This window comes from Chenopodium quinoa, unplaced genomic scaffold (genome assembly GCF_001683475.1).
Source record: "Chenopodium quinoa cultivar QQ74 unplaced genomic scaffold, ASM168347v1, whole genome shotgun sequence".
NCBI classification, from domain to species: domain Eukaryota; kingdom Viridiplantae; phylum Streptophyta; class Magnoliopsida; order Caryophyllales; family Amaranthaceae; genus Chenopodium; species Chenopodium quinoa.
Genome location: NW_018742815.1, coordinates 5,571,222 through 5,643,310, shown reverse-complemented (window position 1 = coordinate 5,643,310; position 72,089 = coordinate 5,571,222). Strand labels below are relative to the sequence as shown.

General features: G+C 34.1%; 3 protein-coding genes across 8 annotated transcripts; 1 reads left to right on the top strand and 2 right to left on the bottom strand.

Annotated features, from left to right (window-relative positions):
• Positions 1–19,547: 19,547 nt before the first annotated feature.
• On the bottom strand, positions 19,548–29,748 carry LOC110725877. 4 transcript variants are annotated; one of them, XM_021905343.1, is made up of 11 exons: positions 29,546–29,738; positions 29,206–29,442; positions 25,278–25,567; positions 23,422–24,074; positions 23,315–23,378; positions 22,129–22,370; positions 21,813–22,025; positions 21,181–21,273; positions 20,962–21,066; positions 20,438–20,875; positions 19,548–19,806 (listed from the first exon to the last, which is right to left on the bottom strand). In XM_021905343.1, the coding sequence occupies exons 4-11, from the start codon at positions 23,767–23,769 to the stop codon at positions 19,750–19,752; spliced, it is 1,560 nt and encodes a 519-aa protein (XP_021761035.1). In that variant the 5' UTR covers positions 23,770–24,074; positions 25,278–25,567; positions 29,206–29,442; positions 29,546–29,738; the 3' UTR covers positions 19,548–19,749. The 4 variants fall into 4 exon arrangements, with proteins under 4 accessions (XP_021761035.1, XP_021761034.1, XP_021761037.1 ...); XM_021905342.1 differs by lacking the exon at positions 25,278–25,567 and having other exon boundaries at positions 29,206–29,294; positions 29,396–29,442; XM_021905345.1 differs by lacking the exon at positions 25,278–25,567 and having other exon boundaries at positions 20,417–20,875; positions 29,546–29,748.
• A 16,916-nt stretch (positions 29,749–46,664) lies between these two features.
• LOC110725518 (uncharacterized mitochondrial protein AtMg00810-like) lies at positions 46,665–47,267 on the top strand. Its single transcript, XM_021904984.1, has one exon. The coding sequence runs from the start codon at positions 46,665–46,667 to the stop codon at positions 47,265–47,267; it is 603 nt and encodes a 200-aa protein (XP_021760676.1).
• A 3,430-nt stretch (positions 47,268–50,697) lies between these two features.
• On the bottom strand, positions 50,698–54,982 carry LOC110725876 (tubby-like F-box protein 8). Of its 3 annotated transcripts, none has more exons than XM_021905338.1 (6): positions 54,719–54,982; positions 54,385–54,452; positions 53,440–53,874; positions 53,181–53,268; positions 52,648–52,780; positions 50,698–51,844 (listed from the first exon to the last, which is right to left on the bottom strand). In XM_021905338.1, exons 3-6 carry the CDS (start codon positions 53,785–53,787, stop codon positions 51,133–51,135), a joined length of 1,281 nt encoding a protein of 426 aa, XP_021761030.1. In that variant the 5' UTR covers positions 53,788–53,874; positions 54,385–54,452; positions 54,719–54,982; the 3' UTR covers positions 50,698–51,132. The 3 variants fall into 3 exon arrangements, with proteins under 3 accessions (XP_021761030.1, XP_021761031.1, XP_021761032.1); XM_021905339.1 differs by having other exon boundaries at positions 54,385–54,442; XM_021905340.1 differs by having other exon boundaries at positions 54,385–54,437.
• Positions 54,983–72,089: the final 17,107 nt, after the last annotated feature.

Below are 72,089 nucleotides of genomic sequence, written 5' to 3'. Positions count from 1 at the left end.
TTGCTCAAAATCATCATCATCATCTTCAACACACACATTAAATTGGGATTTTTCACAAACAAGCATCAAGGGTGACAATTGGCTTTCTAACTCTTCTTTTCTTCTCCTTCCCTCCTCAAGACGCTCCTCATTCTTTTTCATTATCTCTAATTGAGCTCTCATAGAATTAAGAATCATTTCCTTACTAGGCCAAAGCTCATTATCAAGCTCAATGCACCTAATTTGAGATTCAAAAGCAGCAATAAGGGATTCAAAAGGTGTAGAAGGTTGACGCTCAACAAGAGAAGAATAAGTACAACCAAGATTGGAAAAATCAACATTAAGATCATGAGCATATACATCACATTAGGGAGTGGGGGCACAATCAAACACATGAGATTCATCATTAAGGGAACGAAGCACATCACAAGAAGGTATGGTAAATAATGAAAAATATTGAAAAACACCATTAGCATCAACTTGAGCATGCACCTCATCATCATGAACAAAACAGGAAATAGAGTTGAAATCATGTGTTCTAGATTCACTTAAGGGATCATGTAACAAATCATGGGAATTCATGCTAATATTAGAAGTATCAACACATTGCATATCAATAATAGAATCATAATTACCCTTATTATTGACATCCCAAGAAAACCAAACATAAAAATCCCAAGCATCATCAATTGATAATGCTCTAAATTCACCATTATGCATGCATTCAACTTCATCCCTAGTTTGCTCATTCAAACCAAAATAACAAATCTCACAAGCCTCCCAAAGACTATAAAAATTAAAGTCCAAATATCCCTCAAGTCTAATGAAATATTCACAAAAAGGCTCATTGTCATATTGAGGAAACGAGTTACTTGCCATTTTTTTACAAAAACAAGCAAAAATAAATAAATAAAAAAAATAATAAAAAAAAAGTATACACAAAGACCTAGACTCAAGCAATCAAAAACAATCAAGCATTGACACCGTTCCCCGGCAACGGCGTCATTTTGAGCGCGGGGAAATTAGGTCATTGGGTAACCTCCTCACGGCCAAACAAAATTTATTATAGTCCTAAACTAACCCCTAAACAAGTCTAGTGGTAAGTTCGGAGTCGAACCACAAGGAAAGGTAATGTTAGATTGTTCTCGATCTAATGCTTAAGCTACACCGAATTCGGTTTATGGATATTGGACACTACAACTACACTAACACACATGTAAAGACCAAGATATTATAAAGTCTACTAGGGGAAAAGATCCACTTTGAACAATTAACAAGTCAATGAGAATCCAATTGATAATAAATCATGCAAAGAAATAATTAAAATGGGAATTAATTACACTCAAGAGAAATCTCTCAAATTCCTAGCCTAGATCCCTCATTGACTAGGTGCATAGAAGAAATTTACCCAAAATGCAATCAAATATATAAATTCTAATTCACAATCCCTTGTCAAACTAGAACTAATATGCAATCAAGTTTGCTATCATGGGAGATCAAACCAATCTAAAACAAACAACATGCCATCATCAATTCAATCAATTTAATCACACAATTATCACCAAATTTATCTCAAATAACTCAATTAACCATTACAAAGTTTCACTCAACACCTAGTAGAAGGAAATCTACTCAAACATGATTAACAAGCAATTAAAGAAAACATAAAGAGAAAAGAGAGTAAGAATGCTCAATGATATAAGATGGAGATCTTCAAATCATCAAATTCCTCCTTTGATTATCCAAAATCCATGAAAACCATTCTGTTTCTCACTTTCCCTCTCTAAAATTTGAGAGTTTCTCTCTCTAAAAACCTAAAACTAACCTAAAAACTACTGAAAATATGAATTCTCCATCTAAAATGAGCAAATTATAGCCCTTACTAAATTGCTTAGGAAGCTCCGCAAAAAGTCGAGCAGCGCGTAGAGGAGCGGGCGTGCAGAAGGTCGGAGCGCCCGCTCTAAATCTGGAGGAAACAATCTTTTTTTTTACTTTGGATTTCCTGTGAGGAGCGGGCGTGCAGATTTTAGAGCGCCCGCTCCTCTCCTCTCGGACTGGGCAAACTGCTCAACTTCAAATGAGCATATCTCCCACGTTTTATATCGGAATTGAGCATATGACCTGTCGTTGAAAAGCTCTCGAGATAAGCTTTCATCTCCAATTGGAATCGCCCCAAAATGTTATGTAGATAAAAAGATATAGGCGTTTGAAGTATGATCTTTGCAAATCAAGTGCGCATTTCTTCATTACTTGTTCTTTTATGTTTTATATTTCTTCAATCTTGAGAAATGAACTTATCCAAGTGTTCCTAAACATAAGAGTAAACCAATAAAGTTTAATCTAATGTCATAAGCCACCAAAATATGCAAGAAAAGCCAAAATTGAGCAATAACGACATTTCACACACAAACATGACAAATGTAGTAAAACGTTATTAAAACCAAGTAAAAAGATAGAAAAACTATGAAAAACTAACTAGAAAACTCCTAAAAATAGCGACATAAATGACACTTATCAAATGTCAATCATAAAAGTCAAATTACGTTAAAGTAAAGTCAAAATTAAATAGCGTAAAAGTCAAAACCAAAGTTAAATAGTGCAAAAGTCAAAGTTAAAAAACATAAAAGTCAAATCTAAATAGCGTAAAAGTCAAAAGTACACAATCACCCTTTTACTGTAACCAAATAAAAATCCCAAATAAAAAGTGTAGAAACTAAAGAGAGAGATGAGAGATAAATATTTTATTAATTGCATTGATTTCTCTACTCTAATTAACGATTATACAAGACATTATATATAGCCAATGAAAATAACAACCTAAAGCCATATAAGGGGAGCATGATCACATGATTCACAAAATGCCTAACTATACTCCACTAACGGATACAACTCAACAATACTAATCATTAACTCCTAATTTCTAGCCACGTTTAAACCCACAACTACTAACTATAACTAATTTATTTGACTAATTTGAAGCAATACACCAACACACCCCCTTGCTTCAAAGAGCATGCATCATGCATTGTACTACAATGTAAACTACTTCAATAATTCACTTTGTTACGGAATCACGACCACCAATACACAATCACAACTTGAACACGACAATGAACTCACGACTTTAAGTCGACATTTTAATCTCAATACGACCCGTAACCGCATACTTGACTCAACTTTAGAAGAGCTTGCAATCTTCCTCTTCAAATTTCATAACATCTTGCTAGACGTTTTAATATTTGTGATGCACATCTCATCACCTACACATAATTTGTTGATGCACATTATCACCAACACAATATTCTCGGAGCACTTCTCTCCGCACAACCAAACCTCGACATTTTTTATTGATGCACTTCTCATCAATTTCTCGATCTTGTTGATGTACATTATCATCAACTTACATTCAATGGAGCACATCTCTCCATTAACTCTTTTTGACATTATTCTCCAATTGACCATGTCACCTTGCATCATGCTAAAAATATTTGGTGTTATCTGCTTGGAAACCGTCTCTGCGTTGATTACGGCTTCCACACCCATAAAGATAATGCGATCTTTACCTCAAAATTTTTTGCACTCTTTTGTTACCGGACTAAAATCCAATTACATGGGCTAAAAGGGACCCAATCAACACTACACCAAACTAACCATTACTTCCATGGTTAAACAGAAACATGCATAATTAAAAAAAATTCACTCGATATTTATTTTTTTCAATTTCTCACACACAATGAAATCAAGCTGTGTTGCTTGTTTCCATACTCAATTTTTTTTTGTTAATACTCTCTTTCTCTCTCTTTTTTTTTTCTTCTTCATCTCTTTCCCTTCTTTTTTTCTCTTATCCCGGATCTAACCTGAAACTTTGATACCATGTAGAAACTAAAGAGAGAGATGAGAGATAAATATTTTATTAATGCATTGATTTCTCTACTCTAATTAACGGTAATATAAGGCATTATATATAGCCAATGAAAATAACAACCTAAAGCTATATAAGGGGAGCATGATCACATGATTCACAAAATGCCTAACTATACTCCACTAACGGATACAACTCAACAATACTAATCATTAACTCCTAATTTCTAGCCACGTTTAAACCCACAACTGCAAACTATAACTAATTTATTTGACTAATTTGAAGCAATACACCAACAAAAGTAACCAAAATAACAAAAAAAAAAAAAAAAAAAAAAAAAAAAAAAAAAAAAAAAAATCAAACGTTAAACCCTAAACCCTATTCAGAATTGTGAAATTTTAGTCCCAACCTCTTGAACTCTCCTCTGCTACTCTCTCTCACCTTCAAAGCTTGAAGCTCAACTGCAACAATGGCGGCTTTAAGCTACAAGAAGAGCTACCGTACCACTCAATCATTGCAGCAGTTCTATACTGGCGGCCCCTTTACTGTTTCTTCCGACGGCACATTCCTCGTTTGTACTTGTGATGATTCTATCAAAATAGTCGATTCTTCGAATGCGTCGATTAAATCCACCATTGAAGGTGATTCTGAGCCAATTACAGCTCTTGCGCTTAGCCCTAATGATAAATTCCTCTTTTCTGCTAGCCATAGTCGCCAAATCAGGGTTTGGGACCTCTCTACGCTCAAATGTATTCGTTCTTGGAAGGTATAATAATAATAATAATAATAATAATAATAATAATAATAATAATAATAATAATAATATTGATTTTTACTCCGTACTAGTTAAAATACGAAACCTTTATAAGCAGCATAAATGAGTCATAACAAATTATTAGACATCTCAAACCATTTTCATTAAATTAACAAGTTGCATTAAAAACAAAAACATAAAATACGGATACCTGCTAGATAGAAATAAACGATGTGGGATAACCATTTTACTACAAACCATTCAATTGATTCGATCACACAATGCTAGTGGCTGAATTTCATAATCAAAACTAAGCTTTAAAGAGACAAACCAAAATCGTACTTAGTTCACAGTAAAAGAAATACAAAAGATAGGCACATATTGTGATGAACTGATTCTTTTGGTTAATAATTCTGATTTAATATTGCTACTAAATAAAGATTAAAGCTTGAATATTGATTGAAAGGCAAAAAGTTTACAAAGGATAGGTTTAATAGCTTAAGGCTATCAATCTTCAATAGTGAGTTTAGCTCACAACTCTCCAAAATGGCTTTCTACCCTACCAAATTTCTCTCTCTAGGTTTAATAGCTTAAGCCATGACTCTCTCTAGGTTTCCCTAACAATTTCTGCCTATATCTTAGCGCATAGCTCCTATATATTGTAAATACTACCTCCGGTCCAATTTACTCGCAATAAAGGGGTATTATTTGTGAGATATAAAATATTCCTTTGTTGCGAGTAAATTGGACCGGAGGTAGTATATAGGAGGTCAAAAATGTAAATTTGGCAAGCTTTTGGAAGAAGCTGACTCTACAGTGGTACATTATAATGTACCATTATGCATGTATAATGTACTATTAAAGTATAAGCTGTCTGAATAGTAATTTGTATGTACTATTATGCATTTAGTGGTACTTTTTACCATCCTATAGGTTGTATACTTTTCCCCAAAATACTTGCCACCTATTATACATGTAATGGTACATTTTTCATCCTATATGTTTGCTAAATCAATAGGAGCTATGCGCTAAGGGTTAATCTTCTTCTTTCTACCTTCCCTCTATTTATACTAAAGCTAAGGACCAAAACCTAATAATAATACTAGACTTCTCAAATTACCCTTCTTAAAGCCAGTCTATTACACATACATGCTAAAAGGATAAACAATTTTTTGTTCATTACATGTAAACTCCCACCCCTAATGAATCATACAAATCATGTAAATATTAGCAACTAGTTTCTCTTTAAAACCTGCCAATTTCGGCCATTAATGGCCAAATTTGTGGCTGAAATCGAGAAAGAGGGTTTTGGTTTGGTGGTTTTTGGGGCCGATTAGGGTTGCGGGAAAGGGAGAGGGAGGTTTTAGGTGAGTCGAGGGAGGCAGGGGGAGGGGATGCGCCGCCGGCTGCCCGCCAGCAGCGTTGGGTGAAGGTGGCAGTGGTGGGGGCGGTGGTGAAATGTGTTCAATCGGCCTCTTTCTCTATATTGGTGAATGGTCAAAGGGAGAGGGAGGTTTTAGGTGAGTCGAGTAAGGCAGGGGGAGGGGATGCACCGCCGGCTTCCCGCCAGCAGCGTTGGGTGAAGGTGGCAGTGGTGGGGGCGGTGGTGAAATGTGTTCAATCGGCCTCTTTCTCTATATTGGTGAATGGTCAAAGGGAGAGGGAGGTTTTAGGTGAGTCGAGTAAGGCAGGGGTAGGGGATGCACCGCCGGCTTCCCGCCAGCAGCGTTGGGTGAAGGTGGCAGTGGTGGGGGCGGTGGTGAAATGTGTTCAATCGGCCTCTTTCTCTGTATTGGTGAATGGTCAACCATCGAGAGACTTTCTTCCATCTAGAGGCCTCTGTCAATGGGATCCTTTATTCCCTTTTCTCTTCAATTCATTATACGTTCTGAAGGTCTTTCTACATTGTTAAGAGATGCGAAGGAGAGGAAACGTATTCATGGGTTCAAGATTGGTAGAAAAAAGGACCCTATTTCCCATTTGTTCTTTGCATATGATAGTCTTTTGTTTGTTCATGCAAATGAAGAAGAGGTTGAAAATGTTCTTGAGATTCTCTTTACCTATGAAGCTGCTTCGGGTCAAAATTTGAATATGGAGAAATCGAAAGTGTCCTTTAGCCAAAACATTAAGCTAGAAAAGCAAGATATGCTTCAGATGAAGTTAGCATTCAAGGTCGTCGAAGGACATGACAAATACCTTGGACTCCCAACGAATTTTGGATGCTCCAAAAATGGATTTTCTCTATCATTCAAGATAGGGTTTGGAAAAGGCTAAAGGGCTGGAAAGAAGGCTACCTTTCGCAAGCGGGTTGGGAAATAATCATAAAATTTATAGCTCAAGCCATTTCCACTTACACCATGCAGTGCTTTAATGTCCTTAAAAGTATTCTTAATGAGATTGAGAAGATGTGTCGTAATTTTTTCTAGGGTCAAAAAAGGCGGGGAAAAAGGACGTATGCCTTGGATTGCTTGGGAAAAATTGATTGTCTCTAAGAAGGAAGGGGGTTTGGGGATGAGGGATCTCCACACTTTTAACAAAGCTATGTTAGCTAAACAATGCTGGAGAATAATGACTAGCTCCCTCTCTTTAATGGCAAAGACTCTGAAGAACAAATACTTCCCAAATTCTGACTTCATGAATGCAAAAATGGCCCCAGCAGCTAGCTATACTTGGAAGTCAATTATGTCTGCAAGGGATTTGGTTGGGAAGGGTGCATGAAAATTGGTGGGAAAAGGATGGTCAATCAATGAATGGAAGGACCCTTGGATCCCTTCTATGCCTGAGTTTCATACTATGCCTAGAATTCAGATTGGGGGTGACTTACCTTTCAAAATTTCTGATCTTATTAGCAATGATTCCTGGAACGTGGAGCTGCTGAAGTTGCATTTCTGTCCCTGGGAAAAATCAGAAATCCTGAAACTCTCTCACTTCAATTCTAATGACGTATGGACTTGGCATCACACAAAAATGGTGACTTCACTGTTAGGAGTGCGTACCATCTAGAACTCGGTACAAGCAGAAAGGATGGTGCCTCTTCCTTTCTGTCTCCAACTGTTCATATCTGGAAGTTAAGAATTTTGGATGGAAGGCTCTTCAAAATGGAGTGCCAGTGGTGTTAAATCTGAAGAAAAGAGGAATATGTGATGATGACATTTGCAAGGTTTTTGATGAATATTAAGAGACTCTTATGCATTCCCTTCTTTATTGTAACGCTGCTCGTGATGTATGGTACTTCTCCCCACTTAGGCTGGTTTTAAATGATTGATAAAGGAAGAATAATATAAAATTAAATAATAAAAAAGCAAGAAGGGTGGGAGCTATTTGGGAGTATTTTGTGGGGAATTTGGCTAAAGAGAAATGCTTGGTACTTTGATAAGAAGACTATCCCTCTCTTGAGGATGTTTGCAGGAAGGCTGTCAATATGGTGGCAGAATATGAGAATGCCAATGCAGTTCAATCTTCTGAAATTAGTAGACCGCAGCCTGTTTCGAAGACAATTTGATTGGTTTGGGGGTGTTATTCGTGATGTTATGGCTTCCACTTGTCTTTCTGTTCGTGGCAGTGACAGTGTGGATATCGCCAAGGCTTTAGCAGCTAGGCACACACTTCAAATTGCAATTGAAGCAGGCTTAACCCAGCTGATTTTGAAGACCGACTGTTCGTTTGAAGCTTTTTCATCATCTAAAGAGCAGGAAGAATGAGTTATGGGTGTGCAAAAAAACCGTAACCGTTTACCGGTATAACCGGAAAATTTAATAGGTTGATTAACCGTACCGTTAAAATTTAATGGTTACGGTTAACCGAACCGTTAAATGTAGCGGTTAACGGTTACAGTTTTGAGTTAAGGTTAACGTTAAGATAAAAAAATATTTTTATACACATTTTTCGAGGAAAATAATATAGGTAAATTATGTAAGTTTCTTCTAAAAGAATCTTTATTCGTTTGTATCCAACTTATTGGAACTTATTATTGTTTATATTTAATTATGTATTAGGATTGGAACTATTGGAAGAACAAAAAAGTATCGATTTAAATTCTAATTAATGGTTAGCGGTTAACCGGTAACCGTACCGTTAAGAAATGGTTAACCGTTGCGGTTAACTGTTTCTTAACGGTACGGTTAAGGTTCGTGTTTTTAAGTAACCGGTCTAACGGTTAACCGTACCGTTAAGGCTTAACGGTACGGTTAACCTAATGTGAACAGTCCTAGCATGAATACTAAGAGTTTGGCTTTATTGTAACCGATATTATTCACTTGGCAGGGTCTTGTAACTCTATTGATTTTATGCATGTAGGTAGGAAATATAATGAGGTTGCGCATAGATTAGCCTACCTTAGTAGGAATTATGTTTCTATGATGACTTGGATTGAGGAACTACCTGTGGGTGTTTATGATGCTGTTGTTTTTGATACTATGAACTTTGGTTAATTTATAAGTGGCCGCTTCTTCCTGTAAAAAAATAAATAAAAAGTCACTAATAATTCACTATATGTGTAAAAATGCAATATTCAAAACTATTCAAATATATATATATATATATATATATATATATATATATATATATATATATATATAAATTAATAATTTACATGAAACTGCCATACAACTATTTATAAATTTATATTATTAATAGTATATCATAGATCACTCTTTTGCTAGTGTTGTATGAGCTAGTGTCGTATGATGTATCTTAACTTGAAAACATTGATGTAAGATATTTCGCGTGAGAAATTGACTTTTTTTTTCCATATGTTTGAATTCAAGTTTTTGCTATATTTTAAATCTAAATTGGATCTAAAATTTTCGGTTTGTTTTCAATTTTGGACCTATTTTCAATCTTATTCCAGTCCAGAATTGAATGGACCGGGTTTTTTAAATGTATCTAGCGAGTTTTCATTTTCCGATTGCACTAACTCAACTTCTTTTTAAGGGATGCAGTAACTCAGCTTCTTTTTAAAGGGATGCAATAACTCAACTTTATATCAATCACAAATAAACAAATTGATAAACACTTATACTACAACAAAATTTAGACAATATATAATACCACCTCCATTAACCATTATGTGTAACTTTAAATGTTAAAATGCATATGCACTTGATCCTCTAATATAAAATTACAAAAAAAAAAAACAAATCATACTCTATAAATAATTACCTTAGGACACCAAGGCATGGCACAAGCTTTAAATTTAGAAATAATTATATTATAGTAGAATTTAGACAATATATAATACTACCTCTTAACTAATATGTACAACTTTAATATTACATTTTTATATATATAGTCACTTGATCATGTAATATAAAATTACGATAAAGAGCCAAATCATACTCTAGAAAAAATTACACCCGAAGTATAGTTTATAATCAAAAGATGGTTCGTATAATTGAAAAGAATATAAAGTGAAAAAAAAAACACATCAAATAACCCCAAATAATACACAACCTCCGTTTTTTATTATGTAAAATAAAAGGGTATTATTTGTGAGACATTTTTTTTTGTGGTACACCATTTAATTTGTTACTTTGATCTGGTACACCATTTAATTTGTGAAGTAAGAGAATTAACGTTTAAACTAGACGGATGTAAGCAAAGGTGTATAAAATATGCGAAATAGGGATGTAAGTGGGGCGGGTCATCAAGTAGGAGACCCGCCCCATCCTCGCCCTAGTGGGGCGAGGATGGGTTTCGGTTTGGCGGGTAGTGGGGATAAAAACCAAACCCGCCATGGGTAATGGGGCGAGGATGGATTTTAAGTTGTACCCACCCCACCCGCCCCACTTCGTACCCGCCCCATCCCCACCTCATACCCACATCTATATACTTTTATACTATTTTATAAAATAATTGTGAAATAAAATAGTAATTAAAATACTTTATACTACACTTATATTATAAACAAAAATTTGTGTAATATTAAGAATGTTTTTTTTTATTATTATGATCCATTTTAATTATGTAGGATTGTGTATTTTAGAGAAGGAGATTAGGTGGGTCTTGGGTGGGGATCAGGCGGGTATTTGGTGGGGATTAGGTGGGGATGGATATCCAAGTAGGGGGTGGGGCGGGGATGGTTTTGGTGTTGTACCCGCCGGGGTGGGGATGGGGATGAATATTAGACCCGCCGCGGCGATGGGAATGGGGATGGAAAGACCAACAATTGCCCCGCCTCGTCCCATTGACATCCCTAATGCGAAAGTGGATAGGCAAGTATAATTAATGAGGGGTAAGACTGTAAGAGTGGTAAAGTTGTAAAGGGTTTTGACAAAAATGAAATAAATTTTTTTTTTAAGGTGTTTCACCCGCTCCACTCTTTGGGCTAATCCGACTTGAACTTTCTAAAACACCTCAACACCTAAAATGATTCAGACTTTTGAGAATAGAGGAGTATAAACTAATAAGCTTTCTTAATTTGAAATTCTCTATACAAATATAATTATATTTGTATGAATTTCTAAACTTGTCTTGTACAAACTTATCTTAGATTATCCAATGAGTTCTTTTTGTGTTTTAAAAGTTAATTATAATAATTTTGATTCAGAGTTACACTACTATCTCAGTTAATAGATGATTTTTTTTTTCATATTAGATATACATTACTCCAATATTGTAAACATACATACAAAATTTAATTCTTATCACCTTATTGGCTTATTTTCATATGTCTACAAAAAATAAGTTCAGACAATAAGAAAAGTTCAAAAGGATTAAGTTTAGATTAGTTTTAAGAAACGTGATCCAAGTTTAATTTGCAACTGCCATAAAATTTAATACATACAATTTAACAAGTTCAAATTAATTGGTACAAATTCAAGAAAATTTAAGTAGTAAAAATCAGTTAAATTTATACAGTAGAATGCATCTTTAATTAGTCATCAAACCTTAATAATTTTAGACTAGAATACCTCATTTCAATCTTTACGTAAAGAAAATAAGATCTCAATGAATATGTTTTTTTTTTGTTGTTGTTGTTTAGAGAGCCACAAGAGCGGGTGATGAAAATTGATCCTAAGATCACCTAAAACCGAGAGGAGAGCTTTAACCACTTAAGCTATACCTCACTCTCGGTAACAAGGGAGATGTTTCTCAAATTGTTAGTGTATGACTGTATGATATCCATTTGAAATCATAACATATCTCCATTTGTCCACTAGGCACTGTATTACGTGACTTCATTAATCTAATAATTAATAATATTAATTTTAATGCTAATGGTATATTTCTCTGCTAAAAATGGCTATGGTCAAGCTCCTTTAGCCATCATTAGTCTAATAAAATCTTCTAAATTCCTTCTGTCTCAAACAAAATCCATTAATTAATTAATCCTCAATCATTCACTAGGGTTCTAGTGCTCCACCAAAAATTAATATTCATAGCTTGATAGGAATATCTTATTACCCTACATTTAGCTGAACTTTTCCTTTATATTGACTGCATAAAACTTGAAAATTTTTACATTCAATCAATGAGCACCCCCAATAGAAAATTACAATTACTAGCATTGTTTGGTAAATAAAAGAAGCTTCAATTCAAACTTTGAGCGATACCTCGAGTAATATTTTGTACTCTTTGTTTAGAAAGAAAATTTTTGAAGCAATGATGTTATAAGTAATTGTTTAATATTTTTGACAAACACCCGACCCTTAAAAATATGGAATGAAATGTTTTTTTTTTTTTTTTTTTTTTTTTGTTTGTTCCTATGTACAAGTAACTGACATAGGACCTGTTCACTTCAGCTTAATTGTAATTCAGTTCATTTCAGTTCATTTCAATTCAACTCCTAATTTCCTTCTCTCATAAAATATTCATTTCAGCTCAATTCAATTCAGCTCCAATCAGTTCAATTCAGTTCAGCTCAATTCAGTAAATGTGAACAGACCCATAGTCAAACTTGACACACATGGCAATGCACTTGTTGGGTTTTATGTTTGATAATCGGAATTTCAAAATTCATATTTTTAGCACATTGCATATATGGATCACATGTATATAAATAACACGAATCACAGAAATAATTAAAAATACAAATACGGAGTGAAATCCTTTGATATGTGATTCCAATGCTACATTTTACTTGAAAACTAGAGCCTCAAATGTTACACCTTTATTGTTGGTCAACAAGGACAGATTGAATCTCCACAAATGCTAGTTTTGATAAAAGATCAATCAAATCTTCTCTACTTTGGGGGAGAAGGGGTTCCGGGCCGGGGTTGTGTGGAGGGAGAAGGATATTATGTTCAGGGCTATGTTAAACACCGCACTCGTTTTACATACTAATGCCCGTATTTCATCTTGAACGGACTATTATGCCCCTCTCCTAATCACTCTCATCCATGCCCCTCTCCCTCTCACTATCATCGATTGAGGCAGACTCTGAATTCTCCATGAACAACTTTCTCCTCCATTGCAGCAGCTTCCAAGCTCTCTCCCACCAACCACTAATACCACTGCCATCAACATCTCAACACCAGCCACCACCACACAAACACCACCAGCCACTAGGCCGCCACCACCACAGTAGCAGCTTTTAGATTTTATTTTTTTTAAAAAAAAATAGAGAAAACGCCCAAATATTTCATAATCTGTAGGTGGAAACGCCTATAGATTTCATAGTCCACAGGTGGGAACGGAAAATTTAGGCGTTTCCACCTGCAGGTTACGACATTTTGAGGCGTTTCCCGATCCCGACCGCTTTTATTTGAGTTGTGGGCGTTAGTATGTAAAATACGGGCGATGTTTAGCGTTCCACTTGAATAATTCTACTATATCTCTCACTATTATCCCTAACTGTATAACCTTATCTTCTATTTAAGGTGGTAATCAAACTAACTCTCTTAACTTACTCCTTCCAACTAGCCCCTATAGGCTTGGTGTGTTAGCTACAACCCGTCACTTATTGTGACCAAATAGAAGTTGAGATTAATTAGCTTGTGTCTAATCCTATTTTTCCACATATTACGATTGATAAATTCCAAAACAAAATAAAATGGGCCTGGTAATCCGAACAAAGAGGAGGAGAGTTTGGTTTACAAACAAGGTTTTAGAGCTTCCATACTAAAACCAATTGGCAATAGTAGGAGTTACTCCTCTACCTTATAAAGTGGAACCACCTTTCCTCTTTCTTCAATGTGGAACACTTACAAGTGGGCAACAATGGATTTCAACAATGATCAATCTTCTAGATAATGAATTAATTATCTCCGTAATAATCCTTGTTATAATTACTAAATGACAAGTTATAAAACCCGTGCATTAGTACTCATACCACGGTCTATACGACTATACCACGATAAGGTGAGAGTAACGGAAAAGCTATTGGAATATCTCACGTATAAGATTTAATAAACTTTGTAATCCCGTCTTATCATTACTTTATTCTTCAAGTATTGACTAATTCTCCATTTAAATAAAGTGCAGTAGTATATTGATAATGATTGTGTTAATGATAAGCCTTGATTTAACAATTGGTGACCACTTTCAAAGATGCATGAATGATAATTGACGTTAATTGCACTACGGGGTAGTGATTTGATAATAACGACGTATGAAATGCAGGAAAATACATATTGCTCATGGTTTAACCAATCAATTCAATCGATGAAGAAAGTGATATTAATGCATATCATAGTATGAAACTCTATCAATCAACATAATTAAGATGTAGAAACTCTAGCTTTATATGGAAGTTAAAAACGTGGTATTGGATTCCTTATAATTAGTATTATATCGTACGGATCGACAAATATTAATTAATAAAGAGACAAATCTAAAAATTAAAAATTAATTTTACAATGAGCTAAAACAATACTTCTCTATCTCTATCTCTGTCAATGGTGAGAAGATCAACGAGACGTCGTGTAAACCTCATCTTGCTGATCATCACCATGTATGTGTTTCATTGTTGATTCGGGGCATCGAGCCGGCTACGTTCATTGTCAATCGACGACCATCTTCATGTACACCGTGTATGTTTTGTTATGAATTGATTAGATTTAATTTCCTCACTTTGCATGGCAAATTGTTAACTACTTGTTTGCTAATATTGCTATGAATTTTTTTTTCGGTTATTAGTATGATTGTTTGATGACTTTTGTCATTTATACTTTGTAAAATTATTTATACTTGTAATTTTTTGGACCTCCCTTTTTTGGAGCATGTATATGTATACGTATGAACCGAATGAGATGGCATGAAGCAAATGTTATATGCTCCTTTGATTCATGATTTATTGTTGGACATTAAGTATTATTTATCATTCTTGTAATGCTATATATATATTTCATTTTGTAATTTCTTTGTAAACAAATTAAACTATAGGTCCAAAACTTCAATAGACATTCATCATTAAGTGTAATCTTTGTATTTTGACAAGATTAATTATTCAATCTAGAGCTAATAAATAATCCAAGTATATTACTCCTAGTATAAATTATTAAGAAATTATAAAGGAGTGAGGACACATTTCATCATGATGTAGCTTTTATCATCATTGCCATACTAATAAAAAAGATGATGACCCTTTAATAATTATGCTATTTTCTAGAAGCTCAAGCGCAATAAGGCCAATATAACCAATAATTTTTACGAATCAAGTCCATTTTGTAGTACATGAAAATATATGCCTAGAGTTAGATGTATCCAATGGTTGGATGTCACACTTTTGTTTGCCTGAGGCTTCTTAAAATCAATACTAGATATAAGAATCTTGCGCGTTTTTCTCTAGGGTGTACAAACTTTAAATTGATGCAATTAATATTATCGGAGGAAACATAATGGATTGGTATCTAATGAGAGAAGGAAAAGATAATGCGCCGTTACTTTTATTGGTAACTTGATTTTGTATATGGAATGACGGTCACGTGACTATCAGGTGACCTACTAGCTAAATGGGTCTGTTCTCTTCAGATTATTTTCAGTTCAGTTCAGTTCTTATCATAATTTTCTTCTCTCATAAAATATTCAGTTCGGTTTAGTTCTTATCATAATTTCCTTCTCTCATAAAATATTCAGTTCAGTTCAGTTCAACTCCAATAAATTCAATTCGGTTCAGTTCAGTTCAGCTCAGTGTCAATCAAAACAGGCCCGATTGACTGAATTGAGCAAGATTCCAATAACTACCTTCCACAAGCTCCACCTAAGCAAGATTCTTCAATAAAAATTATGGAGTAGAACTTAAAGTCATTTTATTACATACTAATAATTGTATCGTGTCTAATTTTTCAAATTGATTTAATCAAACTTTAATTTATGTAAATACATAATTTGTGATTTATAAATAATTTATACCTTTTTGTAGTCATTGGTTTCAATTTTATAGGACTATTAATTTGATATATAGATAAGTGTTATCACTTGAAACTGTCATCAGTATAAAGTGTGTTTACATTGTTCATTAGAACTTTGATTATGTTATATTGATTGGAGTAACATAATAATGATCATTCTTAATGTTCAATTTCCTTTATAGTTTATATACACATAAAAATTTTGTAATCATCATACATATATATAATCATAATATGAAATTTGTGTGAGCTAAGTTTTCTGTGATGAAATATGGCTTTTGAAGGCAATTGATTTGGTACTGTACTTTCAATACCTTTTTTCCCATGAATCTTAAACTTTATTAAGGACAAATTGAATCAAATCTCAGTCAAAAGATTTGGCTTTAACAGATATTGATATCCTTAATTTTTCCTGTCAAAAGTGTTTAAGAAGTTAGGCCTCATGCTTTTTGGCTTTTTGCCAGTAACCAACCTGTTTTGTGTTAATTATACATTCACATCCCAATTTAAAGAGGTTTTTTTTTTTTTTTTTTTTTTACACATATACTTGGGAATCAAATCAATGCAACTTTGTATATTTATATAGTTGCTTTGTGACTTTGTGTCACTAGTTTCAATTTCTTAGCCTTTAGTGAAAAAAAAAAAAAAAACAACTCACCATTTGTGCACCTCATTTATCAAACATATACTTCCTCTATTTTTTAATACTTGCAATAGATCCTTTTTTACAGTATTTAAGAAAAAGTAGGTCTGGCGTGACTTAAAACACTTTAAAAGGAGGAGAGAGATTGTTAAGATAGAGTATAATTTAGTGGGTCATGAGATTATAATAAGGGTGATAGTACAACTTTTTACATAAAATACTTTTCAATTATAGTGTGTTGCAACTATTATGACATTTCCATTTAGGGAAAAAATGTTGCAACTATAAAGAAACGGAGGAAGTATATATGTTATTAGTCATTTTGCTTGAATATATGTTCGGGTCATATTATAGACAAGCTCACATTGATTAATATATAGGTGATTGATAAAATTATTCATCAATCTTATATGTTAGTCATTCTCCTTCTACAGTTTTAATGTGGATTATTTGTCTAGTAAAAGATTATGAATCTCACTACAATGCTAGCTAGCCATTGAAAAAACAATGTAAAGTGTGTGAAATTACATGCAATTGACTAACAAATAAAAATAATTATTCAATCCCCCGCCAAGGACAGTATATAGTTGTCTCATTACTCGTTTAAATTTTTATTGTTGTCTCAATACTCGTTTAAATTTTTATTGCCGATAGTAACGTAACAATTAATTCAGATGTAGAGTGTAGCTAATTAGCTCATCGATCATATATGTGTCATGCAAACTGCAAAGGACATGCAATGCAATAATAATAATATGTGTGACTTTGGCAGATGACTTGGGTTTAGTATATGCTGAAAATGCCTTAATACAACTTGTAGGGAATAATTTCAAGCCTTTAGAATCCCACTAGCTCGAACGCCACTGTGATCATACACTAAAGTACGGTGACGTCCAAAAGGGAAGAAGATAGAGCAAAAGAGTCGCCAACAAGTTTTTAAGGAACTTGTAAACCGTTCATAGGATGAAGGTTACACCCCTTAACGATCCAAGAGATCGTCAACTCCATAAGGTCATGAACCAAATAAGGGTCCGGGGATGAAGGTACAAATCCAACCTAAAAGAGATTGAACCTACCCTAATAATAGACCTCTACTTTATTCTGATCATATTCATGTGCGCTTTTTAATTAACATGCAATCAATAGGATTAACCCTAAACCTGTTTATCTATGTTGGTTGAATATAATGCACAAATAAACTATTATTGGCGATCACTTGAATTTATAATCACATTAACCCTAAACAAGATTATTAATTATCTCATTAAGCGTGATTACAAGTACCAAATTCCCTTTAAGCATTCAATAAAAGGTGTAATCAAGCAATAAAGAATAAATAATGTATCAAGCAACATAATCAATAATAATCATGAAGAATAATAATAATCATATCATAATAATAATAATAATCATAAATAAAATAATCATCATCAAAATAATAATAATCATAAATTATAACAATTATAATCATAATCATGTTCATGTTAATATTAAAGCATAATAAAAATAGCAAGATCCTAGGCATGATACTAACAAGATTAATAACAAACCCTAGTATGTCACTAAGCAATAAAAATCAAATCTTTAACCCTAACATGATACTAACAATCATAAATATTAGGAAGAGCATAGGAAGCATCACAACAATCATATTTAATATTAAAATTACCCTAGACATGATACTAGGAATATCATAATAACAATATAAACATGATTTCTACATCATAATATCAATTAAAACCATTAAAGCACTTACTTTGATGCCTCGTACCTCTTTCTAATAACAAAATACACACGTTAGTAACTTCAAGGAAAATAATAATCAAAACAATTAAATTAAATAATTGAAAGAGAGATTTGGGACCAAATCCTCAGAAATTAAACCTTTCACGTCTAAGGGCGAAGGCAACTTCGAATATGGCTAGGTGTTTCTTGATCTTGTGAATGCGGAATTTTATATGAAAACAAAGAAAGAATTGAAAGAAAGATGAATGGAAGAGAATGCTAATTAAAACTTGTGAATGAGGAGAATTGATGAATGATAGATGTAGATGATAAATGAAAACGGAGTTTTTGATACGATATTTATAGAGAAAATTAGCCAAAAAAGATAATTTAACAAAACAGAGTCTGACGCACGCAAAACGAGGTTGGCGACAACCTTGGCTAGCTGGCGCCAAGCCTGGTTCCAGGCGCCAATTCTTGGGGTTGGACGCCAAACTGGATTTCAACGCGTTTTCGAAAATCAGATAAATTTCCCGTACTGGAGGATAAAATAATATAATTTCTTCGAAAATGCTATTTTATTTTGATTAAAACTCTGAAAAGTCAACAAAGTCAATTTATCAATGCTAATTGAATTAGGAATGAAAAGAACCTTCTAGAAAACTAAAACCATTCCTAATTGCATTAGGAATGATAAATCACATTAGGCCCTCCCCAAGATCCACTACTAGAAATCCCGCCTTTTTCGACGCTTATTAAGGCTTTTCTCGACGTTTAAAAGCGTCGAGAATTTATTTCTCGACGCTTTCAAAAAGCGTCGAGAAATTTGATGTCGAGAATTTTATGAAGACGTAAAAACGCGTCGAGATCTAGACGCTTTTTTGCGTCCTAATATTTATACGGAGCGTCTAAATTTTCTGTATTTCGCGCCGTATGAAAGAATTTCCCGACGCTTTTTTGTGCCTCCAATATCTGATATTGTCGACGCTTTTTTGTGTCTCCAATATCTTATATTTTCGACGCTTTTTGTGACCACAATTTCTAATTTATTTAATTTTTATTTTCATGTTTTCAATGTTGTCGACGTTTTTTGATGTCTACAATCTAAAAAAGTGGAGACGCTTTTTCATGTCCATATTTTAGTTAAATTAACATTTTTCAACATGGATATGCATCGAGATTATTCGTACCTTTTTACAAAAAAAAAAAATATTTTCCAATCTAATTTAGACCTAAAATTACATATATATATATATATATATATATATATATATAAATAAAATTCAATACATATATTAAAAATTTAAACCAACATATTTTTAACATCATTCTAAAATGATCCAAAATATTAACATAATTACTATTAGAAACCTTGTTTGCTACTAATACTAGTGTCTCCAAATAAGAACAAATATATACTAAGAATAATTAACATCATAGAGTCGTCGCACCAAACCGAATTAGGCTAGCTGTCAAGTCTACTTGCCTCCACAATCTAACTCATTTTATCATTGTCCTTCTGCTTTAGCCCCTTCATCGTACCTCTTCCAACCTTCATATGTGAAAATTACAACAAAAATTAGAAAATATAAATCAATAAATTATTATATAGTATAAATACGAAGTTTAACTGCATTTAATTTAATAAGATAAAGTGACTAAGTAGCATATGAACTTGTCCTGCACCAAAGGCACCATATTCTCAGACCCCCCAAAACTAGTTGAACCACTTGACAGCCACCAAAGCCCACCTTCAGTTTTAGTAGCCACATACAAACCAGTGGCTGAGATTCGGCCCTAAAGAGAGCTACTGTAGCAGAAGGACAGGTAGTAGCAGCCATTAAACCCCTCATACTAGCACAAACAATTGAGAGTTTGAGTTCCCCAACAATAACAGAGGAAACAGGGGAAAATCATCCAAATGAACCAGCATTCAAGACTGCCGGCATCTCCTATTATCAACAAAATCCACACCCCAACAACGCAAAATTGATTTTACCCATAGGACATAAAAAAAATATAATGGCAAAGTACCAATTGTTGATCCCATCAAACATACAAACACCAGGAATTAAATTACCAAAACATCAATTCCCTCACACTTACTCTTATAATTAGGGAAAATTAAATTATATGTAACATAATGTAAAAAAGTTCAGTACCTAAGAAACAAAATGATGTACCTGATGGTGTGTCATACCCAATACTTCTTGTGCAAGTCTTAGCATATGTGGATCAGTGTTACCCTCACTAACTTTACCTACAATTTGAGAAAAGTGTCCAACAAGATATTTCAGCAAAAAATTATTCTCTTGGACTTGGTCTTTGAGCTTTTCATTTTCTTTTTCAAGCACCTCATTCTTTTTGTACAAAGTAGCCACATCTTCTTTAACATTATCCATTAAATTAACTCTTCTTTGGAATTTTCCGTACCCTTCTTTCCTTAACACACCATGCACTCCGTAGATATCACCCTTGTTTACCCCTTGTCCAGAACCCACAGGACGATCGGGAATCTCATCGCTATATATCGTTTTCTCAAAAGCTTCATTTTCTAGCTCTGTCTGTGACTTCGTAGGGTACATCAACCTAAGCTGCTCAACCTTAGCTTTTACATCATCCTACACAAAATAATAGGGATTATGCAATTAGTCATCATCATTTTATAAAATTTATAAACTAAAAAAAATATGACATCAGATTGTACCACAAAATCTTCAGTGTCTGTGCCAGGGAGAAAGCTTCCATCTTTACCCGAGTGAGATTTAATCCAAAGAGCTAATAAGCTCATTGGTTCTCCATGTTCGTCTTCCTATGAATTGAAAATGCAAATGCAAAGGGTATTAAAGAGATATAGCAATATCAACAAGAAGCACAATGAATGAAGACAAAACATAACAATAACATATATGTATATAAGCCGTACATAATCAGCTTGTTGATTTGCATAGCTATTGCTGCCACATCTGTGATACTGATTAAGGAAAGATCGTGCCCTTTTTCCACATTCTGCCAAACTCTGCATTAATTAAGCGTAAGCAAGAACAAATTAGGTATAACATGCGTAACAAATATCCTATAAAAATTGCCAACCATTCCCTTACCCTTAGCCTAAAACCAAACAGCCCCTGAACCTATAGAATAATTTCTAGATAGTTTGTTAGGAAGTTAAAAGCTTGAATAAGAATTCACTTACATATAAACAGAAACTCAGGCTTATGTTGTCGACAACAAACAAGCATCAGATAAGATGACACTAAAAAAATTAAATTAGATAGTCGACCACATAAGCCTGATGGTCTGAGCACTGTAAAAAATAATTCCTTATTAACGTAGCGGACTAAAAATCCTATCTAGAAATGATATCACTATCTGCTCAGGCTTGGAGAAAGTCATTAGACTCATTCATAACTCATAAACTATTAAGAAACTTATAATACACTTCGGATTTAGCAACATACCCTAACCTCATTTCCAACTTATTCAAATAATAATTAAAATAAAGGAATATTTCCAACAAATCCTTCCAAGAAACATGATGAAACTAATTGTTCTTACTTGTGCTTTATCAGAATACCAATAATCTACCAACACTGTCCAATTCAGGGGGCTAATTCCTGCTGGTGGTTGTGTTTTCATCTCACCCATTGTTTTTTCTTTTGGCTTGAAATATGGCTTTTTCAATTCAAACTTATATTGTCTCCATGCTTTATTGGCACGTTGCAAAGCTTGTTTGTCGTATTCTTTACCATCGGGAATCACAAAGTGGTCCTTTAAAAAAAAAATTAGTGTAACACACTGAAATATAGTGAAGTATATAGTACGCCATAGAAAGAAAAGAAAAGAAATTTGAGTGGGGGAAAATTGTACGTACTCGCATATTTGTAACTACATTCCCTTTTATAGTCCCGTCGATTTTTTTCCAATCTGTTGGTCCAAGTGGACAATGGGACTCCATCTTTGCCAAATAACCAATAAATTTAATCAAAACATGTCCACCTTTCCTAATCGGTTGGCAAAGATCATTGAATTCCACAACGTACTTGAAGCCTTTAGCACTCAAAACGTCAACTGGATGAATTACACCACTCACCAATGTAGTATTACCCTTGTCATCTATACCATGTAAGGTAATTAACAGAAAACAGAGGCAACATCATAAGATTATATCATCTCAATAAATCAGTAAAACTATCAAAGATAGAAATCAGCAACATAATCATGATTTGGTTGAAGTCAACTAAGAAAAGATATGATTTGGTCTTTTGTCAAGCAAGGAGGGAATAGAGTAGCACATGATATGGTAGAAGTCAACTAAGAAAATATATGAGAATCATTATTCCAATGACCAGGGCAACAATTGACAGCAGCAATAACTAATGGTCCAAAACATTCTATAATCACTAGGATCTTCACAAAATCTCATCGTCTGGATAGCAAAGGTCAATCAGTATACTAAATTACCTTACAAAATAAATTATGAACATCGGGAGATTCATCCATTCAAGACACAAGGCACTTAAAACTAAGTGCTGGTGTCCAAAAAACCCATATATTAGGGCTGGACATACCAAAAACATCACCTCACATACAGCTTTGTAACGGCCAAAAAACAGAACAACAATATAAGCCTTTTTATTCATGATAAGCATCAGAATACATAACATCAGAATATAATTCTATAAAACAGCACAAAATATATTATAAGACTGCCAAGTCAAATACAAGTCAAACAACCAACTAAATTTTATCTTCAATAAAACATCAAATAGCAAGAAAAAGAATACCACTGAAGCAGCAAATTCTACAAACAATACCAGCCAACTTCAAAAACCTAAAATTAAGTCCATATGGCATAATGCTGAACAAACTATCTAGCCTAACTCGGTCACTTTGAGTACAACCAAGATGACAAATAAAAATCTTAAAAAGCTGTAGATCAATTGAAGAGGCGACCAAAAAGAAACAGCAATTGAACATTAGCCTAAAATTCAGAATTATATATTCACAAGACATAATATTGAAAACTACAAACGGAAGATTTAATTAAGATAAATTACCTATGGTCAAAACCTCCTCCTTGTCATCGAACTCAATGTCTTCACGCCAATCTGGAAGTAACTTACGCCGTAGAGACTTGGAATTTTCGGGACCTCTTTTGAAGCTTCACCAATGTTTTGTTGTGTTTGATTCTTATTATGTGGAGCTGCATTTGAACTTTTGGCAGCACTTGAAGCTTGGTTCTGAATTCCTTGTTTCGAAGGTTGATGGAGGTCAAATTGTTGGTGAGTAGCAGGAGAGGAAGTAGAAGGGTGCCTAAATGGTTGGTGAGTAGCAGGAGAGGAAGTAGAAGGGGCCTGAATGGTTGGTGAGTAGCAGGAGAAGAAGTAGAAGGGTGCCTGAATGGTTCAGGTGCAATAGGTGGCATGTTAGGTGGCATATTAGGTGAGACTATAGCAGTAAGTTTGGGTGTAGTTTTTTGCGAGCAACCTTGTTTGTCTTTAGCAGCTTCCATAATTAAACTTGGTGTTGGTGTAGTAGGAGGTTTCTTCCAAATAGATTCGGGATTGATAGAAGGTGATTGTGCAGAAGTAGTGGTTTTCGGTGGACCAAATGGCCCCCATTTCTCATTCTGCACCTCATCAAATTTTAATGAACCAACAGCTTGCTTTTTGGTGGGTTGTGAGGCAGCTTCACTTCCAGAAGATTGGTCTGCAATAGTTGTATTTGGAGGCTGTGACGACAGAGTATCTCATCCCTTAGTTGCAGCCGCAAGTATGTCCCTTGCCCTCTTACTTCGATAAGTCATCTTTTCTAACACTACAAGATAAATGATACAAAAAGATCATGTTAAACTTGCAAGACAACAACTAAGTGAAGAGAATAACATTAATAATGAAAATATGAAACAGAAGCCAGATTAATATGATTGAGAAAAAAAAAAATTCAAAGCAAATAATAGCAGCAAGTAAGCAACCAGCAGCAGAAAGCAAACGCAACAGCAATTATAGAGCACCAACGACAGAAAACAGCACAAGAACAGCAACTACAGTACTAAACAGCAGCAACGGCAGAAAATAGCAGAAGAACAGCGCAATTATTCGCATGATGATCCATTTGTTTTCTCATCTCAAGCATACCAAATATTAAATATACGAATATAATATAATAACATAAGAATATAGAAAAAAAAACAATCTTCTGTTAAGCTGACTAAATTGGCAACAAGTCATATCAAATAACAAACATAGTATAAAAAAGATCTAAAAGTAGCTAATTATTCAAGTATATCAAACAAGTCCCTAGGCTTAGTCTTAACAACATGAAACCATCCTTTTTGTATCTCGTCCTCGACGTAAAAAACTTGTTTTGCTTGAGATGAGAAAACAAATGGATCATCATGCAAATTTCGACCGGTGTGCATCAACTTTGAGAAATTGACACGAACACTTCCGCTCGGGTATGTTTTGATACCCCTATGTATATCTACCCAATCACAACGAAACATTACAACTTTACAAAAACCGTAATAATCTAATTCAAATATATCTTTCAGTTTTCCATAATACTGTTGACCCTCCGCTTCCACCATGATTCCAGAATTTTGAGTTGTTCGAAATTTCTCACAATCGGTAATATCAAATTTATAGCCATTAATAAAAAGATTTTTCATCCTTCTCACACGGTTACTCAAGCCACGAGCTAAGGCTTTTCTTAACTTTCCTTCTACCGTGCTATCATTTAGATTATTGACCTATAATTCAATATGAACAAAGTTAATCTAAGATTGGTGTATTAAAAAAAAGATAAAGAAAAATGAAATTCCTAATTTTGAAGCATATAACCTGGCTTAATAACCAATCAGGAAATTCATTAATTATCCATTGATTTTCAATGGATTCATTTGCTTGGCTTCCACCAACTTCATTCCTTTGTCGTTTTAGTGTTATGAACTCACTATAGAAAATTCAAAATGTCAAATTAATAACGAAGAGAAAAAAAAAAACCTATAATGCTACTTACTCAAGCACCGGTGTCACTTCATCAGAATGAAGTAAAACATAGCGATGTGCTTGTTTTAAACTTCTATCATCCAAATGAACATTTTCTTTCTTTCCAACAACACGACCACCAGATAGTTCTCATCGTCGGGCACGCCATCTTCATTCCTTCTTGGTCTATTAAATATGGTCTCAACACTTTCTAAATATCTCGAACAAAATGCAATTGTCTCCCATAAAAGATACCCCTCTGCTATAGATCCCTCCGATTGCGCTTTATTGCTTACATGAGATTTCAAAAACGCCAAGTACCTTGAAATAAAAAAAAGTGATTATGTGTGTGAATGTGAAAGAATTTGGAAAATATTGGAATGAATTTTTATCTATAATAACAAAAGAAAAAAAAAAGTATTTAAACACAAACCTTTCAATGGGATACATCCATCTGTAATGAACTGGTCCGCCAAGTCTAACCTCATCCACTAAATGAATAATTAGATGAACCATGATTGTAAAAAATGTAGGTAAAAACTCTATCTCCATCTTACAAAGAGTCAGCACAAGCTTTGACTGAATGGCATCTAATTCTCTTGTATCTATAGTGGTTGAACATATCTTTTTAAAAAAATCTGACAACTCCTCAAGCAAGTCAATAACTTTTGTGGCATTCGACGCCCTTAAAGCGACAGGAAGGATATCTTGCATGAGGATATGATTATCGTGGCTTTTCATATTAATAAGTTTTCGCTGCTTCAAGTTCACACATCTTTGCAAATTAGATCCATATCCATCAGGAACTTTAAGCTTCTTTAAAACTTTTAAAAATCGTTCCTTCTCCTCATTAGACATGGTGTAAGGGGCTGGAGGGATGTCACCTTTAGGGTCAATCCAAAGATGAGACTTTATATTTTTACCCTCAAGGGCTTCTCGAGCACTTCTATCATCTCTACTGTTTTCCATACCTAAAAGAGTTCCTAATAAAATATCACACACATTTTTTCAATGTGCATAACATCTAAATTATGCCTAAGAGGATTATGCTCCCAGTACTCTAACTCAAAAAATGTACTTTTCTTTTTCCAAAGAACTAAGTCGGCGTCATCATCATCAGCGCAGCAGCATTCTTTCTCCCTCTTTTTTTTGGAACATTTTTGGATTTCCCATAAACATACTTTACCTTATCTTGTTGCTTCAAAACTTCAGTACCGCTTGCAGGAACCGGAGCAAGACCATATTCCTCATTCCCGTCGAATGAATTAGCTTGCGAACGATACGGGTGATCAATTGGCAACCATTTTTGATGCCCGGGGTACACAAGTTTACCGCCAAATCTATATGAATACGTGGAATCAGTGCAAGATGGACAAGCTTTGTAGCCTCTTGTACTCCAACCCGACAACATAGCATATGCCGAGAAGTCATTAATAGTGGAGTGTAAGGCTGCTCGCAATTTAAAGTTCTTTCCACTATAAGAATCAAAGGCATCAACACCTAGCCACAACAATTTAAACTCATGAATCAATGGTTGCAAGTACACGTCAATATCCATACCAGGACCGGATTTACCAGGAATAATAGTAGATAGAATGAATGATGACGACTTCATGCAAAGCCATGGCGGTAAATTATATGGAATAAGGACCACTGGCCACGTACTATAGTTGGTATTCATTAGACGATATGGATTAAAACCGTCACTAGCAAGGCCCAATCTAACACTACGAGGATCAGCGGCAAACTCTAAATATTTTTCATCAAATTTCTTCCAAGCCTCTCCATCCGCAGGATGCCGTAGAATGCCATCATCTTCATGTTTATAATGACATCTCATGTCCTCTGCTATTTTTGAAGACATGTACAGTCTCTTTAATCTAGGGATGAGGGGAAAATACCGCATTACTTTAGCCGGCTCACCTTTCTTACATGTTTCTTTACCTTTCTCACTTACATCACCCTCCTTTCCTTTCACAATTTTCCACCTTGATGCATGGCATATATGACACTCACTTTTTTCTGAAAATTCACCCCAATATAGCATGCAGTCATTTGGACATGCATGGATTTTCTCATATCCCAATCCCAAATCATTGATTACTTTCATGCCTTCATATAAGACGATGGAAACTCCTTAATGATAGGAAATGCGTCTAATAGAAGTTCAAGTAATTTATTAAATGACTCGGCAGACCAATGAAACAAGTGCAATAGAAATGAAAGCTTTGAAAAGGTAGTACAACCCTCATATAAGCCTTCTCCAGAAGCTTCCATGAGTTTATTATACTTTACATGTTCTTCACCTGTGAAAGGTGATTGAGTGTTATGATCTAACCCCTCATCCATGCCACACAAATCGACATCCTCGATACTAGGTTCAGATAATGATTGATTATGGGGTTCTTGAGTGGGTTGTGGATCATTAACTCTAAAAGCTGCTCTAAGTAACCCGTCCATATCATCTCGACCCACGATCTTTTCTTGACTATTACTTATACTAGAGGTTGTACTCCCTTTATCTCTAACATGAAATACCTAATTTTTATAATTTTTATAAAATCCATTAAATAGAATATGGCCTCCAACTTCATCTACCGAAAACCATTTACTTAACTTGCACTTGTTACATGGGCAACGAGTTAACAATGTATTTTGTGAAATAGTCTCTTTAGCAAGGTCTAAGAATTTCATGCAACCTTTATAATAGTTAGGATCATCTTTAGGTAAATCTATCCAACTATTATCCATGTCTACAAAAAAAATGAATAATTATTAATCAATATTTATTATACAAAATATTATTAATAAATAATTATAGATAGTGTTAGCATTATTAACTAATAGTGTTAGCATTATTAAATTGGTTGCCGTCTTATATAGTAATATGTAAGAAGAAGAAGAAGATTATGAATATGAAAAGCTAGCTAGCAATATAGATAGTCCAAATAAATAATCTGACACAAGTAGTGATAATACCATGCAATTGATGTAAACAATGAGATTTGCATTTACAGATACTCAACGTGTCCTAATACCCAATTTCCCACATAAGTCTTGATTTTATTCCTTTAGAAAATGACATTGACATCTAGCTTTATACAATATTTCACCATTAAATTGCAGGTATATAAATAATTCCAGATTATGGATCATTTTATTATTATTGTTCGAATAAAGTATTCTTTTGGTAAAGTGTATAATCTGACAAAAATAGTTAGTTCACAGGAAGGAACTGTTTCTATAATTGACTAAACAACAATACCTATCCTCCGTTTATCAATATAATCAAGCTAAGAACTATGGAGAAATTTAGTTTACCAATATAATTGACTTAAAAAAATTCAGCAAACGCAAAAGAAAGAACAACACCAACAGAAGAACATCATCTCCCAATACATAAAACAAACAGAAGCACATTGCCACAAATCAAACCACACTTCACAAGTACGAAACAAAAAACAACAAGGATCATACAAACTGGTGTGAGGCAGTCTTCAATTGTATCTTCGGACCAAAGCATAACTAACACCAACAGACTAAATTCCAGCAGAACAACCAACAATGCATCAGACTTCCAAAAGTATCCCTAAAACATACCAATCATCTAACAACATATCATAAGCAGAACATCCAACCCGAATTCCCTGCCTCGCCTAGAAAATCATTACATAATTTCAATAACAACTACAAAATTACAATCCATTAAGATAGTAAGCACATTAAGCTAAGAACTAATATAATTGACTTTAAAAAATCAGCAAACATAAAAGAAAGAACACATAGTAACAGAGACATACTCATAGAAAAATTCAAGTGAATCAACACATATTATTTCCCAAAATACAAAACAACAACAAACGACTCTAGCTAGCCAATAGAACAACAATAGCACGCAAGCAACATAACATCAACATAATTCACGACATCAAATAAGAAAACAAAAATATACTACTCACCTGTTTGAAGCTTGGATTCCCTTTGTCCTGCGTCTTTATTGTAGCTGCTCCAATACGAACGTAATTCGATCCCTTCACTTTCGTTTTCACTTAGGACAACAATTCCCAATTTCATTGAAAATTGAAGAAAAAAATTAAAATTTAAGGTATAACAACGAAAATCGAGTATAAAGAAAGGGAAGAAGATTACTCTAAATTGATGAAATTGACAGCAAGAACTTCTCACAACTTCAAACCCTAATTTGTTAAGAAATTTGCAAATTACAAAATAATGAAGAATTGATAGAATTCATGAGTGCGAGAGTGATCTATAGAAAGACTTAATTAGGTTTTACATTACCTTATCACTGCTGCAGTTGAAGAACGACACCAGACGAGAGAAAGTAGCAGCGTGGTCGTTCTTGATGGAGCTGAGTAATGAAACTGATCGATGTTCTTTTTATTTGGAATTAAGGAAACTAGTTCACAATATATTTTTAATATTTTAATTTAATTTGCATTGGTAATTTTGATTTTTTTTTTTAAAAGCACCGCCTAATTTTTCACAAAATTTAAAAGCCCCGGGCTAAAATAATAAGGCACGGCTCGTATAAAATTATTTTTAAGGGCGCTAGTTGACCCGAAAAACCGTCGACGAAAAGCGATATATGTTACCACGTGCAAAACATGTGCCAATTTCTCGACGCTTTTTTACGTCTATTTGTAGTCTAGACAACAAAAAGCGTCGAGGAATGCAGAATGATATACACGTGACTTTTTCTCGACGCTTTTTGCTGTCTAGAAAACCGTTCGATGCTAAAAAGCGTCGAGAAAAAGCGGGATCAAATTTTTCAGCTGACGCCCACCCCACTGCGTCGAGCCAACTGCGTCTAGAAACTAAGGGATTTGTAGTAGTGATCATTGGGCCGCACATAAAGCTCAAACCAGGCCCAGTTTAGTAAATTGGCCATAACTTCCTCAATATTTATCGGAATTGGGCTTATAATATATCGTTGGAAAGGTCTTTGCAAGCCCCATCCAACTACACTACTATTTGACCCATATCATGGACCAACCAAACTGGATTGGCTGTTTTCTTAAAATAAAGTTTTAAAAACAGAGAGAAGAGAAAAGAAATTAAAACTTTCCGCAACACTAGACCTTTCCACACTTTTGTTTCATTCGATTATGATTCGACGCGAAAGTTACTCATCACTGGGTTTGGTTTTAGGGAGACACAAATGGGTGTCTACAGAAGCCCCCACTTTGACTGAGTTTGGAGAAACGCAAGTTTCGAAAACAAAAGTCAAAGTATCGATAGGGACGGAGAATGATTCAGAACGTTCTGCGATCCTAAATCAATCTTGTAACGCCGATACCTGCAAAACTAGCGTTAGTTAAACAGATAGAAGAGTTAAGAAACGCGTATCTTACACCGTCGAGCACATGTCTCTGAAAGTAACCGATTGTTTTGATGACCTCCTGCAAGCTAGAGAATGCCATCCCGCTTGAAAACCGCTACGCCCGTAACTGCTTCCAATTTGGAAGATTGCTTCGCCTGAAACGATCCTCCTCCGCTTTGATAATATTCCACATCCAAGGGAACACCGTCGAAGATTGCTTCTCTTGAAACAATCCTTAGTTGTTTGTGACAACTCTCCACAATCTAGGGAATTCCACCTTGCTGTTTCGATGTTCACTCGTCCCTGAACAAAGAGCTTCTTTTTTATATGTTCACGCATCTCTGAACAAAGAGCTTCTTCTTGACATGTTCACGCGTCTCTGAACAAAGAGCTTCTTCTTTTTTTGGATATGTTCACGCGTCTCTGAACGAAGAGTTTAATAATAGGATGCCCACGCGTCTCTGAGCAAAAGATCTTGAAAATAGGAAATGTCCACGCGTCTCTGAACAAAAGAGCTTGAAAATAGGGAATGTCCACGCGTCTCTGAACAAAAGAGCTTGAAAATAGGGAATGTCCACGCGTCTCTGAACAAAAGAGCTTGAAAATAGGGAATGTCCACGCGTCTCTGAACAAAAGAGCTTGATTGAAATGTCCACGCGTCTCTAGAGCAATAGAGCTTGAAAGAAATGTCCATGCGTCTCTGAACAAAAGAGCTTCGGTGCTTGAATGTTTGTCGCGATAATGTTCTGAAGAAAAATTTCCGAAGACCAACGTTTGTCGATCTCTAAAGCTCGCCTGAACTTTGCTTTCGCTAAAACCAGTATGCCGGTGTTTCCGTGATGAGCCATATCTTAGGCGCTTTAAGCTAAGCGAGACGATCTTTCATCAGGTCGACCCCTTATTGTGATTGTAATCAAACTGACTACTTAATCATGTCAAATTGCTTATAAGGGCTAACTGGCGCACCAAGGAACCCAAAATTGTTGTATGAAGTCGAAATCACCTTTCTGAGAGGCTTCGAGCTCTGTTGTTGTTGAGATATTTCTGGCGCCAAGAATTGATTCTGTCACCGAACGCTGTGATAGGGTCTTCCCTGTTCTGCTACACCTGTATTTATTTTTTACTATAGAACTTTTCCAATTTCTTTAATTATCTTAGGGTTGACCTAAGGCTTAATGTAGCTTGACTCATCGACTTGACACGACTCAAGGTATAAACTTGACTCGATATGTTTGACTGACTTGAGGTTGACTCGACTCGAAGTGTAATGACACATGTGTTAGACTCAAATCAAAGTGATATGGCACGACATGACTCAATGTGTACATGACTCGTGTGTGCATTGTAATGTGATCGTGCGACTCGAAGAATGCAAAAAAAGCAAAAAATTTCCGTCAACTTTGTGGAGGGTACCGACTTTCTCCCGAAAAAGAAAGACGTGAAAAAGAAAATCAAAAGTTTGAAGATGCATGTTGAATGAACTTAGTCAAATGTTGTTTGATACTATCTCTCAAGGTACAAGGATTAGTCCATCCTAGGCTATCTCTACTGTTGACTCCATGATGAAAGTATTTGGGTAACTTAGGCACGGAGGATAAGCACTTCATACTTTGTGATGCAATGACCATTATGAGTGATGAGTGATGTGACAAGGCATGCTTCAACGTTGTGTTAATATTTCATGACAAAGGGTTCCTAAAGGGAAGTATATTTGGTCATGTATCTGTGCAGTGTGTGATAGTGACACTAAAGCTAGGCCACAAGAGCTAAGTGTGTGGAAAAACATATTGTTATAAGAGCCAAATAATGGTGACTCTTAGGCTAGGTAAGCTAATGATGTAAGGACCAAGCCCCCAAGTCTAGCTCTAAGTGAAAAGGGATGAGCATTGGAGATTCCTTGATATGCTCATGGTGCAAGTGTGTGAATGTGAATATGAATGCATGTTTATTACGGCCGCACCTCGATAGGAGGTTGCCTACGTATCCGTTAGGAATCAGGCCGAACGTAGCTCTAGTCGAACATCGCACAAGTGTGTGTACCTCAAAAAGGTCTTTTAAGGGTTGTAACGCGGTTAGTGTAGACACCTAAAAATGTCTCCCCGAAACCAAACCCGATGATAAATAACCTTTCATCGCCGCTATTGGTCGGGTTTAGTATTTAATCCCGAGAGTGCTTAAAAAATCGTATTTTATTAAATTCATATTTTTGAAAGGTCTATGATCAGTCTTGGTGTTTGGTAAAAGCATAGTTTTAATTTTAGCCCAATCTTGTTAATTAATTTTAAGCCCAAACCTTTTTATTTTATTATTTTATTATTTATTATTTTTGGCCCAAATATTTTATTATTTTAGCCCAAATAATAAAAGTCAGAAAAAAAAAGCCCGAAATTATCAATCGGCACTTAAAAAGCCGAAAGAAATTAGGGTTAAAAATGAATTTAGACGGAAAAGTGGACTGGAACTGACCGTGTCACGGTCAAGCTTGACCGTGTCACGGAAACTCTTCCCGTCTGACGGTGGGACTTCCCGTGACACGGGAGGTCTGCCGTGACACGGAGAGTTCCGTGTCCTTTACGCGTAAACCCTTAACGCGTTTTCCGTTCCGTTTTCTGAAAATTTCCCGTGTCACTCCAAAGCTGACCGTGTCACGGGAACTTGTACCGTCTGACGGTACAGTCTAACCGTGTCACGGTACAGTCTGACCGTGTCACGGCATACTTTTTTAGGGTTTTTATCATTTTAGGGTTTCGTGTGCTCCCTCACCACATTTCCCTATAAATACCCCCTCATTTCTGATGTACGGGGCAACGAGAATTCGATTATTCTTATTTTTCTCTCTTCTATGCTCTTAACCTAAACACTAGCCTACCCTTTTCACTTCAAAATTCCTTCTTCAAGCATTCAAAGGAGTCCATATTTTACTCGAGGTTCTGTCCTTAAGCCAAGGCGTGAAAGGTAGAATCGTTTGAGGGTTTGGCCCCAAAATCAACTTTATTTTATTTAATTTAATTTAGTTGTTGTTTTATTATTTCTTTGAAGTTACTAACTCGTTTATTATTTTGTAGTTGCAAACAAACAGATTCAAAGTAAGGATCATGCTCTTTTTTTTATTATTATTATTTTTCTAACGATTTTTATGTTGTTGGAATTATGATTAAATTGGTTTTTATATTGATTCTATTATTTATTTTGATCACCATATTGCATGTTAAAGGGAATATGTAATTGAAAAACACGCCTAATAAGATAATTTGGACAACCGGTTTAGGATCCTTTTTAATCTTGTTATTAATTGAAGTGATCACAAATATTTTAGAATTATATGTTGCATTAATATTCAACCAATTTAGCCTAATAATAGTTTGGAGCGAATTGAATTATTGTTTGTATGCCTTTGAGATCACAGGAATGCTTTTCCATATAAGAATCGAGTAGAGGCCAATACGGGCGAATGTGACTCCATGACTCACTTCGTACCATCATCCCCGATCCTCCTTTCGTGGTTCCGAACCATATGGAGTTAGTAATCTCATGGATTATGAATGGGGTGTAACCTTCACGGGTCAATCGTTGTTGCCTATCGTTGTCCCTTTATTCATGGTTGCCTTTTTATGATCCGTGAACGGTTTACAAGTTCCTAAAAAACTTGTTGGCGGCTCCCTACTTTATTTGTCCCTAATCGTAATGTCAATTCCCACTTCCTATGAGTGCCAAGCATATTCACCACATGCTTTTAACGTAGGCGCACTTCGAACGACGCCTACAGTTAGGCTAAAGGTTATAGAAGAAGGGGATAAAGGCTCAAGACCCTAGACAAGCCCCCAAAGTGTGCAACCTTGCTTCTGAATCTTTGTATTTTCATGCTTGAGTTTCTACTATTTTTTTTTTAGCTCTCTTTGCTTTAGCATTTATTTTTATTTTTATAAGTGTGAGCAATCTCGATCATGCGGTCTATCACTCACTTGGAATTCATGTTTCTCAGGCACGGTACTGAGCACTTGATAAGGGACGCAATCTGAGACGTGTTCTTATCGAAGATACTTTCATATCAAAGACATTGGAACACTTGCCCCTTTTGTACACTTTTATTTATTTTTTTTCTTATTTTAATTTTCTGAATTCACTCATGCTTTTTAGAATTGCATAAGTTGCACACCATCCCATCCCAAGGTTAGGTAAATGTAGGTCGAAAAAAGAAAGGTCTATCGTTAGACGAGGCTCAAAGCGGTTTATGAAGAAAGGATTTGTAAATTAGAAAGGCGAAAGGAGATATGATGTGGCTACAAGGGTTGCCTTAAATCATTGGTATACCTTGTGTTTAATTCGACATTTTTTTTTAATGCAATATAATGAAATGATCATAGGTAAGGAAATAAATGCTCATTTTATTAAAAAGAGAAAAGAAAAGAAAAACTTAAAAAATAATCTAAAGGAAAAGAAAAGGTGTCTATGCTAGACTTATTGGGGAAAGGAAAAAATGAAAAAGAAATAGAAAAAGAGGTCATAAAATCTTGTCGTTGAAGCTCGCCTCTTGTCTTGTGTTGTTTCCTTTATCATCACTCGTTCTTCTTGTTAACTGAAGGTATGGGAAGCTTGTTATTATCAATCAAATGTTGGATAGCCTCCTTTAGCTTCCAACAACTCTCAGTAGTATGACCCCTACCTTGGTGGTACTTGCAGTGTTCGTCTGGATTCCAACTAGGCAATCTTTTCTTAAGTGGGGGATCTTTAATAGGTCATATGGGAGTAATGATTCCCTTGGCATGGAGTCGATCGAAAGCATCATCGTAGCTGATTCCGATAGGGGTAAATTCCCTTTTCGGTTGCTTTCGATTACTCATGGCTAGGATCTCACTAAGGTCAAAAGTACCAACACTATTACTGGAGTAGGTATTTTCGGAAGAAGAAGGATAGTCTTTCTTCTTCCCTTTACAGCCACTGATACTATTGTTACTAATCTTCGCCTTCTTGTCGCGTGGAGGAACATGAAGGAGATTTGAATCAATGAGATCTTGAACACGATCTTTGAGGGCGAGACATACTTCGGTGGTGTGACCACGACCTCTATGGTATCGACAATAAGAATTTGGATCCCAATTGGGAAACCGTTTTTCAGGTGGAGGGTCTTGACTGGGACCAATGGGGTGGATAAGACCTTGATCGTGAAGGTAGTCGAAAGCTTCATTGTAAGTCATTCTTATTGGCGTGTATTCTTCAACGGTCCGTTTTGCTTGTGGCTTAGGAGCGTTGAGTTCTTCATTAAACTCTTGGCGAGAATTTTGTTCAATGGCCATCACCCGATTTGCTAATCCTTCTACCACATTCAAAATCATGGCAATGACGTCTTGCAGTTTTCGAATTTCCTCTTTTAGACTTGACGAGTCTTCCTTGGTATTATCTAAGAAAAGACTTTCATCCTCCTCAATTATGGCCACTTCATCGAGAGATGTCATATAAGCCGTCTCGACCACGGGCTCTCCTACGGATGTGATAAGAAGTGATGGATCAAAGGATGCTTGGTCATCTTCGATGGCTAGAATCTCAGAAGTTTCATTGTCATCGATCAGATCTTGAATAGCTTCTTTGAGTTTCCAACACTCCTCGGTGTCGTGACCTTTTCCTTGGTGATATTTGCAATGCTTATTAGGATCCCACTTAGGTGGCCTGGCTTCTGGAACCGGATCTTTGATGGGCCCTATGGGCATGACTAGTCCTTTGTGATGTAGCTTCTCGAAAGCCGTTTCATAACTTATACCAAGTGGAGTGAACACCCTTTTTTATCTTTGGATTCGTGGTTTAGAGGTGTTTGTAGCATGTACCTCATTAATGGGAGAGGAAGAAGAAGGATGGTCGCTCTTCTTTCCTCTCGCACTATTATCTTTAAGAAGGTCATCTTCAATGTCAATGCCTATATTATAGACAGCTTTGAAAGTATTCAAGTTGTGTTGGTACTTTAAGTGCTTTGAATACTTCCCTTGGAGATTCTTGATAAACATCCTCACAGATTCTTTTTCGCTAGGAGCCTTGACCATATTAGCAGAAGTTTCCCTCCATTTAGTGAAGAAAGAAGTGAACCCTTCGTTTTCCTTTTGTTTTAACATCTCGAGTTGTCTACAGTCTGTTTCATCTTGGATGTTGCACTTATATCTATCTATGAAAGCGTTTGTTATCGTCTCCTAGGAAGAGTTTTTTTTATTTCTCGAGGGAAAAGAACCATTGTTGACAAACGGTTTCGAGAGATAGTGGGAACAGAGAGGGGAAGACTTTCTTATCGATACCCTTAATGCTCATGGTAGTTTCGAATGCTCTTAAATGAAAGTATGGGTTATCAGTTGCTCTGAATTTAGGGATGTCGTTGGCATTGAACTTATGCGGAAGGAGTTCCTTGTCCAGCGAGACCCCTTGTGAACTCATGCCCTGAAATTTATAGTCACTAGATAGCTTGTTTAGACTCTCTTGCATGAGGTTCATCTGTTGTTGCTTCACGGGGTCATCGACCCTAAGTGCGAGAAGTTTCAGTGCCTCAGTCACAGTAGCCAGTTGGTTCTTAAGATCATTGACTTCTTCTTGAGTTGTCATTATCTTCTTAGCCTTCCTCTTTTGACGAATCGGTTTATCAAAAAGCGAGACTTGAATAAAGAGGTTGTCCTTGATTAATCGTCCTTCTCTCCTCGACCAAGTACTGTGGAAAAGGAATTTGGGGGTACTGATTGTTAATTATTTGACTCAAACTTTATTCAACATGCAATGGATGGAGGAAGTGAAGAAAAATTGGAATAGAATGTACCCTCCAACTCAAATGACGGAAAAGACCGACTCATGCATGAACCTAAGACATGACCATGGTGATGTATACTCAAAGTGTGTGCTAAGACCAGTGAGTGTAGATGGTACGTTAAGACTCGTGTCATGACCATGTGGCTAGACTATGTGACTAAGACTCGATTAATGACTTGACAAGGTGTTATTGACAGCGAAAATTAACCGAATTTATTAGCAAATTGGTTAATTAGACCCTAGGTTATGACTAGGCAAATAATCCGAACTGTCGGCCAAGCGACAGGACTGGCGTCACACTGTGGAGCTTGGCGCCAGACAACATTGCTGTCGTCAGGCGCTACACTCCATAGTGTGGCGCTACAGCTCAGACCTTGGCGCCAATAGTGGGGCTTCGGTCTGGGACTATTTTCGGTATTATTAGTCAACTGGGGTTAGCCTAAAGTCGTACTAGGTCAATTCCGATTAAAATATTAGACTTTATTGACTCAAATTAAATAATTAATCAATTAATTAATTAATTAATTAATTAGGCAAAGTTCATTAAGTCATTAATTTATTTATTCTCAACACAAATCAACAAACGGTTAAGAGAAACATAGAATATATATGCACAACAAATAATGCACAATTAGTCAAGTAGGCACAATATGATGCAATGCGTTCGCAACCTAACCATGGCTCTAGTTCTCTAAAGTTCGGGATATAGTTTAGTCAATAGAGGGTCCATGGTTAATTATCCGGATGCACCGCGCGGAAGCCTAACCGTGAAGGGTTGGCGCAAATGGATGGGACACCGCGAGTTTTAGAAAAACTCGCTTCCATGGTTTGGTGAATTCAACATCTCGGATGTACCCTTTATTGCATGGAGCGTTCAATCGGGTAGATGAAGCATGAATTCCCAGAGGGTTATTTCCATATGTAGAACACATATGGGTTTCAGAAAAGTGAGAAAAAATTCAATCAGGAAGTAGGATCGAGCAAACAATACGAAAAACCAGTCGAAACTAGAACGCATATTTCTGGCTCGGTATTGGGGGAAATTGGCGCCAGCAATCAGAGACTGGCGCCAACTTTTAACTGTAGCGCCTGGCGCCAATACTGGCGTCTGGCGCTACGGCTAAAAGTGTGGCGCCAAGCTCTGGCACCTGACGCTACTTCCCACATACCTCAGCAGCTTTCTGTGCTCGATAAAATCTTCCAGTTTCGCGCGATGTTATTTCAGTCCTAGTTGTGAAAGACATTCCTCAAATTTCCTACGTGTAAAATCCTATGTTTTTGACTCATTACGGATGGTCTTTCCAATGAGATCTTTTTATGCATATGACAATAATATTAATCAAAATTACGCACATGAAATACTTAGAACTTTTCGAGTCTCATCCACTCATTCTAAATCATTGTCGAAACAAATTCAGGAATTAAAATAGAAATCCTCCACATGAAATACTTTGAAGCAATTGATTTGGTACTGTACTTTCAATACTTTTTTCCATGAATCTTAAACTTTATTAAGGACAAATTGAATCAAATCTCAGTCAAAGATTTGGCTTTACAGATATTGATATCTTAATTTTTCCTGTCAAAAGTGTTTAAGAAGTTAGCCTCATGCTTTTGGCTTTTTGCAGTAACCAACCTGTTTTGTGTTAATTATACATTCACATCCAATTTAAAGAGGTTTTTTTTTTTTTTTTTTTACACATATACTTGGAATCAAATCAATGCAACTTTGTATATTTATATAGTTGCTTTGTGACTTTGTGTCACTAGTTTCAATTTCTTAGCCTTTAGTGAAAAAAAAAAAAAAAAACAACTCACCATTTGTGCACCTCATTTATCAAACATATACTTCCTCTATTTTTTAATACTTGCAATAGATCCTTTTTTACAGTATTTAAGAAAAAGTAGGTCTGGCGTGACTTAAAACACTTTAAAAGGAGGAGAGAGATTGTTAAGATAGAGTATAATTTAGTGGGTCATGAGATTATAATAAGGGTGATAGTACAACTTTTTACATAAAATACTTTTCAATTATAGTGTGTTGCAACTATTATGACATTTCCATTTAGGGAAAAAATGTTGCAACTATAAAGAAACGGAGGAAGTATATATGTTATTAGTCATTTTGCTTGAATATATGTTCGGGTCATATTATAGACAAGCTCACATTGATTAATATATAGGTGATTGATAAAATTATTCATCAATCTTATATGTTAGTCATTCTCCTTCTACAGTTTTAATGTGGATTATTTGTCTAGTAAAAGATTATGAATCTCACTACAATGCTAGCTAGCCATTGAAAAAACAATGTAAATGTGTGAAATTACATGCAATTGACTAACAAATAAAAATAATTATTCAATCCGCAAGACAGTATATAGTTGTCTCATTACTCGTTTAAATTTTTATTGTTGTCTCAATACTCGTTTAAATTTTTATTGCGATAGTAACGTAACAATTAATTCAGATGTAGAGTGTAGCTAATTAGCTCATCGATCATATATGTGTCATGCAAACTGCAAAGGACATGCAATGCAATAATAATAATATGTGTGACTTTGCAGATGACTTGGTTTAGTATATGCTGAAAATGCTTAATACAACTTGTAGGAATAATTTCAAGCCTTTAGAATCCCACTAGCTCGAACGCCACTGTGATCATACACTAAAGTACGGTGACGTCCAAAAGGGAAGAAGATAGAGCAAAAGAGTCGCCAACAAGTTTTTAAGGAACTTGTAAACCGTTCATAGGATGAAGGTTACACCCCTTAACGATCCAAGAGATCGTCAACTCCATAAGGTCATGAACCAAATAAGGGTCCGGGGATGAAGGTACAAATCCAACCTAAAAGAGATTGAACCTACCCTAATAATAGACCTCTACTTTATTCTGATCATATTCATGTGCGCTTTTTAATTAACATGCAATCAATAGGATTAACCCTAAACCTGTTTATCTATGTTGGTTGAATATAATGCACAAATAAACTATTATTGGCGATCACTTGAATTTATAATCACAGTAACCCTAAACAAGATTATTAATTATCTCATTAAGCGTGATTACAAGTACCAAATTCCCTTTAAGCATTCAATAAAAGGTGTAATCAAGCAATAAAGAATAAATAATGTATCAAGCAACATAATCAATAATAATCATGAAGAATAATAATAATCATATCATAATAATAATAATAATAATCATAAATAAAATAATCATCATCAAAATAATAATAATCATAAATTATAACAATTATAATCATAATCATGTTCATGTTAATATTAAAGCATAATAAAAATAGCAAGATCCTAGGCATGATACTAACAAGATTAATAACAAACCCTAGTATGTCACTAAGCAATAAAAATCAAATCTTTAACCCTAACATGATACTAACAATCATAAATATTAGGAAGAGCATAGGAAGCATCACAACAATCATATTTAATATTAAAATTACCCTAGACATGATACTAGGAATATCATAATAACAATATAAACATGATTTCTACATCATAATATCAATTAAAACCATTAAAGCACTTACTTTGATGCCTCGTACCTCTTTCTAATAACAAAATACACACGTTAGTAACTTCAAGGAAAATAATAATCAAAACAATTAAATTAAATAATTGAAAGAGAGATTTGGGACCAAATCCTCAGAAATTAAACCTTTCACGTCTAAGGGCGAAGGCAACTTCGAATATGGCTAGGTGTTTCTTGATCTTGTGAATGCGGAATTTTATATGAAAACAAAGAAAGAATTGAAAGAAAGATGAATGGAAGAGAATGCTAATTAAAACTTGTGAATGAGGAGAATTGATGAATGATAGATGTAGATGATAAATGAAAACGGAGTTTTTGATACGATATTTATAGAGAAAATTAGCCAAAAAAGATAATTTAACAAAACAGAGTCTGACGCACGCAAAACGAGGTTGGCGACAACCTTGGCTAGCTGGCGCCAAGCCTGGTTCCAGGCGCCAATTCTTGGGGTTGGACGCCAAACTGGATTTCAACGCGTTTTCGAAAATCAGATAAATTTCCCGTACTGGAGGATAAAATAATATAATTTCTTCGAAAATGCTATTTTATTTTGATTAAAACTCTGAAAAGTCAACAAAGTCAATTTATCAATGCTAATTGAATTAGGAATGAAAAGAACCTTCTAGAAGATTCTAGAAAACTAAAACCATTCCTAATTGCATTAGGAATGATAAATCACATTAGGCCCTCCCCAAGATTATTGGACCGCACATAAAGCTCAAACCGGGCCCAGTTTAGTAAATTGGCCATAACTTCCTCAATATTCATCGCAATTGGGCTTATAATATATCGTTGGAAAGGTATTTGCAAGCCCCATCCAACTACACTACTATTGGACCCATATCATGGACCAACCAAACTTGATTGGCTGTTTTCTTAAAAATAAAGTTTTAAAAACAGAGAAAAGAGAAAAGAAATTAAAACTTTCCGCAACACTAGACCTTTCCACACTTTCGTTTCATTCGATTATGATTCGACGCGAAAGGTACTCATCACTGGGTTTGGTTTTGGGGAGACACAAATGGGTGTCTACACAGCTTTATGAGTAGGCTTAAATTTTGGCTCACAATAAATTATGTAGAATTTAGGTGTGTAAATATGTAAAGCTGTTTTTTTGTTTTGTTGTACAGCCGTAGGGTGTGCTGTATAGGTGTTTTGTGCTTTGCTGTAAATATGGGCCGGTAGTTTTTTGTCTGTATTGTAAATACTCTGATATATATACTGCAATGAGAATCATTGTAGGGTTGAGAGCCCCAAAACAATTCTTCTGCGCCTCCATTTGATTTATTCTGATTGTGAGAGTTAGAAAGAAGTTAACTTTATCACTCATATTGATAATCTGAGTGATAGATTTTACATGGTATCAGAGCATACCAGGTTGTGATAGTGGTAAAGATTGAATCTTTATCAAGGATTACCAGGTTGTGATAGTGGTAAAGATTGAATCTTTATCAAAGATTAGATCTTTTGCTTAAGGATCTCAGGATCTGTTTACAGACATCATAATTTTTGGTTTTTTTGATAACATTTTATCATGGAGGGAGATAAAAATGAAAGGGCCGTGGTGATTCCATATGCAGACCCGTATTACCTGGGAAGTTCAGACAACTTCAACACACCTCTTGGAAGCATCATTTTCAATGGGAAGAACTACAACAACTGGAGTAGAAGTGTGAGGATGGCTCTTGGAGCTAAGAACAAACTGGGTTTTCTGGAAGGTAAGATTGCTAAACCAGACCCTAAATCTGTTGATTATGATAAATGGACGAGAAATGATTATATGTTGAGATGCTTGTTGTCTGCAACTGTAACACCAACTATAGCAGAGCAAATGTTATTGGTGAATTCAGCTAAGGAATTCTGGGATGCTCTGGAAGAGATGTATGGACAATCTAATGCACCAGAAATATATATGCTTAAGAAAGAGTTAAGTGATCTAGAACAGAATAATATGAGTGTGTCTGAATATTATGGAAAACTTAAGGGATATTGGGATAAAATCAATAGTATTGAGGGATTTCCTGATTGTAGTTGTGGTTCCATGAGCAAGTGTTCATGTAATATGCTGAAAAAACTTCTTGAGAGAGATGAGAAAAACAAGATGATCGATTTTTTGATGGGATTAAATAGGGGTTATGATAATCTCAAGCAAAATATCATAGGAATGGATCTCTTGCCAACTGTTAATAAGGCATATCAGATGGTTTTACAAGTTGAGAAGCAGAAAGAGATATCTGGGATGATGGAGTCGGGAGTTGAAGCAAGTGCACTCGTGGCGTCTAAGCAACAAATCAAGTACCCTCATTTGAAGAGCGGATTTGGTAATAGTACCTATCAAAGGAGAGAAAAAAAAGAGGAGAAGAGCAAGAAAAGATGTGAATATTGCAAATTCACAGGGCACACTCAAGATGATTGCTTCGAGCTGCATGGGTATCCTGATTGGTACACTAAGTTGAGACCTAAGGAAGCTAAGGGAGGAAGATATGCAGCAAATGTGAGCACTTCCATAGAAGAAACAATTCAGGAGACTCCTTTGGATGCAGAGAACCAAGTGATGGAAGACAAGATGGGAAAGGGTGATGCTGAGATGGTTAATGCAGTGGTGCAGGAAGTTCTAAGGGCGATGAATCAGAAACAGCAACAAGGAGCTGGTACCTCAGGTACAAGACATATGTGCAACTTTGCAGGTATTTTGTCTACTCTCAATGCATATTCACATTATGAAGTTTTTGGAAAAGAATCTTGGATAATAGATTCAGGTGCATCTGACCATATGGCTAGTTGTAGAGAGTTTTTTAAGGATATGAAAGATTTGAGTAGAGGTGTAACTGTAGGATTACCTGATGGGACTATGAGAACGGTAAAACAGATAAGAACAATAGTGCTAAGTGAAAATATAGTGCTTAAAAATGTTCTGTATTTTCCAGAATTTAAGCACAACTTACTTTCTGTCAGTAAGCTGGTAAGAGATGGAAATGTGAAGGTATTGTTCACTGATGGTGGGTGTTTGTTTCAGGACCCTTTTAAGGGGAAGACACTCGGATATGGAAGAGAGAGTGGAGGTTTATACAAGTTGGAGCTGAATGGAGAAGGAAAGAAGGCTAGTGATGATGATAAGAGATTAGGAAATTGTAACAAGGTTGCTTTGAGTTGTAATTCCGGAAAGAATATTGGATTGATGCATGAGAGATTAGGACACACTTCACTTTCAAAGATGAAGCGTTTGTCATTTTGTGATTGTAAGGGATTATCAGAATATTTTTGTGACACTTGTTGTTTATCCAAACATCATAAAGTGCCTTTTGTTCCCAGTAGCTCTATTGCAGATAAAATTTTTGATCTAGTGCACATAGACTTGCGGGGTCCTTATAGGACACAAGCTATTACAGGGGCATCTTATTTTTTAACAATCCTAGATGATCATTCCAGGGCAACATGGACACATTTGTTGTACAGCAAAGAACAGGTTAAAGGAGTCATTAGAGATTTCTTAGCATACATTGAAAATCATTTCAATACCACTGTAAAGGTGGTGAGAAGTGATAATGGAACTGAAATTCTTAAGGGAGAATGTAAAGAGTTGTTTACAGTAAAAAGTATTTGTCACCAGAGAAGTGTAGCAGGGGTACCACAACAAAAAGGCAGAGTGGAAAGGAAGCATAGGCACTTGATTGAAACCGCAAGAGCCATTAAAATTCATGCAGGAATGCCAAATAACCTGTGGGGAGAGTGCGTGTTAGCAGCTACACATATAATAAACTTGCTGCCTTCTTCTGATCTTGATTGGAAGACTCCGTATGAGAAGCTTATGAAGAAGACACCCGATTATAGCCATTTGAGGGTGGTGGGGTGCTTGTGTTATGCCACTAACACACATAGAAAAGGTGACAAATTTGCTGCTAAAGCAGTAAGATGTGTGTTTTTGGGATATCCCGCTCAACAAAAGGCATATAGGTTGTTAGATGTAGAGACTAGAAGAATATTTACATCCAGGGATGTGATATTTAGAGAAGATATATTTCCTTTTAAGAAATCTGCTAAGGAAGTTAATAAGATTCCGCAAAGCGAAGAAATAGTGCCGGAAACAAAACATGGTGAGGAACTTGGAAGTATAGAAGAAGACATTCAGTTCAATAAGAGTACAGAAGATGAACAACAAGAACAAGGTGTAGAATCAGAACAAGATCCAGTAGAATTGACAGATGAGATTGAGAGTGGAGAAGTTCAAGAGGAAATTTCTCAGAATATACAAGCTGAAAACATAGAAAGTTCAGAGATTCATGCAAAGCCAGTAAGAGAAAGCAGAGTTTCTATGAAGTTTAAAGATTATGAAAGTGAGTACTTTAAAAAGAGGAGCAGAAGGGATAGTGGAACAAGTGCAAGCACAAATCTTATTCATACTGATTTGGATAATTTGCAGTATTATACTACAGATTATCAAATCTCCTTGAATAATGTCATGAAAGTAAAGGAGCCATATTCCTATGCAGAGGCTGCAAAAGAAGAAGAATGGGTGAAATCAATGGTAGAAGAACTAACTGCTATTGAGAAAAATGAAACTTGGGAAGTTGTGGAATTACCTTCTGGGCATAAACCCATTGATACAAAGTGGGTGTACAAAATAAAATTCAGACCAGATGGGAGTATTGAGAGACTTAAAGCAAGGCTTGTTGTAAGAGGAGATAAGCAAATTGCCGGAAAAGACTACAAAGCCACTTTTTCTCTTGTAGCAAAATTTGCTACTATGAGAATCACTACAAGAAAATAACCTTTTCGTAGCGATTATTTTAACCTTTAGTATCGATTGTAATTGCAACAAAAAGCTTTCCCAACGAATGGTCATTTGATACAATATCCCCCGTTGCCTTAGCCTTTAGTAGTGGTTTTCAATATCGCTAGGGTTGGCCTTAATAATCGATATGAAAAACTACATCCAATCGTGGTGATTATTGTAGCGATTACAATCGCTATAAATGTTTAACTCATTTTCTTCAAAAAAAAAAAAAAAAAAAAAAAACTTGCGTATGATCTTTGTAAGATTCGAACATGCAACCTCAAACTCTTATATTAAATGTTTCACTAATAAGCTATGACATATTTTATGTACTCTTTGTCAAACAATATTTATATATCTAGTGTTGAAAAGACTTTTCGTATCGATTTTTAGGATTTAGTGGCGATTGTAAATGATACGATTTCTCAAAATTATATAAATGTGTAAAAATAGTGTGTATATGTATTATTATGTTTTCCGTATCGATTTTATATGGGAAAACCATGGCGATTGAAAAAATGATACATCATCCTTAGTTATTTCACAAACATACTTGCATATTCTAGCGAATGTACAATCGCTACGAAATAATCGCTACGAAAAGTGATTTTTCTTGTAGTGAATTCTCATTGCTTTGGCAACAACAAAGAATTGGAAGATGCATCAATTGGATATTAATAACGCGTTCTTACATGGAATTTTAGAGGAAGAAGTGTATTTGAAGGTGCCTCAAGGGTACAAGGGGGTGTCTAAAGGAAAAGTGTGCAAGTTAAAGAAGAGCCTATATGGGTTAAAACAAGCATCTAGACAGTGGAATATTGAACTAAAGAAGCTATTGAAACATCATCATTTCAGGCAATGTCAGAGAGATAACTCAATGTTTATCAGAGAGAAAGATGGAAGATCATGCATAATCCTTGTATATGTGGATGATCTAATTTTGACCGGAGATGATGAGAAGTCTATTGCATAAATGAAGAAGCATTTGCATGAAGCATTCACCATAAAAGACCTTGGGAATTTGAGATATTTCCTGGGAATCGAGGTAGCAAGAGGAAATGCGGGAACTATGATAAATCAGAGGAAGTATGCTATGGATATTGTGAAGGATGTAGGGATGGAAAATGGAACAACTACTACATTTCCATTCCCTAAGGGAGTAAAGTTGACAAAGGATGAGGGAGAGATGTTAGAAGATCCCGAGTCATACAGAAGGCTGATTGGCAGGCTACTTTATCTTAATCTCTCAAGGCCTGATTTGACTTTCTCTATACAGCAACTAAGTCAGTATGTTGGCTGCCCAAGAAAACCTCACATGCAGGCTGCATTACATGTTGTAAGATATTTGAAAGGAACACTGAATTTAGGATTATTCTATCCTAAACAAAATGATCACATAGTGATTGGCTATAGTGATGCAGATTGGGGAACTTGTGCTTATAGTGGAAGATCATTAACTAGTTTCTGTGTCTTTCTGGGATCATCCTTGATCTCTTGGAAAACAAAGAAGCAAAAGGTGGTGTCAAAGTCATCTTGTGAAGCTGAATTAAGAAGCATGTCTCAGACTACGAGTTAGCTTGGGTAGCAGGAGTTCTTGAGGATATTAATGAAGATATACCTCAACCTATCACTTTGTTTTGTGATAATAAATCCGCAGAATACATTGCACATAATCAAGCCTACCATGAAAGGACCAAGCATCTGAAATTGGATTGCTATTACATAAGGGAAAACATAGATGTCGGTTTTATCTCTACATCTCATGTTAAATCTACACTTCAACTAGCAGACATCCTCACAAAGTCTCTGTCTGGACAGCAACATGATTTTCTGTGCTGCAAGTTGGGACTTGTAAGTTTGTCTCAAGCCCAACTTGACAGGGGGGTGTAGAATTTAGGTGTGTAAAGGGAGGCCTTCTAAAGGGAGGTTTGATAGGTACCTGGACATACATATCAAGGGGCATAATAGACATTTCGCATGAAATTTACCCATCTCTCTCCTCCTTTCTCTCACCCCCATGTGCTGAATTTAAGTGTACCACTGGGTGATTAATAGTATCACTAGATGATCAAATAGTATCATTGAACATTCAGTGGTACTATATATTCATTCAATGGTACTGTATATTCATTCAGTGGTACTAACTACGTGTAAAAATAGAATCACTACATAGTCAATGATATTATATAAGCTTTCAGTGGTACATTTAAAACTGGTCTCACGTGCCCATCTCTCTCCTCCTTTTCTCCCACCCCAATGTGCTTTACAATACTTTTCAATATTTTAATGTTTGATATGTATTTGCACATACATATCAAACCTATATTAGTACTTCCTCGGTGTGTAAATATGTAAAGCTGTTTTTTTGTTTTGTTGTACAGCTGTAGGGTGTGTTGTATAGGTGTTTTGTGCTTTGCTGTAAATATGGGCTGGTGGTTTTTTGTCTGTATTGTAAATACTCTGATATATATACTGCAATGAGAATCATTGTAGGGTTGAGAGCCCCAAAACAATTCTTCTGCGCCTCCATTTGATTTATTCTGATTGTGAGAGTTAGAAAGAAGTTAACTTTATCACTCATATTGATAATCTGAGTGACAGATTTTACAAATTAAAAGCAAAGAAATTTGATTCAGTGAGTACAAACTGATGAAACTCTGTGATGAATTTATACAACTGCTTGAAAAACAATGATGATGCCAAGTAATTAAAATTGTTCGAAAAACATACGTAGTACAATGTACATAAGTATGTTATACAATCGCGAACACAGCTCTCAGCTCGTTTATTACCGGTTTCCTGTAACTCTGTAAGTATGCCCAGAATTTGGCTTATTGAATTGGAAGCTAAAAATTAAGGAATACGTACTAGCTTTCTACAGGAAAGAAAAAAAAAAACATTCGTCTTAGCATATTCATTTTTTAGTTTTAAACACTCTAAATCAAATAAACACTCTAAATTAAGGAGTATCAATGTACTGGATGTGAATTTAAAAAATATATCAATGTCTTATACAGTTATACTCTTATTGAGCTTTGTTGTATGCTTTTTCTTTTATGTAATACGTCGTAAGATTATGTACCCTTTTTTTTTTTTGACAGATTATGTACCCTACTGTAATTATAATTGAGGTACTTTAATTTATGGATGTAAAATAAATGGACTAGAAACTACCCTTTTTATTAAATGGGCCAAAAAAACTAAAGGCCCGAATTTAAAGGCCTGCAACTTTAATGGACCCTGACTACCCTAAGATTCACTGAAAAAGATTGAATCTTGCAGATTTAGGAGTAACGTCTAACGTGCAGAAAAGTTTGAAAAATTATTGGCACATGACTTTATATATATGCACTAAACACCATGTTTGGAGCATAGCAAATTATTTGCAATTGTGCAACAAATAAAACAATTACGTGTGCCTAGGTGCGTGGAAAGATTATTCTTGCTTGCAATCACGGGTAACGGGTTGGTGCTCGACTTGAACTCATAGGTTAAAATAATTTTGATATAAATTGAATCATCTCGGATTTTTAATACTTGTATTTATTCGTTGTAATTACATGTTATGTTGAAGGATATAATTGGATTAAAATGGTCATGTTAAGTTATATAAGTGTTTGGACAAAACGATCTTAATTAGGCATCTGGCATCTTGAATCAGTATTAAGAATTTAAGATAAGTAATAACAAGCTAAGCTAATTCGAAACAAGTGTATTTAGAAACCGTTTAATTAGGCATCTTGAATCGTTTAACCTAACTTGATGGTCTATCCTTGTTTCAGGTCAAACTTCTTTCCAGTTTTGGTGTTTAGAAATGTTACTTCCCTTGAATTTCAATCCATCTTCATTTTGAGGCAAAATGCAACGATTTAACTAGTGCACTTGTGACTTGTCATTGCATGATTGTGATAATGAATAGATCTAGATGTCCAATTATACGTTGATATGCTGAAAAATATATTGAGAGCCTTTTTTATTTCTTTTAAAGGTAAGATAAAGGACCTTACTGAACTGGCACCTCTCACGGATTTAGCTAGGTCAATCCTAAAGGTTATCACATTGAGAGCCTTATATACTAACATTTTAAGCTAATGGTTAGCCCAAAATTATCCACTCTCTCTCATTATAGTCCTTTCAGCTTGAAACCTTTCACATAACCCTGTTATGCTAACTCTTAATGACTTAATACCATGTTACGTAACCAATTCGACCAAAAAAAAATTAGGTTTATGGTTGAAATTTCAAGATTGATTATATTCTTATCACACTCTTAAACAAGTGCACCACATACGTTGACTTGTATGCTATTGACAAACATTTCACACGCTCAAAGGGTACGATACATGAGGTCAAAGGTGCACTCCTCCATCAACATCCCACCAGTAGCTTGCTACTTGCTTTTTTTAATTCTTAAAAATCAGATCATCTTACTCATCTAGAAAAATCCACTTGTAATTAACAAAACTAGACTCAATCACAAAATTGCTTTTTTGATGCTAAACTTTTTTTGATGCTAAACTAAGAGAACTTTCCACCAAATTCATTCTTTCTTCTAAATTTTTTATTTGTTTTCTTTATGAAAAGTATACCCAACCTATTTAAAACTACCAAATTGCATAAAGATGTCCAACTCTATACACGGGATAAAAATGGACCAAATCAACATCTTTCACCTAATATTTACCTATAAAATTTGTTGACTAAATTGCAAACTACTTAGATTTTTCTCTCCAAAAATAAAAAGTTAACCACAAATATTATTAAGTGGTTCAAAGAAAAAGAAATGGTAAAATCATTACTTCATTAGGCAAGCACATTAATTAAGATTGGTCCTTTTCACAATCATAAGTCATATGATCAGGTTAAAACCTAAGTCAATTCTAACTTTTTGAAAAAATTTAATGGCACATTCATTGACATTTTAACTTCAAAGAACTTTAGATCAAAACTTGCATATTGTACTTCGATTCTACCACGATAAGCACAACAATAATCACAAGAAGATATCAGCCGAGCAATTTTCTTCTTTTATGAGCCAGTAACAACGATAATCTGGCTAGTCAATAAACAGAATTACAGAAACTACATTGTACGATAGAGCTACAGACTACTAGAAAATTTCGAAACCTTTTCTGGCACTATTTGTTACAACAGATCATAAGACAACATTCAACAACAGAGAACGACGATCTACAAGTGAAAGTGCATAGAATTACAATAGAAGAGAATGAAAACAGATGCATTATCAACGATTCTGTTATCCTTCAATGCACTTTTCATTGATCGAAGGTTATACAAATGACTTTTTTCAAAGACACAAACGCTAATCAACCCTAAGATGAAAAACCCTTGTGATTAATGACCTGCTAAATGTTCTCAACACTTTTTTTAGATTTTTTTGCTAGTTTTTTCAGCTTTAATTGCCACCGATTGATTTCCTACTATTCACATGCCAATTTAGTGTCAAAGCTGCTCAAACAGATTGCAAATGCCTGAAATGCAGAGAGAGGGTACCGGTAATCCATGGTGAACATATCCTTGCCAACTTTTCCAAATTGTAGAATGATTTTATCATGGTCTGATGATGGCGCGGGCTGAGAAGGTGTTGGTGCCCCAGCAGGAGGAGGTTGTGTTGCAGCTATAAGTTGAAAGTTCTTCACTGAAGCAACAGTCACCCTACCCCGGAAATTTAGACACCAACATTGCAATTGTTCGTGCCATCTCGGGGCCTTATTCCTGAGTACCAAGGGCTTCTCTTTGCCCTCCTCATCGTCATCACGAGGGCCCATAATGTCAGAGAATCGGGAACTACTGAACTCAGTGCTAGTATCAATCGATTTTGAGAATGACATGCTGCGGAAAGAGTCTTCAAGAGATCGGGGGAGGAGCTCAGGCTGCCCTGGTACAATGCCACCTGGCTCTAGAGAGGCATTCGGAATCGATTGCATAACACAGTGCATCCTGCGTGGTCCCCGTGTACCGAGAACATTCAGCTCATACGTGACTTGGGCAATATTATAGCTGCCTGTAGGAACTTTTGGGGAGACTTTTTTGGAGTAGAACCTCTTGCTACGGCCTGGAGGTGACGACTGTGAGCTGTTGTAGGGTGGCTGTGTATCATAAATGATGAATTTCGTTCCCAAGAAGTTTGACCTGAAACAAGGATTGACCGTCAAGTTAGATTAAATGATTCCATCGAAACCATTTGTACACATTGAGTCCATTAGCAGCAAAGAAAAGAAAAAATGAAGTATAGTAGTTCTCATAATAATTTGACATATTCTTTATACCTAACACATTAAGTGGCAGACACTCAAAATAAGCAATATAGTGACACATACTCTAGCACCTTTCCACCTCGTCTGATTCTCCAAAACCAAATACAAAGAGACCAAAATTAAGTGCGAATTCAAATTGGAATCAGGCTTGTGGCCACAAGGGTAAACCACTAACCGAGAAATGGCCAATCATTTAAGGCGAAAGCACCTACTAATCGTCACAAGGGATAATATCTTTATAAGTTACCATACGCGAAACCAATAGAAAGGCAGGTGCTAATCCAGATATTTTTTTTAGAAAGAATTGAGTGATTTTACACCAATCAGTAGGAACTTTAAGCTATATAGAATTTAGCATATGTCCGACAGAATCAAAGCATCAAAGAAATTAAGCTTTTAAGCACCCTCAAGTGAAAAATCCACAAAAGACAGAAAAGGCTAATTGCCAAAGTACAAATAATGATCAGATACCAAACTATTAGTGTGCGCATGCCCCTCGGAATCATCACTTTTACTCACACTAATCTACAAAGCCAAATAAGCTTCCACCAATTTCTAGATATATAAGTGGGAAGCATTTAGCTTTCACCAGGGAAAATTCTTTTGGCAATTTATCAAGTAAATGCTTTAGAAAACCACAGCTTTTAAAAGAAACCATAGTAACTTATAGACCATTACCTTAATTTTCCTATGTAAGTGCTACTGGACCTCGATATGTTATCTGCATCCATACTGATGACGTACTCTGTACAGGTGGTTCTCCTGGTCCGCTTTGCAGAAAGAAGAAATTTTCCATTCTCGACCAACAAAGCTGCAAAAATTAGACAGCAAGAAAGAACAAAATGAGATTAACATCGATGAAAGTTGATACATTCCCTATAAATATATAATGCATTGCATCATCATCTTCAGCTAAAATGAAAAATAAACTAGGGAAAATTGACAGCATATCAAGCCATCAATCCCGCCACGAATATATAGATATTTCAAAAGCTGAGCTAAGGTGAAGAAGTAAATATAAAGTGAATGAATGAACACAACAGCAAAGAACATGTCATTAAGACCAGCACTATGAGGTAACAGGTGAACTAACAAATGACAAGGGGAAACAAAAACTACAATACTCCCAACTTATGTCGATAAACCATCCTTTAAAAATAAAACAAGAATTCAAAGAGCAAAGAAATGGCGATTGATGGTAATCAGCTTACCAGGGCTAAGACAAAGGAAAAGGTGGTAAGTTAAGTTGGATTTATCTCGCTTAATGAAGCATTGAATTGTTCCATCTCGTGGACCAGGCTGCAGAAGACAAACAAGGTGTCACATTTCTTATTGGGATGCACTCAAAACAAACACATTAGTTCTAGACTACTAGCAAACAAGGATCTAGTAATGGGCTGCATCTAACGGCATTCGAGTTGCAAAGCAAAAACCAAATGAAGACTCCACAAGCCAGGAAACTGAACCTACCTGCTTTAATGAGACGGGGAAGGTAAGCTTTCCAGACAGCTCTGGGCACCTAACAATTTCTTTGCACATATCCCTCCAGGATCTGCAAACAGCAGCACACGCAACAACATGCTTCCGAGCTGGCCATGTACTTTCACTAGCCTCTAATCTCTTAATAACATCGCGAAGCAACTCAGGAGGAAGGCTAGCCCATTTGCTGTTCTGGATAACAACAGGAGGGTCATGTAATTCATGAACTGAACCGTGCGATTTTCCCCTGATATGACCGGAGAGCCTCACTTCAAAACTTCGCCTAGACAAGCTTCCGAAACCATCCCTCACATCACGGACTATGCTTCGGAAAGACATGTCCTTAAATAGATATCTCTTAATTTCTCCTTTGATAAGGTTGCATAAATTAATCCTTCACTAACAGATCAGTAGCCACACATACAGCTGAAAATAAACACACAAACATTAAATTTTCGACTCGAAACCTTAGCAAGGAGGTAAAACAATGAAGGCAGATAAGGTAAAAGAGCAAAGCAAGAAAAGCAGATTCTGTAGTAAAGTAAAGCTTCTCACATGGACTTTAATGGAGAGCAAGCACAGCATACCAAACTTTAAATGGTAGCACCTTTCAATGCTTATATACAATCAAAGAATACAACTTTTGAAAGCTTTTACAAATTAAAACTCACAATTTACATCAATCTAACAACAAAAACTTAATTTTACTTGTATAACCGAGAAAAAAAAAGGCCAATTTTCCAGAAATGAGCACAAATTAGAGCATAAGCATAACATTTCAACCTCAAATCTCAGGAATTCATGAGTCAAACCCATCTTTCTTTGATCATAAATTCATAACAAGATTCAAAATTTAAAACCCTAACAAGGATCTAGAATACCCAATTCCAATAAAAAATTAAAATCCCAAAAAATATCCTAAAAAAAATGACTCACCAGTAGATGAACCACCAACCACTTCCTCCAAGATGCAAACTTTAAGCTGAATTCTTTCCTACACCAAACTATAAATCAATGAAAATCAAAAAATAAACATAAAAAAGCAGAAAGTCAACAAAATTAACTGAGGGAAAAAATGACAAAATTTGAACATCAAATAAGCTCCATAATCCATATCTCAAAAAATCAGCTAAAAATCGGAACTTTCAAATTAGACCCAGAAAATGACAGTTGAAAATCAAGCAGATCTAATGAAAAAATGTTGCAAAAAATGAAAATCAGAAAAAGGGTAATTAATAAAATCAAAAAAGAATTAAAAGGGTATTATTACCTTGAAAAATTGTTGAGTTTTCTGGGTTTAGATTTGAGATCCTTGGGTTTGAAACACGGTTTCTAACACTTTCTCTCTCTAACAAAGACAGACACAAAGAGACACAAGAAGAGACACTCTCTCATTAGAAAAAGTGTATCTGAAAACCGGATTCCAAACCTTATTAAATCCAATTCAAAGGATTAATCATAAAAACAAGGCTCATTTTGATACGGAGTTTGTATTTTACTTACCTACTCCTTTTTTCAAATTACGCAGTAATGAACAAATCCTCTCTCTTTTTTATACTCACTCCTTTGTGTCTTTATTTAATTTTTGGAAAATAATATATGTTGTCGTAAGAGCTGCATGTAAAAAGCTTTAAAAAGATAAGGAAGTTCAAAATTGACGCGTGTTTTTGCCTTAATTTCTTAAACTAATACGGAGTATTAAGTGTTAATTTAGGAAAAATGCTTTTAATGATTGTATTACCTTTTTCAATGTAATGTAAGCGATATAAGATTTTACTCGTAGAAAGTTGGGTTAGAACGTGTTAAATAATATACAAGTGGGATCGTCTTAGATTCTTATATTAATACGTAGTACTCATATCATTTTACGAAGGATATTTAATGATTGTATTACCTTTTTTAGAGTAGCTCAGTGCTGAGTTTTAGAAAGTTAAATTGAATTTGTTAAATAATACGCAAACATAAAATGTTAAAAATAATAAAAATATATGGAATATATAATAGGTGTTTCCTTATTTTTTTATTTTTTTAAAAAAAAAGTATAGAATTTAAGAGGATAAAAAATAAAAAAGTATAGAATTTAAGAGGATTTAGATTAAAAAAAATACTATAAAAAATTAAAAAAAATTAAAAAAAATAAAAAAGATAAAAATAAAAATAAAAATTTAAGTGAAAACCATTGTTAGAAAAGAGATAAGGAAAAAGTGTAGAAGAAAGTGTTGCAATTAATTAAAGACGACAATTTTAGGGAGGTGTTATACTTAAAAATTAATCAAGATAATTTTAATATTTCTAAATAGCAAATTTTTATTAACAATCGTTTACTTACAAATACTAAAACACACATCGGGAGTGACACATGTCACCCCCAGTGTTGTGTTTATGTCACTCCCCAATGTTGTGTTTTTTGGATAATTCGGATTAACCTTGTTTGGATCCAAAAAACCGAAATAACCGAAATATAAAATTGTGCTTTTACAAACAAGAAATGTTAGTATTAATCATGTTAAACTATCTTTAGAATTACATTGATAGTAATCATGTAATACTATGTTTTCAATGCTTGTGTTAATCATGTACAACTATGCTTTGAAGAATTGTATTTTTGTAATTGTACTTTTATTTTTTTTAATTGCATTAAGCCTAAAAAAATGCAATGTATTTTTATTCGAATTTTCGGATCGGATCAAAATAATCTAATTTTAATTCGTATTGGATTGGATTTGGTGAATTATTCGGATCGGATTGGATTTAAAAATTGAAAATCGAATTTTATTTGGAATGGATGGATTTGGCCTAAATCCAAACTGAAAACCAAATGGACACCCCTAGTTTTTTCCCACCAAAACAACTATTTTGATTTCTTTTTTATTTTTCTTTTTATTTTACTTGCCAATTACGTACTATATAAACATTGATTACACAAATTCACAATATATTAACCAAATCAAAATTGATTTTGGTAAATTTAATTCGGTAAAAATTTAAACGAACATTTAACAATTTTCAATATACATTAAGTCAACGCCTCTGGCCTTTGTAAAATATGGAAATAATTTTAAATTTTATATCATCTTAGCTATAGTATATAAACATATCTCTTATATAAGTTATGAAATTATTAAACTGTTTTTTTTTTTTAAAAAAAAAAAGTTATATAGTAGGGTGTGTTCTATTCACCTGATTTAATTTTCACTTATTTCAACGTATCGTATTTTATTTGAACTTATCTGAACTTACTTGAACTTATTAGACTTTATGAAAACAATTTTAGTTGTAATTTGTACTAAGGTAACTCTTATCAGAACTTATTTTTCTTGAACTGAATTTATTTGAACTTATCTAAATTTATCTTTACTTGTTACACCGGAAGCAAGTGAAAGTCAGGTGAACTGAACAAACCCTTAAACATATATATATAGTAATGAATTAATGATATGTGTTGATTATTAGTGTAATTTTTCCGAAAGTGTTTTTTTTTTCATCTCTAAACTATGCATGGCAAAAAAAAAACATATTTCAAAGCTTGTGTAATAAATAAAGATTCAAGAAATAAATTGATTAAACATGTCAAGGACCTTAATATGTTATTTTATTTACTATAATATTATATATGAGTAAATATCTAATTTCAAAGATTAGGGAAATTATTGAGATATATATATTTGATTGAGCATGGTAAAGAATAGTTGTTATTTTTTTTTTACCTTTAATTTATATTATAATATTAAATATAATATTAAAAATATTGAGGTCACACACTTTTTTTCTTTTTTTTGAAGAAAGTGTCACATTGTAAAAAAAAAATAAAAAGAAAAAAAAAAGAAAACAATTTGGAGTACTATAAATAGAATTATCTATAACTCCTAAAATTGTGATATGTAATCAGAGTCATGGATAGCCATAATTTTTAAAATCTTGTATGTTGTTCTTCTCTCTTTTTTTTTTTTTTTTTTTTTTTTTTTTTTTTTTTTTTTTTTTTTTTTTTTTGTTACGGTCTCCATAATATTTTCAGTTCTAAGACACTAGTTTTTTCTTTTTGACAAGCAAGACACTAGTTATTTGAACGTCCTTAAACTATTTTCAAAATAACCATTTAGGTTTGTTAATAATAATTTTTTTTCATGCAAATATATTTGAATTAATTACTATTTCATATTAATGGGTTTTTTTTTGGAAAAATTGACAGGAATATTATGACCTTTGCTCCGTCCGCCCAAAATAAAACGACCTTTTGAAATTCCCCCAATAAAACGACCTTTTACCCTTATCTTCTTAAAATAGAACATCTTCAACTGGTAACCGGATTTTGTAGGTAGAATGGTTACGTGGCAATGACCGTTGGGGTTTTTTAATACTCCTCCTTTTATTTAACCCAGCTCCATGTCGTTCTTCTCCCCTGTTCCACTCTTTTCTTTCATTTTCCTCCCTTTTTTTTTTAATTTTAATTTTGTGGTGTCATGTCTTTAAGAAGGCAATCATCTAATGCATCTCTGTCATCTTCTAACTCAAGAAGAAATACTCGTCCATTAATTCGGTGCAACTGGGCGCGGCAGAGATGATGTGGTTAGAACAGTGAGACAAGGGCCTAATTTAGATAACAACTGCAGAAGATTTCCAAATGAAGATGTTGGAAAAAGACACAATTATATTGGAATTGGAGTATGAGCAAAAATTAAGAGAAGACAAAATTAAGAAACTACAATTGAAGAAGGAGAATTTGGAGGAAGATGTACAAGAGATGAAAAGTGAAATATCATGTATCCGAGTTGAGCTAATGAAGGCTTGTAGAAATGAAAAAAAATTGGTAAGTTTATCACAAAAGGTAGACATTTTACCTACATATCAACCACAATTATCACATCTATCAATCTAATCAACCAAAACAAATCAGATATTCGAAAAAATCAACCCCTAAAACAATCGCAAAATCCAACCCTAACATCAAATCGCATAATTGCACAATTAACAAGTCATCCAATTCAACTAAAGCTACTAAATTTAACATCTAATTAGCATAATCACACCATAACACAACAAAATTGGACGCAAATAACTACAATTATCTAAATAACACATTCACAAATCAGACGAAAATAAGGCAAAATGTAAGCTCAATTACATACCTTCGAACCAATTCCAGATTTTCCAATCACACAATTCGAGCCTTGTTCCTTCTCGCAAACAACCCACTTCAATCCTTTCCCCAACCACTAAGTCAGAGGAGCAATTAAATTCAATGAGCTTCAGTCCTTTTTCGCGTCTTTAATGGAGTTTGCAGAGAGGACGAAAGAAGGACAGAGAGAGAAATTAAATTAAAGGCAGGGAAAAGAAGGGTAGTTGGGTAATTAATGCCACGCAGGCTAAATTACAAGGGAAAAGAAGGGTCAACCCTTAGCGTGGACCAGTATAACAAGTTGTAGCCGGTAACCAATAAAATGTTCTATTTTAAGAAGATAAGGGTAAAAGGTCGTTTTATTGGGGGAATTTCAAAAGGTCGTTTTATTTTGGGCGGACGGAGTAAAGGTCGTAATATTCCTGTCAATTTTTCCTTTTTTTTTTTTTTACTTTAACAATCATTTTTTTTCCTTTTTTTTTTTTTATCTTATCTCCAAGTTAATGGAAGAGGAAAGCTTAGTCAAATAATATCGTAAAATAAATATTAAAGACAGGTATATTAAACTCCATCAATCAAATTACTATAAAATTATAACATATACGTAGTGTATATATATATATATATATATTCTCAATTACTTTTTCAATAATTGAATTGATACGTGATTTATAAAAAGTAAAAATTAAATTATCAATCAATCAAATAGTGCACATAATAAGTGTACTATTTTATGTTAATAATGGAGACCTTGAGTTAAATTATCTACTTCCTATGTACTTCTTTACCTATTATATCAAAACACAAATTATTTTCAAATCGAAATCCATGTATGTCTTAAATTATCGATGGAAAACCTTAAATTATTGGATCAAATGTTCAAATAGTTTTGCTCAGCTCAATGTCATAGACTAGAGGTGATTAACATTGGTCCGGCCCGCTAACCCGACCCGAAAATAGGGCGGATTTGGGCAAGCCTAAAAGTGTATTTTTAGTTAAAAACCCGAACCCGGCCGGCCCGATAAAACCGAAAGCCCGCTACTTTATGCATGCGGGTTTGGGCACCAGATACTATGTTAAAGCCTGGCCCAAACATGACATGTCACTTATGGTTTGCATCTAAAAAATGCTTATAACAAGACTTGAACTTAAGAACAACAAGTCTTAAGTTACAAGTCTTACCATCTTAGCCATTTATTAATTGTGTTTTTTTTCCAACAAAATTATAGTTAACTTAGATAAGTTAATTGCTTTAAAAAAGATAAGTTAATTAGTATTTTATTATACTATTTGTTTCCATTATGTAATGATTGAGTTTGACGTACAACTAAAAAATGTTTATAGCAAGACTTAAACTCGAAACCAACATTTACAAACTAGCAATTCGGAGCATCGTCAGGCCACACACTAGTTGAAATGTGAAAAATGGAAACAAGACATTACATGATGATGTTTTTCTAAGAGTAAATCACATAAATAAGTCAAAGTAACGTCAATATTGCACAAAGTCAAAAATATATTTATTTAAAAGAAAAGGAAAAAAAGGAAAAAAATTTCTGATGAAATCCAACTTCTTAATTTTCTAAGTGGTAAACATTTTTAATTTTTATTATCAATAGTAAACCTAAATTCTTGATTACCATTGATAAGTGTTATTTCCTTAACTATATATAGTTAGTTTTTTATTTTTAAATTATTAAAATTAAATTGAAAAAAAAAACCCATCCCACAACCCACTGCCAGCCCCCTCCCCCAACCCAGCCCCTTCCCGGCGGCCGGAAACCGGCGACTCTCCCTCCAGCGCCGACGACCCCTCCCTCTCCTCCACCTACGACACCTCCACTCTCCCCTAAAACCCAAACCCGTTTCCCTGAGTTGAACCACCAACTCCCCAATCTTAAAAACCACCTCCTCTCTCCCTCGAAAACCACTCCCCTCCCCACCGCCGGCGTCCAAACACTCATCCCTACATCGGCGAACCCAAACCGCCCCTCCCCCTGCCATGTCCACCCTCGAAACACCACGTCGAACACCAAAATTAAAAGCCCCAAAATCGATTTTTTAGGGTTTTGATTTTGGGGTTTTAGGGTTTCGGCCTTTCGGGGTGGTATTTTTGGGCAGGTTTCTGGGTTTCACAGAGGAGGGGGTTCGTCGAAGAACGGTGGTGGTGTTCGTGGTGGTTTGGGGTACGAGTAGGGCCCAATGGACGGTGGTGGGGGAAATGGGAAAGAGAGGAGCTGGGGCGGACGGTGATGGGGGAAATGGGAGAGAAGGTACGGGCCGAGGCGTCGCCGGCCGGAGGTGCCAGAGGTCAGGCGTCGCTGACCGGACGTGGGGAGGCATGTCGATTGGGGGTTGGCCGCCGGCAGTGGTGCTGGTGGCTAGGTGAGGGGTTTGGGTTTTTTTTTTTTTTTTTTTTTTCTTTTTTTTTTTATAAAAATTTATTTCAAAAATAAACTTAAAAAAAAAAAACAAAACAAAAAACTAACTAACTATAGTTAAATATCTAGTTAAAATTAATCATTAATGTTATAGTTGACTTAATTTAAAAAGTTAAGTTTATCATTGATAATAAAATTTAAGAATGTTTACCACTTAAAAAATTAAAAAATTGGGGTTCACCAAAGAAATTTTCCAAAAAAAAAAAAAAAAAAATTAACTTTAGAAACCGTCATTTATTAGTATGAAATTTCAGGTAGATGTGGTATGCAAATAGATTTAGTCTTATTCAATTTGCTTTTAATTACTACGTGAAATTTGAAGAGAGGACTTTTAACTATTCGACTAATCAAAAGATAAATGGTCGACTGGAAAAAAAAATGTGCCGTATGACACAGTACAAATGTACAATAGGTGCCTCCTACAAATTATGATAAATAATAAATATAAAATAAAAAGTTGCTAAGTTGTAAATGGATTAGTTGGTACGTTGCTGTCCTAATAGTGTATGCACCCTTAGACTTTAATAATAAATATAAAATAAAAAGTTTCTTAATCTTATTACCATCTACTCAAGGAGAGTTTGTTGTAGACCTCGATAAGTGCAAACGAGTATGTTTAGTGTTATAAATGTTATTCCCTCTGTCTCACGATAGTCTTAAATTATTATATACGAAGTATATAAGTATATTTGCGAGTATAACATATAATTCGTAGTAGTAGATATTGAAAAAAAGTTGTTTTAAAATCAATTGTTTATTCTATTAAAAAAGTAAATGTTGTTGAAAAATCATAATGTGAGAGAGTTTTTACAGTGAAAAAAAAATGTATTATCGGTTTGTAATAATGAGGTATTTTTTTATATAGAATTGTATAAACTAATTTGAGATAGATAAACTCATAAAAAAGTGTACAAACTATTTTGCATGTGATTGTGACAAAGTGAGTATGTAGAATAAGTGAGTATCTATTCGAAGTTACAAAGATATGTAAATGCCAATTAATGGTATATTATAGGGGTACGGTGGGTCGGGTGGCATATGGATAATCAAAACTTGGGGTCTAGTCTAATATGTATTATAGTCTTCCTATACACCAAGAAAAATTATTAGTTCAAGTTTTATCTTCAGTCAATGTTGACATTTTTCAATCTAGTGTTCAGTAATATATATATAGAAAAGTGTCTCACATAGATATAGGGGAAAAAAAAAATTGCCTTTACAAGAATAAAAGATTATTTTCTATTTATTTATTATTATATATAATAATTTATGATTATAAGACGAAGCCTCATCAATTGATATTATGAAATGAATTAATTTCTTTCATAGTGGATGTGATTCATATCCATAATGGATATTCAAATTTTGTCCATTAATTCTTTGCTAGTTGCTACTCCATCATTGTAGCTATTGGACAAATCTAGAAATTTTTAATTAATGATTCATTCTCATCAACGCAACAAGTGAGATACAATTATCACAATTTCTTAATTACATCATATTAAGAAACATAATTTAATGTCACAAAATTGATCTTTGCTATTGAACCAAAAATCAACAACTACATAAAACAAGACAATAGTGTAAGGCAAGGGCTCAAGACAAAATAGTTGTACCAATTTTTGACCTACCTCTTATAAGCACTCAAGAGGTATGCAATAAGTAGCATGGGTTGAATTATAATTTAATAAGTTGACTTTTAATTTTATTTTGTTTTATTTTTATTTTTTTATTTATTAGCTATAACAGAGAAAATACAAGTATATAGGATAATCTAAGATGATCAAATATTTTTTTTGTGATTGTTATGCCATGAACATGATTCATCCTTTCTTTTTAATCTTCACGTGCGGTTGATGGTGTAAAGCATGCCACATTGCCACTTCATAGCTTCTTAGATTCTTCTCATCATTTATTTTTAATTACTTGCTTTCACATTTCTTTTTCACTTCACCTAGAAGCTTCCATGATTTTCTCTTCTTCTCATATTGGATTGATTGGTTTTCATAGATTATGGCGTATTAATATTCTTGAATTTCAATATATATGATTGATTAACTTGTTAATATTAAATGCTTATTACTTTTTAATGATGTTTAACAAGTATTTATAAATTATGGTGTATTGAACAATTCTTCTATTATATGAGTTGTAACAATAAAAAATGTAAATTGAAACATGTTATGTCATGCTACAATTAAAAGATAATGAAGGAAGTTTATTATTAAACTAATTGACAAATAATTTACTTTGTCAATCTAGAATTGTTGCATAAATTATCTTAATGGATATGATTATATGAATCATCTCCTATTTCATCTAAAAGTTGAATATTTTGAATTATATTTTAATGGTTAGATTTGCACGATGAGTTAATGGGGAATTACATGGTTAGGTTTTGCATTATGGACATTTGGGCTACAAAATAGGAATTGTCATAGATCAAGATATTTCTATTATTCTTATTTTAGCTCTTCATATTTGATATAGGTTTTGCAATACGGACATTTGGGCTACAAAATAGGTATTGTCATAGATCGAGATATTTCTATTATTCTTATTTTAGCTCTTCATATTTGATATGTTACATTGACATATTTTGTGAACGATGAACGAATTATCATGACTGCTCGGCGAGATCTGATACACATACAACCATTATTGCATGTTGTCCCTACATACAACATTTTTAGAAACTTGACACATCATCAAAGAAGGGAGAAAATTAAAAGTCAAATATAAATTGAATTTAATAAAAATTTGGGCCCATTATTCTAGCCAATAAAAACATACAAATTAAAGTTGTATATAGGGAGCACATATAACAATTGTATGTGTAGCCTTTACCTCGTTGAGCGTGAATAATGGGTGCATTAATTGACGCTAATTTAAAGATAAAAATAATTACGATTACACCATTATTTAATAGTTTCATTAAAACATCATATCATTTGGACGGGTTATATACTTATATATCTCAACCTCTAATTGATATAAATAGAGTTATTTCTTTTTGTATGTAGTTTGTTTGCTTATTGATTGAATTGAACCAAGTAGTTTAACCCTAATCCCTCTTTATTCTTTTCTTAAAACTTCAAAACTAGTAATTGTTGAGACAATTCTCTTCCCAGAGCGAGCCAATAATTCAGCAAATTAAAGCTAGTGCAATTGAAGATATATCATATTCATATAAAGATAATGGAATCGGTTCCAGGAGATCTTGGGATCGATTCTCACCCCGCCCTTGTGGCTCTCTAAACACCAAAAAAATATAAAGATAATGGAATTATACAGTCTCATATGTTAAATTACTATTTTTGGGATTCAATGATGTGTGATGCACTTCAATATGATCTTCTTTGCTTTCTTTCGTAGTTTACAAATTTTTCAATCTAACATGCCCCCCTACATCCTATTAAAGAAATCATATCAGCAAACCTTATTATTTCGGCTTAGTAAGTAATTTCTCCTATCTTTGCATACAGAATAAATTTACAGCAAGAATTTTATATGAGTTTGACTTATCATATTTTTCTATGTAGCTTTAAAAACTCAAGCTACATTAAGTAAGAGTTGCCCTTGGATGTGAAATATTACCTTGATATATACAAGAACATTTATTCCTGCAACAAATTAAAAGTCTCCTTAGGATTAGGCATGTAGATTAAGGTCAAGTTTGCACTAAACTTGACCTTAATCTACATGCCTACTCCCAGGAGAAATTAACAATTACACAACTGCAAACTAATAAATTAACAATTGGACAACTACAAAAGTAGCAAGTTAGTAACATAGGGCAATGTCCGGGCTGCTCACTAGTTCTAGTATCATTAAAACAAGCATATATAATTAGTTTAGGAGATTATATATTATAGTACTGTGTTTTAATTAAGCTACCCATAAAAATAAATGAAAAATATTTTGCATTAATAGGAAATTTTGCAAAACATATATATATAATCTCCTAAAATTGTGTAAGAGATTAAGCCATGTAAGGGCCTGTTCACTTCAGCTTAATTTCAGTTCATTTTAGCTCCTAATTTTCTTCTCTCATAAAATATTCATTTCAGCTCTATTTAGTCCTGTTTAGTTCAGCTCCAATCAGTTCAGTTCAGTTCAACTCTAATCAATTCAGTTTAGTTTAGTTCAGTTGAGCTCAGTTCAGTAAATGTGAACAGTCCCTAAGTCTTTTATTTGTGCTGTTTTTTTATTTTGCTTTGTTATTTTAAAATATTTGGGCAAATGTTGTTGTTTGTGATTATTAGTTGATCATCTTCTGATATTGACTTTATTAAAGCGTAATTGGCTTAATTGTTATGCTATTTTGGTTGTCATTGGTTTCATTGTGATACTATTTTGGTTGTTGTTGGTTTCATTGTGACGCCACCATGGGGGGAGAACAGTTGCACCGAACATATTTCACCCAAACAATGTTGTCAGCAATGGTGATAGCTCGCACTGAAGAAGAAGATTGAGAGTTAGCCATGAAGTATTAAGAGAAGTTGAAAAGAAGAAGAAGAGGGATCGGAATACAAATAGAATTGGGGGTTTAGGGTTCATATAAAGGGGTAATTGATTAAGGCCTTTTTTAGTTCACCTTATTTTTATTTAATTCAGAAAAAAAAAGTTTAGATCAGGTCAGATTAGAAAAATAAGTTCAGATCAGAAAAAATAAGATCAGATCAGATAAAAAAAAAAAAGTTCAATTCAGATCAGATCAGAATAAATAAGTTCAAACCATATCATCATTTTATGTGTAGTTTTTTGTAGGGAAGTGATTTTATAATAGGGTAAGTTTGTAATTGTGTTATTCGTAAACCATGGTTATCAATAATTAGGTAAACCTTTTATTAATGTTACCAGTAAATTAATATTACTAATTGGTAATTATCAATGATGATCCAAATTTTGCATTCTATCATTGAGAAAAAAACAAAAGTTGGATATTATCCGTGAGAATTTGCCTATTAAAAATTGATCTCACAACCTAATGGTTATGAAATACGGAGTACAATCTTTATCATCCCTAGATCAGATACTACTTAGAGTCTGTTCTCTTACATTGAAATTCAGTTCAGTTCAGTTCAGTTCAACAGAGTTCAGTTCAGTTCAGCTCCATTCAGTTTAATTCAGTTCAGTTCAGTTCAGCTCCTAATTTCCTTCTCTTATAAAATATTCATTTCAGTTCAGTTCAGTTTAGTTCAGCTCAGTTCAGTGCAGTTCAGTTCAGTTCAGTTCAGCTGAGTTCAGTTCAGTTCAGTTCAGCTGAGTTCAGTCAATGAGAACATGCCCTTAGGCCATCATCACTCATGGTATAAAAATTTATACCATCCCTTTCTCTCTACCACTTTCTTACTCATCCACATCATCTATACCACAATACAATATACTTTCTCCAAAAATCATCCCACCCATGGTATAAAAAAAAGTTTACCACCACACTTTTTCTCTCTTATCTGTATTAATAATACACTTAATTTAATTATAATTATATTTTATTTTATTATTGGAAGTAACTAATTAATGTTTGTAAATTTAATTAAATAAAATAAGCAATTTACATAGTAAAAAGCGAATTCGAAAAAATATATAAAACTATATCAATATGGGTGTCTATGTGTAGGTCTTGAAAAATTATGAACAATGGACCAATGGTAATTTTTTCATAATTTTTAACTTTATAATATTTTCTTAAAATGCAATTAAAAAAAATAAAAATAAAAGATACATGATAACCAGGCCACATGGCGTGACCTGGTTGGTTCATGTTTAACGGGGATCGATCGAAGCAAATGTTTACCATGAGATGGTATATACCATCAAATGGTATACTTTTATACCACCAATGTAGTGAAAAATTGCAAGTTTTTGATGAGTTTTTACACCGTGATATAAAATTATACCACGAGTGTTGATGCTCTTAATACTGTGTCTAATAATGAAGTACGACTATCGACTATTAATTTAAATAATTTACACTTTCTACTGTTTAACCAAGAAAATATTGAAAATTCATGATATATCCAAATAATTCAAGGGCACATGGTATTAAAAGTTTCTGAAATCTTAATAAAGTCAACCTTCTCCAATAAAGGGTATCTTTCCAAATAAATGTTGAAAAAATAGTGGTGAAAATAAGTTAATACGAAGTAAGTGTCAATAAGGAGTGAAGGACGCAATGAAGGATGGCCTTTTTCGTTCTGCGGTCCAAATGTGCAGCCACTATACAATATAAATTGTATGGACTACCCTTTTGAGTCAACAATAAAAATGTCAAACTTGAATTATATTACATAGTATAAATGTCAGTTTCTTTACATACAATTAGGAAAAAAAAAAGAAATATAAACACGGAGTACTATAAGAAATTACTTAATTTGTTTTAAAATATAGAGTAGTAGTCATATAAACAAACAAAAAAAAAAAACAAAAAATACGGACTAGTTGATGGCTACAACAATGAATTTTTAAATTTGTAATGTGTGGCGATAAGAGTTATCTCTAAAAACATAAACAAATTGTTTTATTTTTGTAAAAAGTATGGACTACTATGATACTTATGACACCTTATTTTCACTCAATCATGAGAAATTAAAAGGTTTTACAAGTTTAGGAAAACTATTACAACAAGTTTCGATCAATAAGGGCTAATAAGGGTTATCCAAATTTAGTTAATATATAGCTAAACTAACTTCTGGTGGAGGGCTAAAGACAAATAAGTTCAAATTAAGTAGTACAAGGCATGTTCACATGTACTTAATTTCAGTTCGGTTCAGCTCTAATCAGTTCAGTTCAGTTCAGTTAAGCTCCAATCAGTTCAGTTCAATTCAGCTCCTAATTTCCCTCTCTCATAAAATATTCATTTCAGCTCAGTTCACTTCAGTTCAGCTCCAATCAATTCAGTTCAGTTCAGTTCAGCTCCAATCAGTTTAGTTCAGTTCAGCTCAGTTCAGTAAATGTGAACAGGCTCGAAATCAAGTGAATATGATGCATCCAATATTGTAATTTAAGAGTTTATATGTGTCACATAATACCTGCAATTTAAACACCCATTATAAGCACTAAATTATGGCACAATATTAGTTTTGGAATTTATGTCATCATAATATCACAGTGATTAGTAAATTAGTGCTTGGTTAATAATTTGATACAGTACGTAAGTACGTTGTATAGTAAGTTAGTAACACATGCATTATTTTACAAGGAGTACAAAGTATAACTTTTGGTGAAAAATATCAATATACAGTATCATTTTGCACTAAATAAAGTATTGGACGTACTACGTTGTAAAGAAACTATTTAGTTAGGTAGTAATTACGAACCTAGCTACAAAATAAGGCATATTGAATAAAATGCAATTGCTAAGGTCACCGCATAATGGGGCCTTTGAATAAAGATTTAATTGATGGATCTTGTAATTTTGAACATTTTTCTAAATAAAAGTTGATAAACTTCATTGGAGGCCCCTTTATTAGCTTAGAAAGACATATTTAATTATAGGCTCTGTTTGGTAGTAAGCTTATTGGGAGTATATTAGCTTATTTGACTAACTTTAACTGATTGACTAGTCAAACAAGCTAATGCAAGTGTTTGGTAGTAAGCTTATTGAAAGAGCTTATTCCACTAAATAAGCTCTTTTTGAAAAAGCTCATTTTAGGAGCTTTTTCAATTAGCTTATTCATTAATTATTGTGAAATGACACTTATAACCTCATTTAATTTAAAATCCTATCTAAACTACCTACCCCACAATTAGCTTATTGGTCATTTCACATACTCAATAATCACCTTTAAGCTATCAGCTATTTACCAAACACTTTTATAAAATCAGTTAATACAATAAGTTAGTCAAATCAGTTAATAAAATCAGCTAGTCAAAATCAGCTAACTCAATCAGCTTCAGCTTTCAGCTTTCAACTTTCTCCCAAACAGGGCCATAGCTTCGATCTTGATATGTTCCTGATGAAGAAATTTGATCAATGGAATACTCACTGATTAAGGAGTTTCACAATTTTACTGTTCAAATTATGTAAGCTAATATCCATGCAAATTCTAGATGAGACACTCTTCATACTAACCTAGAAAATGTAAAAAATAAAATAAAATTGTGTAATTAAAAAAATTAAAAATTTCAGAGAATGGTGTGCATATGTACATACTTCGTAACAAAGAAATATAGTAAGGGCCTCTTCTCATTGACTGAACTCTACTGAACTGAACTGAACTGAACTGAGCTAAGCGGAACTGAACTGAAATGAATATTTTATAAGAGAAGGAAATTAGGAGCTGAACTGAACTGAACTGAATTTCAACGTAAGAGAACAAGCCCTAAGTATGAACCTAGCTAGCACAGGACAATGTCAAATAATTGACTTATAGGTTGTAGCTAGTTTAGAATAAAGTCTTAATTAAAGGTACTAACTAAGTTCATTAGAGGTTTTTAATTTGCTTCTATCGTTTCTTAAAGCATCACAAGTTCAATTTCTAAACTATATTATTCATATAGTCAATGATCAATGCATCTTTGTTGGAAATTTTGGTGAATATTGTTAGCTTTAACAATCTACGTAAAATTTATTTTAATCAAACCTTGATGAGGAAAACGAATACATATAAGAAATCATAAGGTTATCTTATATTATTATGTGACCTCTAAAACACGAGGATAGCTCATGATAATTTCCTTAGATATATAATACAAAGAATTGAAGATTCAACCATGCATGTTGTGTATATAATTAAAATTGAGTTGTCTTTCTTGATAAACTAATTACGGACATGAAGCCCTAAACCAAAAAACTAAAAAGGCAATGTCTTATATACTAGTACATCGTATGTTGGTTACTGTGTAATATTCTATACTAACGCATGATTCTCCAACATTAAACGACTGACCAAATTAACGATAGATTATGCTATTTATGCACAGTATATAGTATCTAATTCTACAGAAAAATGTTGGAAAATTGGAATAAAGTCAGATTATTATTAATCATGAAAATCTTATTTTCTTGTGTAATTTTTTAAGCTGCCCTTGTTTAGTGGGGCGTGTGCTCATCTTCGCCAATTGGAAACCAAGCATGTGTTCCTAATTGCGCTACCTAGTAGTAGCTACCTATCTAATTAGATAACATCCAAGGCACTATGAATAACATTACTCTCACAACTTTCAATTTTAATTTTTTTTTTTTTAAAAAAATTAGAATATTCTGAACAAGATTTTATTGTGCTATTATTATTTTGGGAGATAAGAAGCCTCAAGAGCCAAGACCTCTTAAATTTTATGAGTGGAAAAAATTGAACGATTATACGAGCAATAGTCGTGTCATTAATTGTAAAAAAAATGAATGATTATACGAGCGATCAAATTATTTGCCGTCTTAAATGGGGAAAATACAAGTTGATCACTTGATTTTCATGATAAATAATTGTTTATATACTGGCAATATTGTAATTAGTGCATTTTTTTTTTTTTTTTTTTTCAGTTCATGGTGAACATTGAAATCGCTAATCTAGATAAATATAAACCGTTTATCAAAATGTCAATGGGTCTCCTTCCCTTGTATGAATGGGGTCTCCTTCCCTTATATGATAAACCTTTCTTGTTTATGGTTTAGTTTAGTCATGATGACTAATAGGTTATGAAGTATTGGATTAATAATGACAGTTCTAAATTTAAACTTTGTTTGGTTATAGTATATTCAATGGATTAATGTGACTATTCTGAGTGTAGATCCTCACGTGTGGGTCGATGTGGCCATGTCCTATCCTTTTTATTGATTCATGGATTGGACAACAAGCACAATGGTATACTTATACTGAGCTTAGCCCAATGCAGTGATTTAAATTGGACCATTATTAAAGGCATGCTAATATTGGGCTTAATCTTCTACGATGATTCAGAATTTCAGATATTGGACAAAAGTTCCACAAATAAAAAACCTGAAAGATATACATACCTTGGGCTTGGGTTGTGTATCTATTGTAGGTGAAACAAGGGAAGACTCAAAACGCGCGGCCCAAATCAATAACCCAGACAACATATCCGCAATCCGCCAAAATCAACACTACGCTATACAATTGAATATTTAGTAAAAAAATATGAACATGAAAAAAAAGAGCATTTAATCATAAAAAATGAACACGTAAAAACTGAACATTTAATACTTATAATGCATATGTTTCATAATCATATTATTTTTTATTTCTTCAAATTTTTATGTTCATAATTAAATGCATTATATTCATAATAATATTTTATATGAACATATTCATAATGTACATATGTGTAGTTCATGAAATATTAATTAAATCTGTTTATGCATATGCTGTCTTTCTTAAATGTTTATGTTCATATTTTTTTACGTATATGTTCACCTTTAAAATGTTTATATTCACTTTAAGAAAACCAATGCTTACGTTCAAATTTTGAAATGTTATGTTTACTTTCTGAAATGCATAAGTGGTAGAGGAATAATTGGTTGTTGGACAATCACCCTAAAGCCAAATAATATTTCTACGTAAACCAACCTAAGACAAGTCTAGGGTAAGTAGAGGATCGTATCCATAGGGAATGAGTAAGTACACCGAGAGTATGATATGGTTGCAATCTAGTTCGGTCACAAATTGGGGGTTTTGATTAGATAACTACTATGGAGACAAACACTAGGGTGAAATGGGAATCGACGACAACCAAACCAATGGATCAAAACAATAGGCAAGCATGAACACAAATTGGTGATAGAAAGGGCCCTTAACATTGCATTCTTTCGAATCCACAACACTAAGCATTCTTAAACCAAACTCAACTAACAAGATAGACCAAGCAAGTCTTAACGATGGGAAGTAGACTACTATCTCGGGTTTGTGTTTTGATTGGTCCATGAAAGCATTAAGGCACAAGTAATTGAGATTTCTCACCTAATTATTGCAACTAAGACCACTACATCATCCAAACAAGGAACCGTAATCAAGAGGAATTTAGCATAATCATATAAAAAAGGCTCACAACTAGACTCCATCTCTCAATGCAAGAATATAAGTGAATACATGAGCAATAAGTGGCCATCCAATTACACATCCAAT

Coding starts and splice junctions, on each gene's coding strand:
- LOC110725876 (XM_021905338.1), bottom strand. CDS start 53,787: ATGTCTTTCCGAAGCATAGTCCGTGATGTGAGGGATGGTTTCGGAAGC. Junction 52,781..53,180: donor TTTCCTTTGTCTTAGCCCTG/GTAAGCTGATTA, acceptor TAATTTTTGCAG/CTTTGTTGGTCGAGAATGGA. Junction 51,845..52,647: donor ACTTACATAGGAAAATTAAG/GTAATGGTCTAT, acceptor TCCTTGTTTCAG/GTCAAACTTCTTGGGAACGA.
- LOC110725877 (XM_021905343.1), bottom strand. CDS start 23,769: ATGGAAGCTGCTAAAGACAAACAAGGTTGCTCGCAAAAAACTACACCC. Junction 21,067..21,180: donor CAAATCAACAAGCTGATTAT/GTACGGCTTATA, acceptor TTCAATTCATAG/GAAGACGAACATGGAGAACC. Junction 19,807..20,437: donor TGGGTATGACACACCATCAG/GTACATCATTTT, acceptor TCACATATGAAG/GTTGGAAGAGGTACGATGAA.
- LOC110725518 (XM_021904984.1), top strand. CDS start 46,665: ATGAAGAAGCATTTGCATGAAGCATTCACCATAAAAGACCTTGGGAAT.